Raw genomic sequence first — 72,089 nt, 5'->3', positions numbered from 1 at the left:
CCTGCCAACTTTTGACGTTTATCATTACAATAAGAAAGGTAGATGCATCGGCGAATTGCTACAACAAAGCAACTTTTTTTGTAATGTAAACTGTCAAAATTTTCGCCAAATGGTCTCTTGTTGTCTCTTTTTATCGCTTGTGACGATATGTATGGTTTGGTGCTCAAAAATTTTTTTCATTTGTCTCTCTGGGAGTGTCTTTCCTTTGCTACACCACGGCAGATGAGAAAAAAGAGAACGTGTGTTGTTGTTGTTGTATTGTTGTGACTCAGAAGAGAGTCCATTTGCTTCCATGTGCTCTAAGTGAGCGTAAATTGGTATCACTCACAGCCTGTGTAGATCATAGCCGACCAAGAAGAGCGAGCGCTTAAATTGTTTATGTGTGGGTAAAATTACACTGACAGAACAGGGTGATGATTTTCATATTGAGTGTGAAATGAAAAATATATTGTTGGCGCGTTCGCTTTGTATGACTTAAATTAAAAATAATATAAATAACTTCATAATTTGAAAAGTATTTTTCTTCATATGTTAATTTTTTTGAGAGAAAAAACAAATTGTATATAAAAATGATTTTTAAGACTTTCTAAGCATACATACATTTTTTATTGTTGCATTGCAGACGAGGCATTCTGCGTCATTAAAAATATTAATACAAAACAAAAATCATTTTCAAATTCTTCATTCCACATATTTGCGTACAACTGCAAAATCTTTTCTGTGTACCCAAAAATAAACAAATAAAGCGGCATCAACCTGCTTGCATGAAATTCAGTACAAGACTGAAGTAAAAAAATCAAAACATTTGCTCTCTTACTTTGCGTTCGGGTCGCGTGTGTGTGATTTCCCGAAAAACTTCGTAACCAAATCAATACCCACGAACGGGTTTGGTGTAGATGCTAACACGTTGTGAGCAACAACAAATTTACGCTCATTGAGTGCACAAGGGAGATCCCAAAAATTTCTCTGTAAATATATGTATGAGCTTATGTAAGCTTATGTATGTAATTGTTTGTAATTGTATGCTCTACAATTACATATTTTGTTATTGTGTTGTGTGTTGGTTTTGAAACAAACGCCAACATAACATTTCATTTTGATAATTTTCCAACATACCAATCAGTCTGATTTTATATAATTGACGAAAAATTTCAGCAAAACCTTTCAACACGTGCTTCGTTATGGCGATGGCAACACGTTCAATATTCAAAATTGCACGATATATTTCCAGCAGCATAGCCCTCATCTGGCAACCAGCCCTGCTATCCAGCATAGCCCTCATCTGGCAAGCAGCCCTCCTATCCAGCATAGCCCTCATCTGGCAACCAGCCCTGCTATCCAGCATAGCCCTCATCTGGCAAGCAGCCCTGCTATCCAGCATAGCCCTCATCTGGCAAGCAGCCCTCCTATCCAGCATAGCCCTCATCTGGCAACCAGCCCTGCTATCCAGCATAGCCCTCTTAATCTGTCAACCAGCCCTGCTATCCAGCATAGCCCTCATCTGGCAAGCAGCCCTCCTATCCAGCATAGCCCTCATCTGGCAACCAGCCCTGCTATCCAGCATAGCCCTCTTAATCTGTCAACCAGCCCTGCTATCCAGCATAGCCCTCTTCATCTGGCAAGCAGCCCTCATATCCAGCATAGCCCTCTTCATCTGGCAACCAGCCCACATATCCAGCATAGCCCTCTTCATCTGGCAACCAGCCCTCATATCCAGCATAGCCCTCTTCATCTGGCAAGCAGCCCTCCTATCCAGCATAGCCCTCTTCATCTGGCAACCAGCCCTCCACCTTCACCTTTTGACGATGCAACCCACAGCCCTTTTGGAGTGCATCCTAGCTGCGCGCTCTCTTGTAAAATTCAAGGGCAAATGTACCGTACACATGTAGTGATTCAACTGCATCCGCGGATGCAAACTTTTTGCTGGGGACTAGTATACACTCAAATCGTATCATATTTTGTATTCTCTTTCATTGCAGTTGCATTTCTTGTCCATCGTTTCAAACTCGCGTACAAATCTAGAAACAAAAATCAAATGCCTGCCAGAAAGTGGTATACCCAAAATTATTTTGGCAGGTCTCTCTCATTAATTTTGAAAATAGAAAAATTAAAAAATATACTGAAAACACCAAAATTGTGAAAAAAAAAATAGAAAACATGAATGAAAATAATATAATTTCATATTAAATAGATATCTATCTAGTTGTGATATCTAGTTGTGATAGTTTACCGGCTTGGTATAGCGTTTTTACGTTCCATGTTCCAAATCGTAGTCCTTTATCAATGCATAGAGTCGTCATCGGTATTCGGGATCGATTTTCATTTATAGACACTCTGGGAATTGATGATTGTTTCAGATACAACGGGGAATCAACCCATCGCATCATAACCTGCTTGATGGGGCTGCCATCTTCGCCAACAGGTTGGCTGATTGTGACATCATTTCCTCTGTCACGCTGGTTACAGTTATACCGCTCATGATCGGTCGCCATTGCCTTCTCTGTTAAAAGCAGGGTATACCACGTGCAGGTGAAGGTTGACAGTTGCGTAGGAGAGGCTATATAATCGCGTCACTACCCCCAATACCCCTTTTTTAATGGTAAGGGTGATAAAAGAGAAAAGTGTCAAAATTGCTCTCTCAAGAACATTTTTACCAGAAAAGTAAAGGAACGGAAAAATGGTAGGTCTGGCAGCAATGTCGAAAAGAAACATAAAAAAATCTATTTTCGTCTTTTATTTCACAGTTTTTAATTTAGTTTTATCAGCGTTCGACTTTTTCCTCTGCTTTGCGTCCATATTCTTTTTCATTGTGAAATAGTCGTCAAACAAAAGTCGAAAAATCAGTTCTGCCATTTTTTACCTGCAGAAATTTTCTTTTACAGGTAAGTAAAGGAACACATCTAATATGAACCATGTTGCTATGAATTGTGTACCATGTCGTATGAACGGGTTAATTCGTGTACTTAATTATGAGAGCGAACAACGTGATTCAAATGCTGGTATGAACATGGCATAATGAACAGTTGAAAAATTTTATCGGTTCATTGCGTTTATCGACTAATCGATTATTTTTATTAATCGATTTAACAAAAATCACCACCTGCCAACTTTTGACGTTTATCATTACAATAAGAAAGGTAGATGCATCGGCGAATTGCTACAACAAAGCAACTTTGTTTGTAATGTAAACTGTCAAAATTTTCGCCAAATGGTCTCTTGTTGTCTCTTTTTATCGCTTGTGACGATATGTATGGTTTGGTGCTCAAAAATTTTTTTCATTTGTCTCTCTGGGAGTGTCTTTCCTTTGCTACACCACGGCAGATGAGAAAAAAGAGAACGTGTGTTGTTGTTGTTGTATTGTTGTGACTCAGAAGAGAGTCCATTTGCTTCCATGTGCTCTAAATGAGCGTAAATTGGTATCACTCACAGCCTGTGTAGATCATAGCCGACCAAGAAGAGCGAGCGCTTAAATTGTTTATGTGTGGGTAAAATTACACTGACAGAACAGGGTGATGATTTTCATATTGAGTGTGAAATGAAAAATATATTGTTGGCGCGTTCGCTTTGTATGACTTAAATTAAAAATAATATAAATAACTTCATAATTTGAAAAGTATTTTTCTTCATATGTTAATTTTTTTGAGAGAAAAAACAAATTGTATATAAAAATGATTTTTAAGACTTTCTAAGCATACATACATTTTTTATTGTTGCATTGCAGACGAGGCATTCTGCGTCATTAAAAATATTAATACAAAACAAAAATCATTTTCAAATTCTTCATTCCACATATTTGCGTACAACTGCAAAATCTTTTCTGTGTACCCAAAAATAAACAAATAAAGCGGCATCAACGACTTGCATGAAATTCAGTACAAGACTGAAGTAAAAAAATCAAAACATTTGCTCTCTTACTTTGCGTTCGGGTCGCGTGTGTGTGATTTCCCGAAAAACTTCGTAACCAAATCAATACCCACGAACGGGTTTGGTGTAGATCAGTGTTCCCCAGCGAGCCCGTACTGAGAGCAACTGAGCATACATTACCATGTGTTTTGGATTGAAAGTTACGATAATTTGCTCTCAGTAGCAGCTCGCTGGTGAACACTGGTGTAGATGCTAACACGTTGTGAGCAACAACAAATTTACGCTCATTGAGTGCACAAGGGAGATCCCAAAAATTTCTCTGTAAATATATGTATGAGCTTATGTAAGCTTATGTATGTAATTGTTTGTAATTGTATGCTCTACAATTACATATTTTGTTATTGTGTTGTGTGTTGGTTTTGAAACAAACGCCAACATAACATTTCATTTTGATAATTTTCCAACATACCAATCAGTCTGATTTTATATAATTGACGAAAAATTTCAGCAAAACCTTTCAACACGTGCTTCGTTATGGCGATGGCAAAACGTTCAATATTCAAAATTGCACGATATATTTCCAGCAGCATAGCCCTCATCTGGCAACCAGCCCTGCTATCCACCATAGCCCTCATCTGGCAAGCAGCCCTCCTATCCAGCATAGCCCTCATCTGGCAACCAGCCCTGCTATCCAGCATAGCCCTCATCTGGCAAGCAGCCCTGCTATCCAGCATAGCCCTCATCTGGCAAGCAGCCCTCCTATCCAGCATAGCCCTCATCTGGCAACCAGCCCTGCTATCCAGCATAGCCCTCTTAATCTGTCAACCAGCCCTGCTATCCAGCATAGCCCTCATCTGGCAAGCAGCCCTCCTATCCAGCATAGCCCTCATCTGGCAACCAGCCCTGCTATCCAGCATAGCCCTCTTATGGGTCTATCTTGTATTGCCACTAAACTTGGGTTGCGTTGTCAGTTGTCTGCGCGACTGAGACGAAATGTTGTACCATTAATGTCAACTCAACTGGGTGGTCGATAAACATGTTATCGATCAGTGTTTTTTCAAACTTGTGACCTCTATTCGCCAAAAAAAAACATTTTAAAAATAATTGCGCTTTGGATAACTCTTTTGTGTATTCTGGACAATATTTTAATATTTTGGCTGAGTTTTCGAGCAAATTTGGAAAACAACCCTAGATTGGAATATAACCTGCCCATTGAATCTTCGGATCGTCAAGTTTTATTTGCTGTCCCAAAAAGTGATAAGTTCGGTGGAATTATTTTTTGATGATGAAGAAAATGTACAGGACATTGCATCTATTAGAAGAAATTTGAGGGACAAGTCGAATCCATTGGAATTACCATCTGCACTGTAAGCTGATGATCATGTGGAAAGATCTGTATAATCAGTAAATTATTTCAGGTTTAAGGCGTATTTTGGATTGCCAAAGGATGCCGTAGTTTACGTTGTGGAAACGTTAAAGGATGACTTCAAAGAAAGTTACAGATCAACAGGAATACCCCCACTTTTAAAAGTGTGCGCAGCGTTGCTATTCTTGGAGGACGGAAGTTTCCAAAAGTCCTATGGCAATGATTGCATGGCTCAATCTACATTATCGAGAGTATTGAAGGAAGTTGTCCACTTGATAGAGGACAAATTGTGCCAAAATTGGATCGTTTCGAAGTTGACAAAGGAGGAAAAAAGGCAAAATAAAAACCATTTTTATTCAAAAACGAAATTCCCTGGTGTAGTTGGCTATATTGATGGAGGATGTTCGTCATTTGTACTTAAACTTAACCTACTGTATTTGTCACCAAATTCATTTGCAAAAGATTTGCTGCTGTCCGCTCCAAAGGCGATAAATTCACTTATTGTGATGGACCACCACCAGTGTCGTTGAAGTTTATTTTGAGGCATTTTCTTTTTTAACTTTCAGGTGTTCGTGTTGGAGGTTCATGGCTGTTTAAACTGTCCGAAATGGACCTCCACGCTTCATCCGCTGTGGCTTTGGTTTCACCAAAACTCCCGAACTCCTCGGGCTAAGTTTGGATTTTCACTCAGTTTATCAATTTATATTTCGAACTGCTGCTTTGTCGTTATTTTCACCATATTGATACACAAAATTAATTAATGATGCAAAGAATCAATAATTGTTAACAAAATGTTTATTTTTCCTTCTATTTTACTTCTTGTTTCTTCGAAAATGTTCACTGCAACTGAAAATTGGTGGTTGCTGAAAAACAGCCGGTTCGTCAACTGAGATTCGCAACTTCAGTTGAGAGTTGCCATACGTGGATCAATTTTGACAACTAGCAACGCCACTCAACGATAATTGTTATCGATGATCGACCCCTTAATCTGTCAACCAGCCCTGCTATCCAGCATAGCCCTCTTCATCTGGCAAGCAGCCCTCATATCCAGCATAGCCCTCTTCATCTGGCAACCAGCCCTCATATCCAGCATAGCCCTCTTCATCTGGCAACCAGCCCTCATATCCAGCATAGCCCTCTTCATCTGGCAAGCAGCCCTCCTATCCAGCATAGCCCTCTTCATCTGGCAACCAGCCCTCCACCTTCACCTTTTGACGATGCAACCCACAGCCCTTTTGGAGCTGGTAGCAGCGTCAAAAATATGCTAATTGAAAGGTTAATTGCATGCGATAAAACCCAAATGGAGCGAGCTGTAAATGCATGTGTTGCATTTCACGTACCCATCGATGAAGTGGTTGCCAGATTCAATGTTCCAAGGGAGGAATTGTTAAGGAAAATAGAAGAGCACAACACAGAGCCTTCTATTGTTCACAGCTCTAATACCGAAGTAAATAATGTGAACAGACAGCTGGAAGAGGAGCTGGAGATGTTTGTGAATTTACGGCGGTTTAAAATCCCAAGAGCCTACACAGAGCAGGATATGAGAAATGCGGTGAGGGATTCGGTTACTTACTTCGGAATACCGACAATAAGAATCGCTGAAAAGTATTCGATACCACCGGAGACGTTGAACTCCCAATTAAAAAAAATTCCATCATACATGAAGAAAAAAAACCTGCGCAAGGATAAGATGGCAGAGGAAAAAAATCAAAAGAGAGCAAAGGCGGCAAAAAAAAAAACAATGAAGACTGTGTTCCTACAGAAGAAGAATCTAAAACTGTAAGTGATCCCAATGAGGAGTTTTCAAATGAAATAATGAAGAATATAATGGTGGAGGAGGAGAAAGAATGTTGTAAGTACAAATGTGAAACAGCGATGTTGTTCATGTATTATGTATTAATGAACATTTATTTGATTTCCAGAAACAAGTCTTGCGAAAATCAAGTTTGTTCAATTGTAATGCTATACGGTTCAATTGCCAAGCATTACAAGCAAGTACAAAGAACGGAAGACGAACATGCAAGAAATAAGCACAGGAAATGGATATTCTATGATCAAATCACTTTCATTATACCCTACATGGATAATGCAAGGTAAGGATAATGAAGAGACGATATTTATGAAATGTTGATATAAATAACTTTATTCCTTGAAGCTATTCCTTGCATGATCATCTCATTGAGGAGTTTGGAGACAATTCTGATGACCAAAGCATACACTGTGAAACATCCTATTCGGCTGTAATGGACCAGAGACAAACCAATCAAAATAGTACCAAGTTGGATAGTCATTTGGGTATGTACAAATAAAACATTTCTAAATTGAATAATAATTATGTAGTGTGTTTCAAATGGTGATTAAAGAAGGGAACAAAAAAATCAAGGCCGGCTTAGTAAAATATTTATAATTTAAAAAATATTCAGTTCCCGTGCCCGCAATTAGGGAACAAGTCTTAAATCCTCGGCCAAAGGCCGGCTATTTAAGAAAAATTTACATTTTTTAAATGGGCGTAAACTCATGGTATGTTCCAGTACTGCAAGAATCTACTAATTTTTACTATTTTTTCCGATAACATAAAGTGAAAAATGCTATCGTAGTAAAAAGTAGTAGCTTCTTGCAGGTTCTGGAACAGAGCATCAGCTTGTTAATGTATGTATGGAAAAAATTGTAAAGGATGTAAGACCAATATTGGTCAAGGGTCATTACGCATAGCCGCTATGGTGCAGGTATGTATGGAAAAAAATTGTTTGGGAGCAAGATGAATGTTTTGGAATCGGATCGACCTGATATTTTTACCACAGATAGGGTTTGTAGTGCTGATCACGTCAGTATATATATCATGGGCAGGAAGTCCATACTTCCCGAGATATAGGCTCCGAAAGTTCAAAAAATCCCTTGGTTTTGACGATATGTTTAGTTTAAATCGATTTTTTTCTTATATTGCCGGCCTTTGGACGGGGATTTAAGTCTTTCTCCTATGGACAGGAACAAATCTCGGCTAACGCGAACAAAATTTTCCTTCAAACCGACAATTTTTTTATCATCGATCCGAATCCAGTCGGTATATTCAACTTATGCCATTGTTTGTCCGGAAAAAAGTTGGAAATGGAAAAGGCCATAAGATGAAATGACGCACTAGCTCAGATCGGATGACATTTTTTCACAGGTAGAAAATATGTTATATAACATTTGTTGTGGAAGTCCATACTTCCGAGATATGGGCATCTGAAGTTGAGAAAATTCCCTTGTCAAAGGCCGGCTACTTAGAGAAAAAATTACAATTTCAAATACAGTTAGACAACAAATGTATTGCAAAGGCCAACATTGTGAATAATTTCATATTAATTGTTCCTTTATGGCAACAAATTATGTAAAAACTATACTTTTTTTGGGTAAATATATTGCTATTGGTCCTCAAAACTATATTCCACCAAAATATGCAAAGGTTATTTGCGATTTATAAAAATACGGTCAACAATAAGAATTAACCACTATTTGGGGGTGACAATAAAAGTATTGCAAAAATTACCAAATCTATGGTTTCTTCGAGAATTACCAAAGGTTTGTTCCTTAATGAGTTGTCTATCCACTTTGGACATTCATTGGAGCATTAATGAGTTTAGTTAAACCAGTTTAGTTAAATTAAGGCTCGGTATGTTTCAATCTAAGGATACTGGTTCCCCAATTTTTACTAAATCTTGATCCTTCGTTGGAGGATCATTTTCGAGTTTTTTTCTTAAAATGGATTCAAAATTTTTATAAGGGTTGATATCAGGATATAAGCCCGAAGAATTTATTCGGGTATGTTCTGAGACACACTTCACCTCTCACTTCACGCCTCAAGCATTTTGTTCAACTCATTTACTCCTACTTTTTGCGAATTTCTTGGGGCTAAGATTCCTTAGGGTATTTAAAAAGAAGAGTACACCATAGTCCGTCCATTAAATACTCGAAAAATAAGGGTAAATGGGGTGAACAAAATGCTTGAGGCGTGAAGTGAGAGGTGAAGTGTGTCTCAGAACATACCCGATTAGTTTAGTATTGTTATTTTATATCAGCAACATACACAAATAAGATTAATATGCCATGATATGGCCTCTGGAATTGTGGTATTTGAACGTGTTTGAGCTTTTTGGACCCGTTTTACCGACTTTCAGAATAATGACAATTAAATATTTCCTAATGATTTTTTATTTTACATTGCCTCGGAACATGCACTAATTAGAGGGACAATCACCATCGTCTAATTACCGCAGAAGAATATTTTTAAAATTCACTCAAATATCAGAAGCATAGCAACTTATAGCAGTACACTGCCAATTATTTCAGTAAGTATGGACTTAAACGCGATAAAAATTATACTGTCGTAATATGAGCCGCACGCACAGTGGAAAAAAATACCGATCTAGCGCGCCAAAAGTCAAAAAAATCACATACGCCAACTTAAAAATGATTGTTGCAGTATTAATCTAAGATGTCCACAGAATGCAACGGCATTTAAAATAATTTGTTTTGCATCAGTCTAAGCGGAATAACGGTCCGTTTTTGGTTGACATTTTTTTTAACAAGTTTTCATAATATAGTTTAGTAGTAAATTTGTGATCGTCGCATGCACTCTTCCTACAAAGTAATTTTAAAGCTTTATTGAATTTAACATTTCGTGAAGCGGGTGATTTAAAAAATGTAGAATATAAGATGTTATTTATTGCTACTCGGATTTTACACTTAAAACATGTGACATCCGATTTTTTTTTTCCAAATTGAGCACTTTGTTAAAGCTATTATTAAGGAGTGTCGCGGGATGGCGCGTAGATTTTTTATTTTATTTATAGTACACATAGTTCTTAACTAATTTGTAAAATTTTAGCTGCAACAAACTGCAACATTTTATTTTATTACTATTTTTATTAATATAATTTTTTATGTAAAAATGCTGAAATTACAGCGGTACCTTTCTATGGGGGCCATATCCATGCGTGTACCTGTGCCGAAAATTCTCCGTCGGAATATTTTATACCACCAACGAAGACTAAATGTCAACTTTCAGCTATATCGGTTGGATAATATGGCTAAAACTTCCAAAATTACCGAAATCGGTGGTACCGGTCTATGGGGGCTATATGAAAACATGGTCCTATACCGAAAATGTTTATAGGAGTGTATGCATAACCCCACGGAGACTAAATACCAAATCCTAGCCGTTTCGGTTGGATAATGTGGTAGAAATCTTCAAAATACCGAAAATCGATAGGTACCATTCTACGGTAAAAATAAAAATTTACCAAATATATTAATAAATGAAGTAAAATTGTCAATTTATAGCTGTTCATATCGAATTTATGGACAAACATACAATAAAACATACACTTTTACTTTTGGCGCGCTAAATCGGTACTTTTTTCCACTGTGGCACGGGCCCGTTGTAAATATTTAAAAGCGATCCTTGACATGTCTCTAAAATGTACTAAAGCAAAAATCTTTAACTTTTGTGAATGAGATACCTTGTGAACTCTTGGAACTGGTGGTGTTTGCAAGAAATGTTACGATATATAAAGTTTCGGCTATATCGGATAAGTTTTATTGCTCAGCAGTCATTTGGGTTGTGCCGGTACGTGTAAATCATGGCGGAGGAAGAAGGTGTTACATCAGTTGCTCAAAATCAGTCTAAAAGTCAAAATTTGTTAAAAATAACGCATTACTGTGAATTTTTCGTTTACGTTTTGTAAGTGAGTTTATTCACAACTAGGGGACCCGGCGAACTTCGTCTCGCAGTTTGTTAGGTATAGAACTTTATGGCTTTGGTTCAAACCATAGCCGACCAAGAAGAGCGAGCGCTTAAATTGTTTATGTGTGGGTAAAATTACACTGACAGAACAGGGTGATGATTTTCATATTGAGTATGAAATGAAAAACACAGGAAAAAAGTTGTAACGGCCTGTTAGCGTTCAGAGCCAAACATAGTGGTGGGTGTGTGGGCTCGAATCGTCGGCTTTCCTTTTTCATTTGCATTATAGATCACAAAAAAGCTCGATTAATAAATTAAAAAAAAAAAAAAAAAATAATACTAAAAATGATCTTCGCCTAAAAAGGCAAAATTTTCAAATAGAAAAAATATATTGTTGGCGCGTTCGCTTTGTATGACTAAAATTAAAAATAATATACAGTGAATCACAGTCAAAAGTATCCACTTCAGTTTCTTTTATTAAAACTGCTATTGCTAACAGTTAATTAATGATAGCGATTTCAACTTTAAAATTTCTTCAAATGCATTGAACAAATTGTCTACGGTTCTAATATAAATTAGCATTTGACTTGTGTCCCTTATATCAGTGCTTTCATCATAGCAAACAGATACATATACCGCATTTCGAATCCTCTCCTTTGTTTATATACATTTTTATTGTTGCATTGCAGACGAGGCATTCTGCGTCATTAAAAATATTAATACAAAACAAAAAATCATTTTCAAATTCTTCCCTCCACATATTTGCTGTACAAATGCAAAATCTTTTCAGTGTACCCAAAAAAAACAAACAAAGCGGCATCAACCTGCTTGCATGACATTCAGTACAAGACTGAAGTAAAAAAATCAAAACATTTGCTCTCTTACTTTGCGTTCGGGTCGCGTGTGTGTGATTTGCCGAAAAACTTCGTAACCATATCAATACCTACGAACGGGTTTGGTTCAAACCAATAATACTATTATTGCTATCACCTTGTTCAATGGCAAATATTTGTTTTGAACTGTTTAGGACGATCTTTGAAGCAGATACACATTAGACAATTGTACTTTCGGCAATTGTCAGTTTGACGAAAAGAGAAGATACTGAGAGGCAAAGTGTTTCTATTTTCCTCGACTCTCTCTCTTCTATAAACTGACAATAGCCGCGAAAAAAATTATGTAACTCTAAATCGGGACTAATATATATTTTTTAAGCAAATAACACGTTTTGCGATGTAAATAAAAATATTTGGTAGCGCAGTTGAAGCAAAATAATATCATAACGCCCTACTCGTTTCATAATCGATGGTTTTCTACAATTCTTGTTTCCACCACTGAACACGATATTTCACTAAAGCAATTGAATATGAATTTGAATTTAGTGCTGAATATAGTGCTTATTTAAATTTGCGTTTTAATCAATTAACCCATTTTAACCTATTTACACATTTTGATCCGATCGTTATCAGGTAACCACCTTCGTCTGTTTATATACCCTCCACCATAGTATGGAGGGTATATTTAGTTTGTTTTTTGTTTGTAACACATCGAACTAATCATTTGCACATATATTCTTGATCAGGATAAAATTCAAAGACGATCTAGCCATGACCGTCTGTCTGTCCGTCTGTTGTAATCACTCTAGCGTTCGCAATAATTGAGCTAGAGCGCTATATTTTTGCACTCGAGCGTCTTTTTTTCCATAGACAGGGCAAGTTCGAAGATGGGATATATCGGAACACTTTTTGGTATAGCCCCTATATAACGATATCTCCCGACTTTCGGTATTTTGGGGATTTTAACCACATTTTTGACCGAACTACCTGTAATTTCACGTTTGGGGTTCCCAGTGGTCACAAAACATCTCCACCAAAAACTGTCAACATAGGTCCATGTTTTGGTATAGCCTCCATATAACGGTACCCCCCGATTATCGGTATTTTGAGGATATTAGCTAAATTTTTTAACCGAACTACCTGTAATTTGACAGTTGAGGTTCCTAGTAATCACAAAACATCTCCACTAAAAACTGTCAACATAGGTCCATGTTTTGGTAGAGCCCCTATATAATGGTACCTCCCGATTTTCTGTATTTTGTGGATTTTAATTACATTTCTTGGCCGAACTATCTGTAATTTGACAGTTGAGGTTTCTAGTAAACACAAAATATCTCCACCAAAAACTGTCAACATAGGTCCATGTTTAGGTATAACCCCCTATATAACTGTACCTCCCGATTTTCACTTTGATATAGCCCCATATAAGGTTCCTTACAGATTGAATAAATTTTTTATGTTTTTTACCTTATTTAGGTATCAGAGGTCACAAAATATCTTCGTCTAAAATTGTGGACAGGAAAGAATATAATTATTCCGTTTTAGTTCAGAATATTTTATGGTGAAGGGTATAAAAAGTTCGGCCGGGCCGAACTTAATGCTTTTTTACTTATTTTTTCTGACTTCTCTATTTAATGTGATCTCCCGAATTTTACTTGCACTGCAAATTCGGTATTAGATGCAATGGCTCTGGTAACATGGACAGAGCTATTCTATTAGTCTAACACGTGACTGTTGTCGATTACTTGGTCACCCTATATTTAATTTCGACGTAAATAACATAGTCAAATTAATATCAAAACTTATTAACGATTAATAAGTATTTACCTACTTATGTCGCCGATAAAGAATATTTGTCAGATAATTCGACCAAAAAAACTCCAGTACCTCCGGTAACGTTAGTGTCAAATTTCATATGACATTTTATACATTTATTTCTATTTCGATGTACATTAGGGACATATATTTTTTGAGAAAAAAAATATATCATTCGGAAAAAACCATTTCCCAGAAAGACTCCTTCATATCAATGATATGTAACCTTCTCCAAGTTCGAACGATAAGCCGCGCAGTAAATCCCCGCTTGTAGAGGCGATACAACGTTTGTTAATATGTGAGGTATTTTGTTAAAATTTAAAAAAAATAAAGCCCTAATAAACATGTGCTTCTTTGATTTCTAAAACAAAACATTGAAACAGCTTCTCCTTTTTCTATGAATTTCCAGCGACCCCAAACTTTTCTGCAAGAATTCTACTTTCTGGGAGAATTTGTTCATTTCGTGGAATGATGTGGAAACATAAAAATTGAAAATGTAACGAATTTTCATTCATGTTTTCCAAAATATTCAACCAAATGTGAAAAATTATTAGTTTTTTAAATTTTAATAATTTATAGACATTTCCCTGTTTTGTTTACAAATACAACTGGCAGTAACGTTACAAACAAAAACAAATTCCTTTGTGGTTGTTGTTCGAGTTGTATTTGTTGTAGTATTAACTTTACCTTATATTTGTTCTACCATGAACCCACTGGGTTTTAAATGTCAATTCCATTGGGTATACGTCAAATAAATCCTTATAAAGAAGGTTAATCAGTCTCACTGCAGCCTTGTTGATGATCGGACGTGTTTACTCTCGCTTTTTTACTGTTGAAAGTTTACATAAATTCTCAATAAGACTGTCGTTGTCTTTTTTCGCGACATGTCTGCAAAACGCAAAAAAAAGCGCTATAATCAATCCGGAGCCACCTCCCAAAAGAAACTATTTTTTACCACTTCAAGCATTATCTGAAGATGATTCGGAAATCGAAGAAGCGAGTGAAACTGTTAAGGAGTTTGTTCCTCCAATAAAAGTTATTGGTCAAAATTATGAATTTGTGAATGCTCTACTTCTCAGCAAAGGGTTTGAGAAATATCGTCTTAAAAAAATTTCTATTGGAGTTAAAATTTTGTGTGAGACAACATCTCTACATGCCGATGTTAAAAAAGTTTTGTAAGGCTGTAATTTACAATCTTGAATATAAAAATCTACTGAAGTTAAAAATGAATTGAATTCCCGTGGTTTAAAATGCAAAGAAGTCAAAGTAGTAAGAAAAATGTTTGATGGTTATACCGATACCATTTATATTGTTTCTTTCGAAAATGGTTCTGTAAACCTTAACATTTTGATGAGAGATCACAAATGTCTCTTTCGTGCAATAGTCAAATGGGATTATCGCAAAAAACCCAAAAACAGAATTGTTCAATGCAGAAACTGCCAAATGTTTGGCCATGGTGAAAAGTGGTGCTCCGTACGCACAAAATGCGCCAACTGCGCCGGCAAACACAAAACTCTCAATTGCAAGTCAACATCAAAAAATAAATGTGCCAATTGCAACGGCGAACATAAGTCTACCGATGTCAACTGTCCAAACCGACGCACGTTTTTAGAAATTAGAGAAAATATCAACAGCAGACACTCTCAGAGATCAGCAAAGTACCGTAACTCTCATCAAAATAACAAACCTATATCTTATGTCAGAGACATAAACTCTCACAAAATCCAACCAGAATTTCAAAAACAACAACAACCAGCATGAAACATTTAACAAGTACTTCTTCGAAAAATGTTAACTACAGTTCTGCAGCACAACAGAATAATTTGTTTTCTGAGAGCGAGATATCTCAACTCACCACTGATTTATTACAGCAATTAAGTTTATGTAAAACTAAATCTGAGCAATTCAATGTTATTGCTCAGTTAGCAATTAAATATATTTACTCCAGTAATAATGTATAACATGGATGAAAAAATTAATGTTCTTATGTGGAATGCTAGAAGCATCCGCGATAAAAAAGAGGAATTATTTAATTTTCTAACAGAAAAAAAGATTGACGTTTGTATTACACTGTGGAACATTTTTAAGGTGACCTCGTGCAAACAATTCGAACTGAGGATTTTTTGAAAGTACAGACCCAAGCAACAAGAAACCCTAGTTGGGTTTTGTTGTGTCAGATCCAACTCGGATTTTATGGCCCCATCTAAACATGGTTAAATATTGAGTTTTTAAAGAAATTCAGGGCTGTATCTCTGAAACCAATGCGAATCTTCTTCTGACCTCTGAAGCAAATTTGTAGATAAGGACAAGAGTAAAATATTTGGATAAATAATGAACTCGAAAAACTACATTTATCGCCTCAAACTGAATATTTTCTTTTGGAAAAATATTCCCTGGAATGTAATACATAACTCTTCGGAACATGTCATTGTTGTAAAATGCATCTATGCCGTTGTTTTCAGTAAATTTTTCAACGACTATTTAATAAAAATGTCAATAATGTAATGAATTCCGAAATGCGAGAAAAAACTGTTGGTGTGAACTGTATTTGAAATACATGTTCTAAAAGATATGGTGCAAAATACCGCTGAAACAACATGAAGTAAGCATTTTAAAGTTTCAGAATGTTCTGAAGAATTGTTGAGAACATTATTTGGAAGATTTTTGCAGACGGTTACTTGGTTCAACTCCCAATAGTTTAGCCGATACTGACCAGAATTTCAGCAATTATGTAAAATTTTCTATATTTTATAGATTTTGATGCCCTAGATGGAGTTTTTCTTATGTGGTTTTTTCAAAAGATAAGTTCTACTAGTTTAGGGCTACAATATTGCTAAAGACAGCAAGGCCAAATTCCTATTCGTTTCTGAGATAAAGGCCTGATAAATTCAAAAAAGTGTAGATTTAGCCCTGTTTAGATGAGGCCATAAAATCCGAACTGGAATTGACAGGACAAAACCCTACTAGGGTTTTTGTAGTCTAAATATGTATGTACTTTCAAAAAATGCATACTAGAAGTTGTTTGCATTTTCAGTGTTGCATAGTGTTATAAGCGAGACTTGGCTTGAAACAAAAGACAAATTTAACCACTCTGTATATCGTTGTTTTAGAAATGATAGAGTAAATCGAAGGGGGGCGGTGTCGCTATATGTGTTCACAGAAGCATTAGAGTGCGCCGTCTACCCAACATAAAAACTAAATTAATAGAAAATTTAGCACTCGAGTTAATCATAAATGACAATGATAGTGTTAAAATTATTGGAGTGTATTTCCCAGGGGGACGATCTAATATTTCTTTACAAGGAGAATTCAAAAGTGACTTGAGGAAATTGCTAAGCCTTGGCGATAAATACTTTATTTTTGGTGATTTGAACAGCAAACATAGGGACTGGGGTTGTTTTAGGGCAAACTCATGGGGCAATATTCTCTCTGATCTTTCCCTGTTCCTTCCCTTCACTGTCAAATTTCCAAGTAACCATATTCATTTCCCCAGTGTTTCACGATATAGACCATCTACCATTGACTTAATTCTTACAAATGCTTCACATTTAATTGAAAATATTTGTGTCGTAAATGCATTAAATTCTGATCATTTACCTGTGTCGTTTACAATTAACACTGCTTTATCAAAACATGACAATTTAGTTTATGACTTTTCAAAAACAAATTGCAATAGATTCAATAAGCATATTGTTGACACCTTACGGGAAAAAAGTGTTTTTCAAAATGACATACTTTCGACAGATGATATTGACAATCGTATTGCCCACTTATCTAAAACCGTTTTATCAGCGGTAGATGTGTCAACTCCTAAAAGGCCCATCGTCAATACATTTTCTAGACTACCAAACTACAGTCAGGGACAAAAGTTTACATACACCCCATAAATCTCAGGTTTTAGAACAAGTGATGATTTTTACGAAATTCCAAGTAGGCAGTTTTATTTCTTCTCACTAATAAACAATATTTGAAACAACAAAAGTATAATCCATAATACAAATAACGGTAAATTTTACAAAAACCAAAATTGGTGGGGACAAAAGTTTACATACACCCCAAGAAAATTGTGTATTGCCGTAGAATTTATGGAATTAGCAGCAAAATTTCTACATTTTATTGTTTCAGCGAACGACTCTGGGTGTCCAAGACATATTTTAGAGAAACAAAAATAATTTTTGGGGGTTAAATGCCGTTATTTAAGGTCAGAATTCTTGTATTTCTCATCAAAGCTTCTTTGCGTTTTAAGGTATTGTACTTTATAAAAAGCATAAAATTGGTGTCAGATGCCAAATCTTGAGACCCTAGAAAGCTTTGAAGTTGTTCCTGTTCATAATATACCTTCCTGGAAGTCGATAATGCACGTTTTTTCTCAGATTTTGCTTGAAGTTAATAGATTCTGCAGAATTCTTTGCACAAATTACATCCAGAAGGCTTTGAAGTGCCTTGTAATATGGTCTGATACAATCCTTGGACATCAATTGACTCAGAAATGTACAATTATCCGAAACTTTTCGCCCCTATAGTGACGGTAATTATCATAATACAAAAACGACATTGTTCACGGTACAAATTTCATGCTTTTTTGGTAGTGTTTATATTTTGAGGCTATGGAAGCTTTGGGAGCAGGTTTGTAACAGAATATTTGACATTTCTGGTTCAACTGATGTCCAAGGATTGTATCAGACCATATTACAAGGCAATTCAAGGCCTTGGATGTGCAATTTGCGCAAAGAATTCGGCGGAATCTATTAACTTCCAGCGAAATCTCAGGGAAAACGTGCCTTATCGACGTCCAGGAAGGTATATTATGAGCAAGAACAACTTCAAAGCTTTCTAGAGTCTCAAAATTTGCCATCTGACACTAATTTTATGCTTTTTATAAAGTACAATACCTTAAAACGCAAAGAATTAAGCAAGGGTCAGCATTGATGAGGAATACAAGAATTCTGACCTTAAATAACGGCATTTAAGCCCCAAAAATTATTTTTGTTTCTCTAAAATATATCTTGGACACCCAGAGACGTTCCCTGACACAATAAAATGTATAAAATTTGCCGCTAATTCCATAAATTTTACGGTAATACACAATTTCCTTGGGGTGTATGTAAACTTTTGTCCCCACCATTTTTTGGTTTTTGTAAAATTTAGCGTTATTTGTATTATGGATTATACTTTTGTTGTTTCAAATATTGTTTATATAGTGAGAAGAAATAAAATTGCATACTTGGAATTTCGTAAAAGTCATACTTGTCCTAAAACCCGAGATTTATGGGGTGTATGTAAACTTTTGTCCCTGACTGTATATCTCGGAGTCTATTAAAAAACGAAACTATTTTAGACAACAATGGAATAGATATCGTCATCGGAACGATTTTCGTATCTACAAAGAGTACGATCGTCTTGTCAAATATGAAATATGTTGTTTCAGAAATGAAATTTAGAATAACAAATTAAAAGAACTAGATACACGTTCCAAACCATTTTGGAATATTTCGAAAATCATTCGAAAGAAAAAACATGTTATTCCAAACATTTCAAACCACGACCAAACCAATATGTCTAAAAGTGAATTATTTGCACAACAGTTCCTTAACAATCATAAGTGCTCAGAGCAAATTAAATGTCATGACACAGAGCGTCGAGTCTCGGAAGTTCTCGCGGATTTTGACAATTCCACCTGCATTTCTCCAAATTTTAATATAGAACTGAGATCTGTTAAAAATATTATCAAGGATATGAAAATTAAGAAATCCAGTGGCTTGGATAATATTAAAAATTTGTTTATAAAAAACTTTTCAGACTCAGTGCTAACTCACTTAAGGGATATTTTCAATGCCTGTTTTAAATTACAATATTTTCCAGCTGATTGGCGTAAAGCTAAAGTAATTCCTATACCAAAACCTGGTAAACCGCCTGACTTAACTACAAGTTATAGACCCATTAGTCCCAATTTACATTGGGCGAGTTTACTTGCGGCAATTGTCATTTTGTAGGATAGAGAGGTGAGGCATATGGTAACCCTTTGCCTCTCAGCACCCTCTCTCACCTACAAACTGACAATTGCCGCAAGTAAACTCGCCTAATGTAAATTGGGACTTAGTCTACTGAGCAACTTTAGTAAAATTTTTGAAAAATTAATTAAAGAAAAACTTTGGCATTATGTAATACAACTGAATATATTACCTGACGAACAATTCGGATTCAGACCTACTCTCAGTACTATTCAACAAGTTAAACGTATTACGAATTACATTAATCTCTAATTCCAAGCAAAACGTTCTACAGCAATGATTTTATTAGACGTTGAGAAGGCATTTGACACTGTCTGGCACAGTGGACTAATATATAAGCTCATCAATTTCAAATTCCCAACATATTTAATAAAAATAATTCAATCTTTTCTTGATAAAAGGTCTTTTTGCGTTCAAATAGATAACGAAGTCTCTGACTATTTTATCATTCCCTCAGGCGTTCCTCAGGGATCTGTTTTAGGGCCTTTACTCTTATCTACATGTCAGATTTCCCTAAATCAGCTAATTGTGAATAGTCTTTTTTTGCGGACGATTCCGCAGTATTAAGTTCTGGATTAATGGCACAGGATATACTATCCCCTATCCAGATATCGCTAAATAAAATTGTGGAGTTCTCTACAAAATGGAAAATTAAAATAAACGCCTCAAAATCCCAGACTATATTTTTCACTAAAAGACGAAAGACTTGTTTTATTCCACAATCAAACCTATCAATGCTTGGCAATGATATACAGTGAGTGTCAAAAATATTCGGTTTTAAATTTCACCAATAATAACACCTCAGTATTTTAAAAGCCCATGCCCAATATCCAAAAAACCAATTTTTTAGGTATTTGGTTTTTGGATATTGGGCATGGGCTTCTAAAATACTGAGTTGTTATTATTGGTGAAATTGAATACCGAATATTTTTGACACTCACTGTACCTTGGTCAACTTCGGTTAAATATCTTGGAGTCATTTTAAATACACGACTGACATTCAATGATCGCATACTATTAGCAAAATGAACATAGCAATCAAATTATTGTATCCACTAATAAATAGTAAATCTCAATTAAGCATTGAAAATAAAATCTGTATTTTGAAGTCTATTTTCCAATCCATTGCTCTTTATGCTTGCCCCGTATGGGGTGAATGTGCTCAAACTCATATCAAAAAATGCAAATTTGTCAAAATAAAATATTAAAAATGATGTTAAATCTGCCTCGATATTTTAGTACAAAACAAATCCACAAACTAACTGATACTGACCTTATTTTGCAAAGAATCAAAACTATATCACAAAATTTCAAAACGAAATGCTGTCAAAATGAAAATAGTCTTGTTAACTCATTGTTTTCTAATTAGATACATATTTTTATTTATATTTTATTGAAGGTTTTTTGTCATCTTTTCCTTCTCCATTTATTACCTTAGTATAAACTATGTACAAATGTATGTGTGCCATTAAATGTTTAATTATAGATGTAATGCTAAGTTTACATTTACGAAATCCACTCGATTTCAACTGTCAATTCCATAGCTCAAACGTCAAATGAAATCTCATCTGGATTTCATTTGACGTTTAACCTATGGATTTGACAGTTGAAATCGAGTGGATTTCGTAAATGTAAACCAAGCATAAGTTTTTTAAACCATCTCATTATGTACAAATTTTAACGTAATACGGCGTTTAGATTATAGTTTTTTGCAGGGTTAACCTTCTTTATGAGGATTTATTTGAAGTATACACAATGGAAATGACATTTGAAACCCAGACCCACTGGGTTAACCCGGTTATATGTAAACGGCCTATAAGCAAAATATGAAGTTAATAAAATAAAATAAAAAAAGAAGGTTAACCCGACAAAAAGCTATAATATAAACAGGCTATTCAGATGAATCTAATGATGGTATTATGTATCCTTCTAAAATTTTGTAGATTACCTTTAGAAATATAACAAAAATCACTGACTCTATTATTATTGTACAATACTACAATACTATGCCATTTTTACTTAAAAATATGTTCAAAAACTGCATAAAAACATTGCCTCCATTATCCGTGAAAATCGATTATCCGTAATGCCTCCGGTCCCGTAATGCCTCCGGTCAATTCCATAGCTCAAACGTCAAATGAAATCTCATCTGGATTTCATTTGACGTTTAACCTATGGATTTGACAGTTGAAATCGAGTGGATTTCGTAAATGTAAAACAAGCATTAGTTTATCTCTACACATCTCTTCAAAAGATAAACAAGAGTATATACATTTTGAAGAATTTGTTATAAAATAAAGAAATAATTTAAGTTGCGAAGATTTTTGCGGTAATTCACGAGACCGAAATTTTTAATGGAGTGGAGTTGGAGTCCATGTCGAAAGCTGAACTTGTGATGGAATGCAACATAAAACACCTTTAGGATGATGGAAGAAAATCAGATGCGCATGGATTAGATCGAGAACGGAGGAAGTAAGCTCAAATGTGATTGAATTAAATGCAAACTATTTTTTTAATTTGTGTTTATATAATAAAGTTCTTTTGCTCTGTTCCAGAACCTGCATGAAGCTACTATTTTTTACTACGATAACATTTGTTCCTTTATGTTATCGGAAAAAATTGAAAAAATTAGCAGATTCTTGCAGTACTGGAACAGACCATTTGTGTTCTTGTTTTACACAAATAATAAATGCATTTTATTTATTTTGAGATATTTCGCAATGGCTTGCATTTTAATTGCATCTTTGGACTGTTTAAAAATGTAATCCGAAGAGTGCCTTTAAATTCAATCCAAAACATTACATCAAAAGCAGTGATTTAGATCGAAAATGGAGTGCATCCTAGCTGTGTGCTGTGGAAGCAAAATGGAGTGCATCCTAGCTGCGCGCTCTCTTGTAAAATTCAACGGCAAATGTACCGTACACATGTAGTGTTTCAACTGCATCCGCGGATGCAAACTTTTTGCTGGGGACTAGTATACACTCAAATCGTATCATATTTTGCATTCTCTTTCATTGCAGTTGCATTTCTTGTCCATCGTTTCAAACTCGCGTACAAATCTAGAAACAAAAATCAAATGCCTGCCAGAAAGTGGTAAACCAAAAAATTATTTTGGCAGGTCTCTCATTAATTTTAAAAATAGAAAAATTAAAAAATGTACTGAAAACACCAAAATTGTGAGAAAACATGAATGAAAATAATATAATTTCATATTAAATAGATATCTGAAAGAAGGACACATATTTTCTCAGCTCATATCAATTAATTTTACTCGTCTTTTGGTTGAAACTTTCTTTAAAATCAGTAAATAAAAATAATGAATATATGTTGCTATGAATTGTGTACCATGTCGTATGAACGGGTTAATTCGTGTACTTAATTATGAGAGCGAACAACGTGATTCAAATGCTGGTATGAACATGGCATAATGAATAGTTGAAAAATGTTATCGGTTCATTGCGTTTATCGACTAATCGATTATTTTTATTAATCGATTTAACAAAAATCGCCACCTGCCATCTTTTGACGTTTATCATTAGTTGCGAAATACTTTTTGATTAGTACACTGCCGATTTTGTTTTTCCAAAATTAAATTTCTTTCTTGAATTTGTTAATACCGACCTAGTTTGCTATACTTGCAAAGTATAAAGTAATGAATAGACGTGCCTCAACTCCAATTCTCCACAGTGTTGTCGTGGATTGTTTGCCTCAAAGAAAAACAATTCCTCAACTGTAACTGCTTTGTCTCACCAATACAGCTAAACATAGAGTACTACGCAAAAAAAGAAATAAAAAAGAAAAGTTTTCGTAATTTCTGTTTCCGTTGTTGATTGTTTTTATTTTCGGTTCGCGGTTCGCTTAATATTGACGTTTGTTAATTATTTCGGTGGTATCGTCGCGTTAACTGATTTGTCCCGTCGTTCTCGCCTTGTTGTTTTCCCACGTCGAGCGAGGAGGAAAAAGAAGTGAAAAGACGAAGACAGAAACAACAAGAAACACAAGCATTTGAATGTGGTGTCTCAGCGGAGAATTTGATTCGCTGCTGATCATCGTGTTTGTTCTTCAGAACGAAAACTATGGGCATTCAAAATGAGCTGAATGTCGTACACAATTGTCGCAAATCTCTTCTACATCTTGCTATTCTCACGTCCATGTTTGCTGCGGGCGTAACAGCTACAGCAACACACAATAATCCTCATCCTCACCAACCCATTGTGCCATCTCTCGATTCACCACCGGCTCCACCGCCTCCTCCAGTACCACCCGTAGACGAAGAAAATATGTCGTCTACATCGAAGACCAATGATAAAATATTTGTTGATAAACACCTGCGTCCTGCAATACCGTACTGCAACGATAAACAGGAACGCACTATTGGCCGTAGGTAAGTTGACTGGGGAAATATTTTTAAATAAATAAATATAGAAATAGATTCACAGTAGTTGTTGTTTCTTTATGCTTGTTCCTTCACATCATTTTTTTCCTTTGCTTGTTGCCCGATGTTTGTAGAATGTTCTAGCAATTAATTTTATCCGTCCCCTTGCGTATTTCATGTGTCTGCACAAGGTCTCGGTTCTATCGGACATACCTTCGTACATACACATGGCAAATGTACGTAGACAGACAGTCTGTCCGTGTGTCTCGTGTTTGTTCTTATCGCCGTTTTTTGTTTTGTTCGTTATATTCCGTGGTTAAATGTTTGTTTTTATTATTCTTCACTTTTTATTTTTGCATGCCGTTCTTCTTGATTTTCTATTTGTGGTTGCTTCTTTGAATAAATTTGCAATTGTTGTTCTGTGACTCCGCAAACTGTTAAAAATGCTAATTTATGAAATGACTGCAAGTTCCCAGTTGGTGGTAGCGCGGTAATTCTCGAACGGATAAACCGATTCGATCCAAAATTTGGCAATCGTAATATTTTGCCCAAATTTCAATCAAGTTCTAAGATGGGCCTTATCGGTCCACTCCTTTGGTTACCTCCTCCACAATAGCTCAAAACTTTTAGCTAAAATGGTGCGCACGAAAACTCTCGATGGCAGTAACCGATTTGGACCATACTTTGGACATCGTAATTTCTGCGAGACATAGATCTGGTTAGAATATGGTCTGTGCGAGAATCATATGGAAATTTTTTCCGAAGGTACTCTTCGTAACACTATTTACAGCGATATGATGTTTTTCGTGGGCAAGTCCATGTTTCCTGATATAATGGTCCTATCGAGAGGAATGACTCCCAAAATAAGACACACTTTAAAATGTTCACACAGGCTGAGGGTATACTTTCACAAAGGCGGAGGGTATACTTTTTTTGTCAACACGGACCATGCTTTAGGAAAATAGGACATTCTTTTCGTGTGTCCAGAAGAAATGAATCTGTAATCTACGAATTGTCTGTATACTGATTCCATTACCTACGGCTTTGGGAATATAGTGGGTAAGCAATGTGCATTTTTTTGGCAAATTTATATTCCTTTTTCGATTACAATGGTAATACGTTCCCATTTCCCACTGGGATATTTTTTCCCTGCCTCAAATTAGCACCAATTCATAGGAGAAAGTCTCAAAAACCTGGCCAAATGCAAGATATTTAAAAAAAAGGTACATTTTTAAAGAAATTTTGTTCGGGTAGCGTATCAAAAAATATTGAAGCTTTACGGACATTAAACCGACTACCAGTTTGATACGTTGGATAATCAATTATATTGTTTCACCTTCAGTCGTATGTGGAATTCAGGAACAAGATGTCCAAGCCCCGTAGATTGAAAATGGAAATCGCCAAGGTGGGGTGATATCTCCCGAAATGCTTAACCTCTATCTCTTCTGTACACCACTCCCTCCAGACAGCATTGAGATCGTAAAGTATGCGGATGATTGTACGATCTTGGCGTCGGGCTCCTTCCCTAATGTCATTTGTGAAGGCTGATTATTTGTCTTTTCTTAGCGCCTTTTCCACGCGAGGAATTGCAAATATCACCCACAAAATTCACGTCCGCACTGTTCACAACATGAGCTCTGTGGTAAACTATGCGGCGCATGTACGGCCTGCGAATATAAGTGCAACGCTATGGATAATATTCAACCTGTCAGAATGTCGCCTTGATTCCGAGTGAAGTAGCTGCCGTCAAACCAACAATCCATGTCGCCTTGAGAAATGCAACAGGTTGTCTCCTCATTTCTTCAGGGAACCATCTACATGAGGAGACAAAGATTCTTCTTGTACAGTAACACAATGGCATGCTTTTGTTGCAGTACTTGCTCGACTTGCATCGTGGGTGCCATTTTAGTCAACATATGGTGAATAGGAATTTCTTCAGGGGCAAGCCCATATATCCTGAGAAAATGACCCGAAAGCTGTTAAAGACATCTACGGCCACCATGTGTAATGGCTGAGCGCATGACAAATTTCGAAACAGACACTGCGTTGTCTCAAACTTTGCCTATCGTAATATTTCTGCGTAACATAGATAAAATGCTTATCGGCCCGCTCCTTAAACCTCTTAATATTTTTCCAAACGTAGTTTAAGTTCGAAAATGGACTATATCGCTACACTCCTTAGGTACCTCCTTCACAAAATTTTTGTTTAGGTGCAGTTTGAGGTCGAAAGCAATGACTCCCAAAATAGCATCCACTTCGGAAATTCTCTACGTAACCCTTTTGAGCTGTAATCAAACCCATATTTTTGTAGACATTTTCATAATTTTTTGGCAAAAGGCTTTTGGTTGTGTAGTCGTCGGTATCCATTTAGGAATGTTTCAAGTCACATAGGCTGAGGGAATATCTCTGTCGGCAAAGCAGACTGGTACCTTTTTACTTCTTCCTTTTATAGACTCCCGGGATAGGTATATTTTTATATTTTTTGATGTTGTGTCGATTGATAATTAATTTATGGTCGCAAAAGATCACCTGTGCATTGGCAACGTTTCAAGAAAATGTTTTACTACTTTTTACTGAAATTAAAACTTATTTTTAGGTCTCTAAAGAAGTTGTAGTTTCTTATAAAAAATATACCATGCTATCTCTTCATTTATCCATTTATTCGTTTTAAACTTGTAGACAAATTGTTTTTTTTATGGTTATAGCATGAGTCATCTTCATAAAAAAAACAATTGTGTATCTTTGCTGTACGTCAGGCATTTATCTATACTTCGTTTATTTACGGAGTTGAATTGAACATGTTTTTTGTCTTATTGCTTACTTTTGCAAGTTTATCATGTTTGTTTTGTTCCATTCATTCAGTTTTTATTTATAATAAATATTCCCTAAAAGCAACAGCTGCTGCCAGACATCGCGTGACTTCAAACATTCTAAACAAGAGTATGTATGTATGGGCATGCACCCGTGTGGCACCATACCTCTGCATCCCAATCCTGTTTTATTAGTACAAAACTGTGGCCTTTAGATATCGATGATGTGTCACATTGCTACTCGTTGATTAAAAATATAGGTTGAATGCAATATTCTTCTCATGCGCAGTATTCCCGTCAGTAAAGTTGTTTCTCTTTTTGTCTTCAAACTTGTGTTGATATTTTGGCGGACAAATTTATGCTTATGGGTACGTCTTCACGTGGAAAGCAAGGAAGATGCCAAAATTGTATGATGAAATTCGTTTAGGAAAAATGTGATATTATTTTGTACCGAGTGTCTGCATTCCCCCTAAAACTAAAAAATATTTCTGTTTACAACAATAACTATGTTGGAAATAAATTCTGTTTGCAATTGCACTTTTATTTACGTCTACCCTGTTGAATAGAATTGTATTAATGTGCATATGACTCATATCTAGCCCTACTGTGGCCTTGTTATCTTGTTTTTATTTAAACACGAGAAGATAAAAGAAAACACTTGAAGATTAGTTTACTATTCAAAATTTAGTTAGATTGGCGTTGTTGTTGAGAAATATTTGATTTTTTATTTATAACTAGCAAAGTGCCCGCTACTTCGTATGCGGAAAGGATATAAAAAACAAATAAGCAATAACATAATATAATGGAAATGGCGAATGCTGAAAATTTTATTGTACTTATATCAATTTTAATCAATATTTATTGTTTAATATTTTAGTACTGTTCGTACCCCTTTAGTTCGATTTTCAAAAAGATCAGCCATATCTCACCCTTACATGTTAACAGCGAGACCAACATTGCACACCAATACTCACACTACATCAAAAAAAAAAATACAGATTCCTGAACTCTCCCCCCAACAACAAATTGAGTGCAACTAAGTACTCTTCGTACCCATAAGAACGATTTTCCAAAACTACCTTAATCCTTCACTTCACCAGTAAACTTATTTTTAAAAAACAGGATTCCAGCGCTATCAGTGCACTCAAAATCAAGTTGTACCATTTGGTATATTTCGTGTCCATAAGTACGAATTTCAAAAACTACCCCATGTCTCAATCCTACACTCCAACCGTAGTCTTACCAGGATTCCAGCTCTATCCGTTCCCCCAAATACCCACTAAACCAAATTTAGTACCATTTAGTACTTTTCGTACCCATAAGTACGAATTTCCAAAACTACCTTAATCCTATACTCCAACAGTAATCTCAATTACGAATTTAAGGTTTCCAGCTCTATTCGTTCAACCAAATCCAAACTGTACCAAACGTAGTATTTTTCTTATCCGTAAGTAAGAATTTGCAAAACTAACTCCATCTTACACCCCAACAGCAAGTTTAATTCTAAATTTGATTATTCCAGCTCTGTTCGTTCACGAAAATCCAAATTTGGTACTTTTTGTACGAATTTTCAAAACTACTTCCATTTTACACTCCAAATGTAGCCTACGAAGTACTAATTTCCCAATTATCTCAATCCCATACTCTAACATCAATGTTAATTCGAAATTTTAGGGCTACAGCTCTATCCGTTCATCCTAAATCCAAATTGTATCAAATTTTGTACCACTTAGTACTTTTACGAATTTTTAAAACAACTCCATTCTACTATCCAACAGTAGCCATTCTTAGTTTTATTTCCAATTTCAGAAATTCAGCTCTATCCGATGACCCAAATCTTAATTGTACCAAATTTATTACTTTTCGTAACCCATAAGTACGAATTTCCAAATTATCTCCATCCCATACTACAACATCAATCTTAATCCAACATTTCAGGATTCCAGCTCTATCCGTTCAACCTAAATCCAAATTGTACAAAATTTAGTACCATATAGTACTTGTCGTACCCATATGTACGAATTTTGAAAACTACTTCCCTTCTACTCTCTAAAAGTAGCCTTAATTCAAAATTTCAGGATTCCAGGTCCATCCGTTCGCCTAAATCATAATTGTACCAAATTTAGTATCATTTAGTACAATTCGTACCCATAAGAACGAATTTTCAAAACTACTTCCATTCTACTCTCCAACGGTAGCCTTAGTACAAAATTTCAGGATTCCAGCTCTATCCGTTCGCCCAAATCGTAAATGTACCAAATTTAGTACTATTCTTACCCATAAGCAGGGCTGCCAGATTATTTTTATGGAAAATCGTCAAAATGACGATTTTTAAAATTAAAATCGTCAAATCTATTTTACAAAATCGTCAAAAAAATCGTCAAAACTTAAAATGGTAATATTTAGTTATATTTAAATATATTTTTAATTAAAATAAACATTAAATGGCTATTCGAGTTAAAAAACATATTTTTACTTCAAATCAGTACTAAATTAAATGATTAATTAAACGATTTTGTAAATAAATATTTGAGTTAAAATTCTTAACAAGTCGTGCTTAATCAATGTATTAAACAATTTATTTTGTTAAATATGCTCTACATTAAATCCTTATGAAAAGTATTTCGATAACTATTTCGTTATGTGAAGATTTACTTGGCTGAAAACACGTTTAACATTTGCTGGCGAATGTGGTAATACCTATCATTATTTTCTTTTAAAATTTTGTTGTTATAGGAAAAACATATGAACCATCAACACGTTTCAAATCATATATCAAAATGCGAAATAAATCCGTTTCATTATTTTCAAACATTTCCTCAAAATCCAAAAGCTTTAGTTCACGAAATTCTTAATCCATATTTTGCTTTTCCTTTTTTTGACAAAATGTGAAAGTTCGTTGAGGATGTCGAAAAATCAATAAAACTATTTTCAAAATCAAATTTATTAAACTTTTAAAATTTCTGCACAAAGCTCAATAAAACGCAGTTAATTGCCCAGAACAGAATCTACTATTATTGAAATTTTGACTTTTTGTTCCTTTAAAAATTTACCAAAAATAGGAGATTGTTGCAGGTTCTGGAGCAGTGCAATTATATATTTTGCTTGTTTCCATTGAATTCAGTTTGGTTCTAGTTGAAAATTCCTTTGCATATGCACCCAAATATATCGTCACCATTGATGAAATCTGATACATAAAGCTAAAATACATGTTTTGTAAAAAATTTCAAGCTTCTACGTTCAAAATGAACGACTATTGTGATTATTGTTTAACAATTAATTTTTAAAATCAACTACATTTTTACAAATTCATATTTTACAAAATTTTTTATGACTGTATTAGCAAAATATCCAAAAATCTTCATTTTTTGGGTAAAAATCGTCAAATCGTCATTTGTCAATTTTTGACCAAAAAATCGTCAAAATGACGATAAATCGTCAAATCTGGCAGCCCTGCCCATAAGTACGAATTTTCAAATCTACTTCCAATCTTCCCTGCAACTGCAGCCTTAATTCAAATCTTTCAGGAGTCCAGCTCTATCCATCCGCTCAACCTTAATCCAAATTGTACAAAATTTAGTACGTACGAATTTTCAAAACTGCTTCCATTCTACTCCCTAACAGCAACCTTAATTCAAATTTCAGGATTCCATCTCTATCCGTTCGCCTAAATCATAATTGTACCAAATTTAGTATCATTTAGTACTTTTCGTACCCACAAGTACGAATTTTCAAAACTATTTCCATTCTACTCTCTAACAGTAGCCTTAATTCAAATTTCAGGATTCAAGTTCTATCCGTTTGCCCAAATCGTAATTGTACCAAATTTAGTACCCTTTAGCACTTTTCGTACCTATAAGTACGAATTTCCAAAACTACCTCCATTCTACCCTCCAACTGTAGCCTTAATTCAAAACTTCAGGATTCCAGCTCTATCCGTTCAAACTAAATCCAAATTTAGTACCATTTTGTACTTTTCGTACCCATAAGTACGAATTTTTAAAACTACATCCATTTTACTCTCCAACAGAAGCCTTAGTTCAAAATTTCAGGATTGCAGCTCTATCCGTTTACCCAAATCGTAATTGTACCAAATTTAGTACCCTTTAGTACTTTTCGTACCTATAAGTACGAATTTTAAAAACTACCTCCATTCTACCCTCCAACTGTAGCCTTAATTCAAAATTTCAGGATTCCAGCTCTATCCGTTCAAACTAAATCCAAATTTAATACCATTTAGTACTTTTCGTACCCATAAGTACGAATTTTTAAAACTACATCCATTTTACTCTCCAACAGTAGCCTTAGTTCAAAATTTCAGGATTCCAGCTCTATCCGTTTGCCCAAATCGTAATTGTACCAAATTTAGTACCCTTTAGTACTTTTCGTACCTATAAGTACGAATTTTAAAAACTACCTCCATTCTACCCTCCAACAGTAGCCTTAGTTCAAAATTTCAGGATTGCAACTCTATCCGTTTGCCCAAATCGTAATTGTACCAAATTTAGTACCCTTTAGTACTTTTCGTACCTATAAGTACGAATTTTAAAAACTACCTCCATTCTACCCTCCAACTGTAGCCTTAATTCAAAATTTCAGGATTCCAGCTCTATCCGTTCAAACTAAATCCAAATTTAGTACCATTTAGTACTTTTCGTACCCATAAGTACGAATTTTTAAAACTACATCCATTTTACTCTCCAACAGTAGCCTTAGTTCAAAATTTCAGGATTCCAGCTCTATCCGTTCGCACAAATCATTATTGTACCAAATTTAGTACCATTTAGTACTTTTCGTACACATGTGTACACTTTTCCTAAACCACCTCCTTATGTCAACTGTACCTTTTAACCTTGATTCTCACACCAAATTTCAACCTATAACCTTTATTCGTTCACAAAGTACGAATTGGCACCAAATTTAGTATACTTTAGTACTTTTCGTACACTTATAGTTCGAATTTCTAAATACCCTTTAGTGCATCTTTCCTACACTCCATCAGTAACCTTCATTCCAAATTTCAAAGTTCTAGCTCTACCGGTTCGCCAAATACAAACGGTACCATATTTAGTACCTTTTAGTACTTTTCGTACACTTCCGGTTCGAATTTCCAAAAACCAAGCCTTATCTGTCACCTTCGGACCAAGAGTGACCCTCACCCAAAATTTCATGATTCTGGCTTCAGCCGTTTCGTCTGGGCGTTGATGAATCAATCAGTCAGTCAGTGAATCAGTCACTCTACTCTTTTATTAATATAGATAAGGAGGTTCAGCCCATAGTGTAATAAAGTTTAATCCACTACAAGCTACTAGGGCCTATAGCCTGTTTATATTATAGATTTTTGTCGGGTTAACCTTTTTTATAAGGATTTATACCGAATGGAATTGAAATTTAAAACCTAGTGGGTTAGTTAAACCCGGTTCTATATAAACGTACCATTATAGTGATAATAAAATAATAAAAAGTTGTCCCGCAGATGGGTTTGAACTGACATGCACAGTAGACATTGAATTATTATTTTGCATCTTGCATTTAATAACTATCGTTAAGTTCTTTGTTTCAAAATATGAATCCAGTCCTTTGTCTGCTAATCATTCATTCCTTTATGGTTTTTAAGATTCTCAAATAACTGTTTCACAGCTTAACTTTTTTTCAAAAAGGGTAATATTCTTTGTTTGAACATGAATGTGATTGTTGAAACATAACTAAAGATAAGTACAATATAAAATACATTGTAAAAACTATGACAAATTTTAATCTAATCGTACACACTGATAATAATAAAAGGTAAAGTTATTGCTTAAAACCAAATACCCTTGTGTAAAATTAAGTAATAATTCTTAAATACATTAATACATCTCTAGAACGATAATGTTAAAGGATGTGTACCTTCGTGTAAAGACAAGATTAATACGTACCCAAATAGTCCACAAATGAAAACAGATCTAAAAGCGATTGGTAGTTTTATTTGAAAAAATTATGAAACATGTGTTCCCTTAACAACCTAAAGATGTTCGACAAGCAGTCGTTTGTATCATTTCACTTACTGGTATGCACGGCAACCTCAAAATATTCATTCAGGGATTACCTCTACTTATCCCTTTCAAAAAATCGAAAAAATGCAATATTTTGAAGGACAGGTAGTATAAAGTATTCCGCAAAACATTGTATGTCGATCGGAGCAAAATTGGTTATATGTATTTACCACAAAACTATGCAATATGCAAAATAGTTTAAGATATGCTCTTTCAGATGAAGCCATATTCAGATAAGACCATAAAATCCAAGCTTGAACTGATACAACTAAAGTTTTCGTCATTTGAATCTGTGCTTTCAAAAAACTCTTAGTAGAAATTGCGCAAGATTACCTTACAAATGTTGCACAGTGTAATGAAAGATCTTTAAAGTCTTTTTTCTGTATGTTACAATAAATGTCAAAATGAGTCAGTGAGACAACCTCCCTTTCGATATTTTTATTGCTTGCTACTCCATGAACCCTGAAATATTTTAAAACATTTCGCAAGTGTTGGCAAAAACAAACGAAAAAAATATATATTTCGTGTGCCTTATATCTCCAGTATTTTTCGAAATATTTGCTTTATTAGCACAAAATTCACTGTTTCGTAAGATAATCAAATTACTGTTGTCTGTATTTTCAATATTTTATGAAATATATGCATTTATGTCAATATTTGCATATTCATATTTATAACCATATTAATTTTGTACATTGTCAGCTAGTTGGTAATCAGAAATAAAACCAATTACTACATTCTGGGTAGATCATATCATATATCTTTTAGTGGATATTGCTTAAAATTTACATTTAAAAATTGCAGGCTTAATGACAGTAGAATAAAAATATATCTGTTTATCCCAAAAACCTTATAGGATGACTCCAGTTAATTTATTTTCAGACTTCAGGACAGGATTGTTCAATAGTCACTTCTTTGAAATATCAAGTTGAAGTTCCTAACTTTGTTGTCTACATATTAACTCGTTGTACACTGTGTTGTCCCTTCTTATTAGAACATAAACACCATAGACAAAAAAGGGTAATAACTCAAATTTCTGAAATGTTTTACTTTTTATTAAAAACGATACATATTGATCAATTCCACCCACTTTAAAAATCCCCAATTACTTTGTCTACTCTTTTGTCAAAAAATACTGTTATGCCAATTTTTTTTTTTGTAAAAAATGTACTGTTCTCACACAAATTGTCAAATTTTGTTTATCGATTTACCCGCCTTAGCGCAAATGGAGAACGCTGATTTTTCAATGAGGAATTCTTAACTATTTATAGAACGTAGCTACGAAGAATTAGGTGTGTATGTCATCTAGGGGCTGAGCTATGGATGCCCAAATTATTACGAATATAGACGAACGAACAAAAAATAGTTACAAAAACAGGGGGTTAATGTCTTCAGTAGTGCGATTCTGTAACTCTCTACCGATGGTATTAACGACAAATGTCGATAGTTAACGATATTTGTCGGTAAGTGCTATTCTGTATACAAATTTTACCGATTTTTATGTCGGTACTTATCGAAAATCATCGGTCAGTTACCGACGAAAAAAAGGAGTCGTTAAGTCTACCGATATAAAAGAATTTTTATATTTTAAACAAAAAAATCAATGAAAAAAAAAACAAGAAACGTTTAAAAATTAGAATAATTTATATACTTCGTACACGCTTTTCATTTTGAAATGACGTGCATCTTCTTTTAAATTCCGTCATTCTACCGATATTCGTCGCTAAAATTTTTGTATCGATGACATTGAGTTACAGAATAGCACTTTCGGTAATTCAACCGAAAATGTTCGTTAATTATCAATATCGGTTCGGTAGAAAAAAAAGTTACAGAATCTCACTACAGAGTTTTTTGTCTCTACTGAATAATATAAAATTTCGAGTTACTACCTTTTTGTTGAATAGGAGCGATACGTATCGTTTTGAAAAAATACGCACAGTTCTAAAATTTCAAATAAATATCTCTGTGTTAAAAATTCTAATTAAATGAAAATAATCTGCTCAACATCAGGCAAAAAGGAAACTTACACATCTAAGTGAGTGTTGATTGACTACCACCAATATTTAATTACTTGCCGTGCCAAATATATTTATCGTTTATGCTGTCTTATCTGTTTTATTGCTGTTTGTAATTAATTCCAATTTATTGACATTTTATTTTCGGGTTTTCGTGGTTTCCTTATCAATTTAGTAAGAAAAAATAAATAAAATCAAGTGAGAGATGCATGTATGAAGACAATGTCATTTTATTGTAATATCATTCAATGGACACCATTTGTTGGACAAGTTTTATGTTGAAGTTTGTTTCAAGAAATAAAAAAATGCAACTTTCTTATTTGTTTGACTTTTCTTTACAGACTTTTGTATGTGACAACACTAGATGGACGCCTTTCAGCTTTGGACATCACAAAAGGTGGTAAAATGCGTTGGAGTATACCCACTGGACCGGGTCCACTGATTTCTTCAAGTATTCATCGCTTAGAATTAACTAATAATGGACAATTTGTACGTATGATACCATCACTGAGTGGAGGTATTTATAAATTCGATGGCCAGTCAATTGATCCCATACCAATTACCACCGACAACTTGTTAAGTTCTTCGTCCAAGTTCTCAGATGATTTGGTTATATCAGGTGGCAAAGAAACACGGACATATGGCGTTTCAGCACGTACTGGTCAAATGCTTTACGAATGTTCTATGGATGGGTGCGCTAATGCCACCGGCGGAAATACAAATGTTATGGCTCCCATTAAAGATGATGATGCTTATGATGATGAACAAGCAGAGGGGTCATATCGTACGCCAAATTATATGGATGAACATGATCCGTTGGTGGATGATGTCATTGTAGTTAGACGTTTGACGCAAACCGTTCGTGCGATTGAGACCCGTACAGGTATGGAGCGTTGGAATTTTAGTGTGGGTCAACATGAATTGGATTTGGTACGTTCGGAAGATTGTCATGATCGTAAATTCAGTGACATTGACATGGCAATGTTAGATTTAGACATCAAAGTTGTCGTACCCGAGGGTCTCATATGCGCATTTAGTAAAATGGAACCATCTGTAATGCTATGGAAGTATAAGGTTTGTTTATATCAATTAATCTGTGGAATTTTTGATATGAAATTATTTTTTCGTTTTTAGTTCAATCATCCCATTGTTAGTGCATGGAAAATAAGCGCCTCTGATAAACTGGAGTCAATTGATATGTTCGGATCTGCCCAATGGTTATGGAATCGTGATGATAATGTTTATGAAATGCCGCCACCAACAATGAGTCCATCCATCTATGTGGGAATGTATGACAAACAATTGTACATACAGGTAAATATTTATTAGGTGAGAAGTCTGTCACAGGCGCTAATTCGAAGGAGCTATTTCAATATTTCAAAGGGTTCGAAATACAATAGACCTTGTACCAGAAATCTGTTAGCGATATTACATAAATTTGCTTAGAAGTTTAATTGACAAAATGCACAAAGATCGGCAGAAAAACGCTATTAAAATCTTCAAAATACCTTTAATATGGTTCATTGAGGGCTTAGTTTTTTAGTAACTACTGCGGTGCTTTGTAAATTTTATCTGCGGTCGGTTCATTCAGAATAACCCCCGATATTTTTGTAACTTATGCCCACACTGAGAACGGCATGAAGTATTCACTTCATCATATTATTAATATATATCTTAATATTGTCAAAACTAAAAGCATTAAAAGTAGGGAACTGCCACAAATTGTTTTGGAGTACGGTCGAAACTTTCTGGTTCTGGTACAAGCTGCTATCGACGGCTTTTATGTAATACAAATTTCCATTTCAGCAACACAACCGAAGTTCCGTTGCAATACACAATCGACCCATTAGTGTAAAAATAAAAACAATTTTTTCCGATTTTTATGCGCTCTAGCTCGGAAAAAATTATTTTTGGGAATTCATCTGAATTATACTTCTTTAAATTTCTCTTCAAGTACTACTTCTTTATTTAACTCTTATTCTGTTTCTGTTTTCAGGAATCTGTTAGTCTTCGCAAGGAGATTCTTGATCAATCAAATCTATATACGCAGATAATGGCAGATTCTCAATTACCGAAAATTCCTTGGCGTCCAATATCGGCTAGTAGCAGTTCTCTAGTCATATATCAAGCAAATGGCGATAAAGTTATTGCGCCAGGTAGAGGGGGAGGAAGCGATGCTCCAGCCTTACCTAGCACAGAAATTCGTGGCAACGAATTAGTACCATATGATGATGAAATGTTCGCCTTGTCCGCACAATCTGTATTAAATGCTTCGGAATATGTTAATGGCAATGGTTTCTATCTTTACACGGATAAAGAGCTGGAAAGAAGTAATGACGACGCTATATGTAATTCGAATAGTAGTAAACAAAAAGGTGGTTTACCAGCAATAAAAGATGCAGAGGAAAAGGATACAACCTCAAATAATACCAATGATGATGATCTAGGTTTCAATTTGGATGATATTGATGCTCCAGTGAGAGTGGTTATTCTATCTTTGTGGTATTGGTGGAAGGAAATTGTAGTCATTGCCTTTACATCGGCAATATTGATGAATCTTTTCATAGGACAACGAAACCGTGAACGGCAAATTGTAGTTATTGAACGTCACATTCCTGTGCCAACGGGCATAGAGGCAACGGAATCGTCTACAGCTGCTCTTTTGGGACCCACAACCACACCTCCAACAACAACAACAGCAACGACTAATACCAATTCTAAGAGTACCAACGGTGGTCATCGATCCTTGTCAGAATCAACTTCTCATTCGGGTGAACATTTTACTTCGCGCTTCCAAAGTGATTTTGATTTGATGCAGTGTTTGGGACGTGGAGGATTTGGTGTTGTCTTCGAAGCAAAGAATAAATTAGATGACTGTAGATATGCCATAAAACGTATAACACTGCCCAATAAAGAAGAGTCTCGTGTGCGTGTGATGCGAGAAGTGAAAACTCTTGCCAATTGTGAACATCAAAACATTGTTCGATACTTCCAGGTATGTATAAAAGAAGTCCTAGGATATTCCAGTATTGTTACTGATTTTTTCACATTTTAATTTTAGTCATGGGTAGAGAAACCGCCACCAGGATGGCAAGAGGAAGAAGACAGCAAATGGTTAGCTAATGAAATGTCAACATCTATCCAAATCGACACTCCTACCGATACACATTCCGTGTTCACGCCTAATCACGTTGATAAGAAGCAACAATTGAAATCATGGATGGACTCCATGGCATCCACAGCTTGTAGTTCTGAACCAGGATTTGATAATAACAATTTAAATGCCCTTGACGAAGAGGATGATGATGATTCATGCATCATTTTCCGTTCAGAATCACAATCGTTGGCTATAAGGGAAGAGGACTCTGGAAGCGATACTGATGACGAATGTTCAACGACAAAGAAAAAATCTCACAATGGCGCCATTTCCATTGATATTCACACCAATTCCACTGATTTTAGTTTAAGCCGCCGCAACAAACGTAACATTGATTATTCCCAACTGTCTGATTCATTTCAAATTGAATTTGTTGGCTCGGTAAATGGGGAAGATTCACAGGTTGATATAACTCAAGAAGATACCGAAGACGATAAGAACAAGGCGTATAATCGTAAGAAGACTCGACCAAAAGATTTGTCGTTGAACATCAGTGCGGGAGAAAGTAACAATAACTGTCACGAACTATTGCAGGCATCCCAAACAGTGAAACCTGTGCAGAATAAAGTATATCTATATATCCAAATGCAACTGTGTCGCAAAGAGTCATTAAGAGACTGGCTTAGAGACAATGTTACAGAGAACCGTGCCGAATACATAGCCAGTATTTTCCACCAAATTGTTGACGCCGTCGATTATGTACACTACAAAGGCCTTATTCATCGTGATCTCAAGCCCAGTAATATATTTTTCTCTCAGGAGGGACAAATCAAGATCGGTGATTTCGGTCTTGTTACCGATATGGCTGATATACCAAATATGGTGACAAAATGTGGTGATAAAACCGGAATGCCATCTTGTGCCCGTCACACCCAGCAAGTTGGCACGCACCTCTATATGTCTCCTGAACAATTGCGAGGCCTTCACTATGATTTCAAAGTCGATATTTATTCTTTGGGTTTGATTTTCTTCGAATTGCTTGTTTATTTTGGCACCGAAATGGAGCGTATAATGACTCTGAGAGCGTTGCGTGATGGTGTGTATCCTAAAGATTTTCCACACAAGCATCCCAATGAGTATGATCTGCTAAAGAAAATGCTCTCTGCTAATCCAGCAGAAAGGCCAGCAACTCCAGAATTGAAGGTGAAGCTGAATGAAATATTAAAATTACCGGAAATGCCAGGGGATAATGAAGCTGCTGCTATAGTAGCTGCTGCACGTCGTTTGAGTCGTTCACGTACTTTTAGTAGTTCCGAATAAGTTGAAAATATATTATTTTTACATTATACATACATAGCAATCAGTGTAGAGAGCAAATAAGGATTTAATTAATGAGTTCGAATCGAATTCCAGGATCCATCTTTGCTTTACATTTTAACACACTTAGAACACTGGAGTTCAATAATTTTTTTGTTTGTAGTCAGCAAATTATACAATTTGTAATAATCAATCTACAAAAAATGAACTTTGATTCCCATGGAAATATTGGAATGCGAATACATTTTTCATTTCAAAATATTTCTAAGTGTATTCCAAAATATTATTTCGGTTTCAATTTGAATACATGAATAAGTGTATCGTTCATTGATACCTTTACTCCCTTATCATTTTATCATATAATTAAGATTAGTTTAAATAATAATAATAGATTTATAAGTTTGTAAGCTTAGATAGAGTGTGTCAAAATATTTATAGACTAAAACAAAAACTCAACTCTTTATGAATACCTAAAAAATTATTGTAAATAATAATACAAAAGCAATAAAACTTTAAAAAATGATTTTATTAGCTGAAATTTTAAAACATAGTGTTTTTACTGTATTGGACTTGGATTAATGACACGCCTATTGAAAAGCATTATTATTTAATTCTTTAAAATTGAAAACAAATTCCTTACAAATAAGGGCTTAGCTCAAGGTTACTAAGAGGGGTCCTGAAAAAAATGTTTGCTAAGTTTCAAAAAGCACCTAAATAGTGTTTTGTTTCGATTTTCTAAAAAACTTCGTTTCATGATCATTGATAGAGATGGACAGTGGGTAAATACCCGGTAAATTGGATAGATTGGGTAAATACCCATAATATCCATTTGTGGGTAAGGGTTTTTTACCTATTAGCCACATTTTACAGTCATATTGGCTGCAGTTTGACGCAGTAAGTACTTAATGTGTATAAAATATCCTTCCAAAAAATTTCAACGTAGGTCCAAGTTTTCTTTTAACACCCATATAAGGGTACCCTGATTTCGAGTATTTACCCAAGTATTGGGTAAAAACTCTTTAACTGCCGAACGATAAGAAAGATTTCAGCCACATTTTCTCAGCCTACGTCAAATGGTTCGGCAGTTATACAGTTTTTACCCAACACTTTGGTAAATACTCGAAGTCGGGAAGTCGGGGTACCCTTATATGGGGCTACAAGAAAGCGTGGACCTACGTTGACAAATTTTTGGAAGAACATTTTGTACACATTGAGTACTTAATGTGCCAAATTTCAACCAACATGATTTTAAAATGTGGCTAATAGGAAAAAAATTATCTTAAATCGGGTGGTACGGTTATATGGGGTCTATATCAAAACGTGGATCCAGAGACCCCATTTTCAATACCAGAAGTTCAGTTGACATAAGAAAGATTTGAGACAGGCATGTCAAGGAAACCAATTCTGATCGACAGAGGTATTGATTCCGTATTTAGCTTCTTCAGAAACCGAAAAACGAAAATTTTTTTTCGGAATGAACACACTTTAGGTTTCTCAAGTGGAATTGTAATTTTTTGAAAACATGTCACTTTGAAATAGGGCTGCTCATACACTACAAACATATGGTCTGTTCCAGAACTGCAAGAATCTACTAATTCTTACTATTTTTTCCGATAACATAAAGGAAAAAATGTTATCGTAGTAAAAAATAGTAGCTTCTTGAAGGTTCTGGAAAGGCTTTATCCTTACGATTTATTTGTAATGTAAGTCTGTGTTTAGACACGCAAATTTCTCGGAAAAGTAAATTGAGTTTTTTTGGGAGAGAGCGGAGAGGAAATAGCTCCTCAATACTCTTTTCTACCCCCTATTGCCTAAAAACTCAATTTACTTTCCCGAGAAATTTGTGTGTCTAAACACGGACTAAGTGCATATTTTCTATCTTCTGAAAGTAAAATATAATAAGAAAGAAAAATAAGCCGATGGTTTGTGATGTGTTCCAAGGCCATGAAAGGCTTTATCCTTCCGATTTTTTTTGTAATTTAAGTGCATATTTTCTATCTTCTGAAAGCCATTTAGGACTCAGTGACCAATTTCAAGAAAATTAAGGCGGTTTAGCCGTAAATTTTCAGGAGATTCCTCTACCTTCGCTCCAAGTTCTTAGTTTTGGCTGGCTTATGTGTTTCACGAAATCGATTATTTGCATATTTTCGTGACTTTTTCACATTATTTTAACTATATTCGACTAAATATTCAAAAAATAAGCATAATTTCCTTTTATTGCTGCTGTTTTTATAATGAAATATGACCAGTTTTCCCTTTTCTGGGATAGCGTTTTTCCTTAGCGCTAAATTTTAATAATTTGCTATAAAATATAATATTTTTGGCCAGATTTTTTGCCGAGGAAAGTTATCAAAAGTCCCATGGCTCAATCTACATTGTCGAAGGTATTGAAGGGACAACTTCCTTGATAGAGGAAACGAAATTCCCTGGTGTGGTCTGTATGCACATTATGGGTCCAAAGGAGGATGTTCTTTTATTTTGAGCCATTTTCTTCTTCAACTTAGCTTTAAAGTGAATCCAGACTCCCTGCCACTCTTCAGGTGCTCATGTTGGAAATGGACCTCCACGCTTCATCTGCTGTGGCTTTGGTTTCACCAAAAACCTGATCTCCTCTGGATAAGTTTGGATTTTCACTCAATTTATATATCAATTAATATTTCAAACTGTTGTTTTGCCGTTATTTTTTATTAATTTATTTGTTATATTTATTTATATTATACACCCAACGAAGGCTAAGTATCAACTTTCAGCCATTTCGGTGTAATAATGAAGCTTAAACTTTCAAAATGCCGAAAATCGGGTGGGGGTCAGGACAGACCACCAGTTGGAAAATGGAAAATCAACAACTTTGTTCTACAAAAAACCTGAAATTGAACATTCCTAGTATGAGGAAATATAATCTGGGACTCAGTCTTTAATTCCATGTATTCAGTTTGGACGAGGTTTGTATTGGGAAGATTCCAGAGGCGATAATCGGTCCTGACCTCCAGTTGAAAAAACGGACCAACAATTTTAGGGGGGAACCTCCCGATTTTCGGTATTTTGAAGGTTATGGCCACAATAATCCATTGAAATGGCTGAAACTTGGGGTATTTCCAACGAAGACTCTAAATACCAAGTATCAGCCATTTCAATGGATTATTGTGGCCATAACCTTCAAAATACCGAAAATCGGGAGGTGCCGTTCAATGGGGACTATATGAAGGCGTCGGCCTATACCGACAAAATTCTGGGGGAGAGTTTAATTCCCCCAACGAAGACTAATTACCAAATTTCAGTCATTTCGGTGTGATAATGAAGGTAAAACTTTCAAAATGCCGAAAATCGGGTGGTACCGTTCGATGGGGGCTATATTAAAACGTGGACCGATATATAAAAGTGTGAAAAGTTTCAGTTCGCTTGGTCAACTGCAACTGTGTCAAAATTGTGTTACCAGCTTTGAAATGCAATTTAAATAAAACACCGTAAAACAAAAAACATCCCTACAAAAGTTGGTTTATATAGGTCCACGTTTTGGTATAGTCCCCATATAAAGTACGCGGTCAACTGCAACTGTGTCAAAATTGTGTTACCAGATTTGAAATGCAATTTAACCCTTTCGGCCCCGAACTTTTTTCCTCGCATTAGTAGTTATTTTAAAAACATAGAATTAAAGTATAAGTCAAAACTAAGACATAACATAAATTGGTGGGCGTTACCCCACCTATTTCGGAAGATACAGTACATTTTATCTAAAATTTATTTGCTCATTATTTTGTGCAATTATGTAAATATAAATGTTATAATTGTATAGAAGTATACCTCTGACCTTACTTTTGAAGAATCAAAACTAAAGTTTAACATAAAGCTCATACATTTTGATTTAGAAACGATTTAAATAATTTGGACTGTACACATCGATTTTTGACATGCCGTGATTTTCCAGACTTCACATTGAATAATGCATCGTAGTTCTGTTGATCGGGATACAACTGGCACTTTTTCATAATTTTTGCATTCTTAGGACTACAATTAGCCAAAGCAATGTGTTCTTTGAGGAAAAAATTTTTTTAGTTTTAAATAAAACGACGTCAAAATCGAAGTTGCTTATAAGCAACGTTGGGGCCGAAAGGGTTAAATAAAACACCGTAAAACACTGTAAAAATGGTAAAAATGGACCAATATTGGTTTTGATTTCATATTTATGTATTGTCATCCAAATCTGAAAAGTGTGCAAAGTTTTAGTCCGATTGGTCAACTACAACTGTGTCAAAATTGAGTTACCAGATTTAAAATGCAATTTAAATAAAACACCGTTAAACACTGTAAAATGGACCAATCTTTGTTTTAATTTCATATTCATGTATTGTCATCCAAATCTGAAAAGTGTGCAAAGTTTTAGTCCGATTGGTCAACTGCAACTGTGTCAAAATTGAGTTTCCAGATTTGAAATGCAATTTAAATAAAACACCGTTAAAACACTATAAAATGGACCAATATTGGTTTTGATTCCATATTCATGTATTGTCATCTAAATCTGAAAAGTGTGCAAAGTTTCAGTTCGATTGGTCAACTGCAACTGTGGTAAAAATGAGTTACCAGATTGGAACTAAACGGACCAAAGCAAGTTAAATAAAACGCTGTAAAAACGGAGAGTAGAAGTTTCAATATGTTAAAATTATAAAAAAGTATAAACGTCAATTAGTTACATATTACAAACTATTGAATGAATATCTTTAAAAATCTTTTTTGAAAATATACCCCTAATTTAGGCCTTCATTTAAACTCCAAATTTAAGTGAATAAATTTTTTGGTTCGTTAATGGTTAGTTTGGGGCCTATTTGTATTTTCGGTGTTCGGGGTGATATTGCATTTGTGTTATTGTGTGTGAGTTAACTGGAAAGCGGTGATTCTATGTCGTACCGATCCATTAACTATTTGGTGTTGATGTGTGTGAGTTAACTGGGGTACAGTGAGCCTTCGACGTACCGATATCTTTTATGTTTATGTGTAATCTATGTCTCAAAATTTTTGAGATAGCCGATATGTTGAATATTTGGAAGATTATCCCATGCCTAAAACAGGCAAAGTCAATCATGGAGGGTCTTAGTAGTAAGAGACTACATTAATGAACTATACTCGTAGTTCGGTGCTTCATAATTTGGCATTTGTCTAAAGACTTCGACCATACTTTTGAGAGAAGTTATAAATTTACACTCCCTAATCATCTAACAAGTGACTATGTGATACCCTACACCACTACCCCTGTACATAAGCTTTTTACTGGTAAAGATTTATTTTAGGGAATATTATCCAATCTCAAAATGCTTTTTCCATTAGTCAACAAAATTTCGATCTGATAAAAACTGAGACCACCGTGGTGCATTGGTATGCACACCCGCCATGCACGCTGAAGGTCGTGGGTTCGATTCCCCGGCCAGGCATCAAACATTTTTCAGCAGTAATGTTGGCGACATTTCCTGAGTATTTAAGCCATGTTAAACTTATCTACAAAGTGGTGTCTTAAGACACGCCGTTCGGACTCGGCGATAAACAGTAGGTTCCATATAATTGAACTAATATGAATCGGGGTGTACTCATTGATATGGGAGAAGTCTCCCTTGTCCCTTCAGGGATGTTTGTGGAACAATTATTATATGTATATGTAGCGTGATTACGAAAAAAATTGGATCCATTATGGACTATTGTGTTATTTCCTTTGCTTGACCACCTTCACGAACCTACTTTGCATCAATGTAAAGGCGATATTTTCTGCTTCCATTGATAGGCTTTGCCGTTGAAATACCGAGATATTCGCAAAAGAATAACTTTGAATTTTTCTCACCATGAGTTTTTTTCCGTCTTCCGACCCATGAATATTATCCGTACAGTTACGACTGAAAGAGCATTAAATAAATCGAGTAAAGCATAAATAAATACTAACCTGCTCGTAATCATCCGTGGACAAAAGAGCCATATTATTGCTACGTCCAAAAATACCAAACTACTGGGCGCCACTTTCGATATTCTTTAACTTTTTATACTCTTTACCATAAAATGGAGAGTATAATTAACTTTCTTATATTCTTGATCATCATAACATTCTAAGTCGATATAACCAATATTTAAGATAGAGCTTCATAATTTGGTACAGACGTTTTTATTACTCCCAGGATGTTTGGTATTGCAAATGAGTTATATCGGTCCACGTTCTCATATGACCCCGATGGAACGGCACCTCACGAGCATAGAAAGGTCGAAGAGAATCACAACGTTGTATTATAAACCCGTAGTCTTTGCTAAGGCCACAAAACATTTCCGGTACCTACCGATTTTAGGCATTTTGAGAGATTTTACCACGATATCGAACCGAAATGGCCTAAATTTTGTATATAGCACTATGCAACACTGAAAATGCAAACAACTTCTAGTATGAATTTTTTGGAAGTACATATTTAGACTACAAAACCCCTAATAGGGTTTTGTCCTGTCAGATCCAGTTTGGTTTTTATGGCCTCATCTAAACCGGGCTAAATCGACACTTTTTTGCAATTACAAAAAAAAAAAACATTGTTCCACAACATCCCAACGGGACAAGGGAGACTTCTCTCATATCACTGAGTGCACCCCGATTCATATTTAGCTCAATGATAAGGGACCTACTGTTCATCGCCGAGTCCAAACGGCGTGTCTTAAGACACCACTTGTGGAGAAGTTTTTCAAGGCTGAAATACTCAGGAAATGTCGCCAACATTACTGAGGGGTATTTTGCCACCGTTGAAAAATGTTTGATGTTGCCTGGCCGGGGAATCGAACCACCGACCTTCTGCGTGCAATGCGGGCGTGCAATTATCAGGCCTTTATCTCAGAAACGAATAGGAATTTGGCCATGCTGTCTTTAGCAATATAGTAGCCCTTAACTAGTAGAACTAATTTTTTGAAAAAAGAAAAACTCCATCTAGGGCATAAAAATCTATAAAATATAGAAAATTTTAGATAATTGCTGAAATTCAGGTCAGTATCGGCTAAACTATAGGGAGTTGAACCAAGTAACCTCTTGCAAAAATCTTCCAAATAAAGTTTTCAACAAATCTTTAGAACATTCTGAAACTCTAAAATGCTTACATCATCTTGTTTCAGCGGTATTTTGCATCATATCTTTTACAGCACGTATTTCAAATACAGTTCACACCACCAGTTTATTCTCGCAATTCGGATTTCACTACATTATTAACATTTTTATTAAACCGCCGTTGAAAATGTACTGAAAACAACGGCATAGAGGTATTTTACAACAATGACATGTTTTGAAGAGTTGTGTATTACATTCCAGGGAATATTTTTCCAAAAGAAAATATTCAGAAGAAATTAACGGTTTTAGAGATACGGTGCGAAATGTATAAAAATTGTGGAATTTTTGCATATATTTTGATACTTGAGGCAATAAATGTAGTTTTTCGAGTTCATTATTTCTCCAAATATTTTATTATTGTCCTTATCTACAAATTTGCTTCAGAGGTCACAAGAAGATTCGCATTGGTTTCAGAGATATAGTCCCGAATTTCTTTAAAAACTCAATATTTAACCATGTTTAGATGGGGCCATAAAATCCGAGTTGGATCTGACACAACAAAACCCAACTAGGGTTTCTTGTCGTTTGGGTCTGTACTTTCAAAAAATCCTCAGTTCGAATTGTTTGCACAAGATCACCTTAAAAATGTTGCACAGTGTAGTCTTGAGAAAATTCGTTACAAGGAATTGCCCATAAAGATCCACGATTTAATGTAGCCCGCAGACCGAAAAGTGGTTACAAATGTTCAATTCGAAAAATTGTTAATATATGACTATGTTTTAGGTAGGGTGTTTGTTGGTATTTCGGATTATCAATGTATACAAAACCTCCTCACAGAAAAGATCAATATAGGTCGATGTTTTGGTATATACCCCTATATTACGGTACTTGGTATTCCGTACTCGCATTGATTGGGATTGTGCCAAAACGAGGTTTCATGAAAAATACATAATTATGGACAATTCGAAAAATCTGCTGAACATTACAAGTAAATCAAATTTATAGATACTTGGAGCCTTTTTGAAATATGAATACTTTCACAAACAAAAAAGTTTCGCAGGGAGGTTTTCCACTTGATTTTTGTTTGCTTATGCAAAATTATGCGGATCCTTGTCAACTAGTTATTTAATAAAATCATGATCACACCAAAAATAAGGTACTAACAAACTCTTTTATTATAGATATAAATAAAACGAACATGTTAAATACGACTTTTGTTGTCTAAGGAAATGCATTTCCTCTTTAAAGCATCTACTAGTTGAGGTCATCGACCATTTTTTTTACTATTGATTAGTATTTCCACAATTAGCTTAGCTTGTTTAAATGACACCAAGTTATTTGTAAATATTGCAAAAAAACGTTCATACATAAACACAATTACGTTTCTGCTGAAGGTCAATTTTGTTGATGTTGAATCTGGGTCTTATCAATTTCTAATGCTTATCACTGCTGTACCATGGGAATTTTGCAAACGATTCAATTTGTTTTTGATTGAAGATTTTCGTGGTAGTGTTCCGTAGTCATTCTAAACGTAAACATACCTTTTGGAAACAAATTATAAATTCAAATATGTACGGCATATTCAATTTCATCGTTCTGTTATTTTGTGTGATCGTCTTGCTACTCAAACCGTATGCGAGTGCAGTAAATATAACAACCATATATCGGGATTATTTACAAAATGTGGTGGACGCAATAGATGAGTCAGTTGGTCCATGTGATAATTTTTTCCTCCACGCTTGTTCTAAGATGAACTTGAATGTTACGGATGAACGAGATAAGGAATCTGAGGAGAACAACCATCAACAACGAATACATCCGTTTCTCTACAATCATCAGGATTATTATGAATTTTTCGAAAGTTATAAATCGAAATTTCAAACGAAGCCGGGTATTGTAGTGCGAGATTTATACGAACTCTGCAAAGAGGCTCACATTGGAAAAGTAAGTCCACGTCGTGTCTGGTTGTATATGATTAACGACATTCCCTTGTTGGAAAAAGATCGTAACCTGTTGCGCAAATGGCCTTTTCTGCAATACCAATGGGAGTCTTATGAACGACAATTGAACTTGAATTGGCCACTTTTGGCAGCTGAATTTGCTGCTCATGGTTTTGAGATATTTTTCAATATCTTCTTTGCTGAGAACACTATTTATATAACACGCAATAAGGATTTCTTGTGTCCAAGCTTGGAGAACTTCCAAGATTCCCTCTTGCCACTTCTAAGGCTACGAAATCCTCAGATTGCCACAATAATAGGCACAGAAATATGGCAATTCTGTCGTCAGTTGAAAGGTGAAATCCCTCTATCTAATGAAAACCTGGAAGTCACAGACTTTCTATTGGATGAAACAATGAGCGATTTTCTGCAATGTTATTTCGCACGTCTTAATCTAACGGACAAGGATATTGAGGAGGCACGCAAAATTGTAGTCAATGTCCATATTTTGAGTGAAATGATGGCAGTGCTGAAAGCAACCAATCCCCGCATCGTTTACAATTACGTGGTGTGGCATGTTTATCAACAGCTTATGGAAATGAACGATTGTTTTACACTGACAGATGAATTCCAATATTTGCTGCAGTTCGAATATTGGCAATGGAGTCCATTCGAAGGTCATTTTCGACGTGAAGTTGCAATGGCGACATTTCTCTTTCACACAACACGCTTTCAACGTCATTATCGCAATGGCATTACCAGTTCATCAGTGGAACGTTTATTCCAAAGACGTTCACAGCGAAAGGATCTTAACATTGAAAGATCCATTCGCAATTATGCCAAAGAACTGCAAACGCCTGAGAAGTTTTCCTCCATATATGAAATAGGTGATATAACGAGCAAAACCAAATTCTATTCCCATCTTTTGGAACTGAGGAGATTGACTATACGTCATACCTTCTACAATTCGTATGTGGACCTTGAGGATATGAACTTTTTCCAAGAATTTATTAATTTCTCTATTCTTTTACTTTTCCGGCCGCGTATGCACTATTTTGCCACGTATGATCGTAAGATGTGGCTGGATTCAAAATTACTTCAAAATTCGGATGGTTTACTGACGGCCATGGATTGTCTCGACCGTCAAAGTCTTTTGCATGCCGATGACTATGGAGAACTCTATGAAACATTGAAAATGGATCAAGTCACAGATGTTTTTAACTTCTATACAGCATTCGTAGAATCGATTGCCGATTACAATTTTTGGTTAGAAAGTGAAAATTTTGCAATGGCCGAAGATATTATTTTAGAATATTTTCATTTGGATTCAGTGCGTATTATGTACTACGTAGTAGCCCAACAATTGTGTCTGCGGAATGATGCCCTCTATAGCACTGTAATAAATCGGAGCTTCATGAATATGCCAGAATTTCAGCGTGTATTTGAATGTACTGAAGATGATCCTATGAATCCGTTGCCCAAATGTTTGGCAGAGAAATAAATAATTTATATATTATTACTTTAACAACATACAGTGACAAACAAAATTATTGACACACAAAAATACGATTTTTAACCAAAGGTGTTTTTTGCCAATAGCTTTGTCAGGCATTGTAAGTATTATATATTGTTGTTAAAAATTTAAAAAAATGGAACGAAAAACGGCGATCACTTCAGGTTTGTTGGATTAATCACTGTGCCGGACAAAAATATTCACACAAAATTAGATTTCATGTTCAAGTGGTCAAGATTTCTTTAACTAAACTGAGAGCCACATACTTTCTTCGGAAAAAGTTAATATTTATTTATCCTCTATCTATATGTAAACAAATTTTCAATAAAAATCGAAAAAATAATAAAAAAATTGTTATTGTTTCTTCTTTAAATGCCATTACTATTAAATTACCAACATTTTTTCACATTAAGTCCAATGTTAGGGTATTAGCATCCAGGTTTCACCGGATAGCTTACCACAGACCGACCTATCGCGTTATATGTGGTCAACAAGGTTTTTATCTGCACCCATGTGTTGCCGGCTAGGGACCTGAGGATCTTGTTCATACATGTCAGTGACATTAGGAGACGACATAAACATGCTGTCGAATGCAGCCCCTAGATTCGTGGCGTAGTTTGTGGTCGGAATTCTGCTACCATGACATTCAAAGCGGCCATAGATTTAGTGGCGGATATTTGCATATTCATAGTCTAATAGGAGTTCAGCCTTTCACAAATGACATTTGGGAAGGTTCCTGATGCCAAGATCGTACAATCATCCGCATGCGTTACGATATCAATGCCATCTGGAGCGGGTGGAATACAGGAGAGATAGAGAGTAAACAGTTCCGGAGATATCACCCTCGTATGGAGGGGGTGGAATACAGGAAAGGTAAAAGTTAAACAGCTCCGGAGAAATCATCCCACCTTGGGGATCTTGGATTTCTTGTTCCTGAATTCCACGTATGAATGTCGTACACACATATAATTGATTATCCAACGTTTAGAGTGGAGTGCTTGACAATACCAAACCAAATGACGCGTGACTCGTCGTCGTTTTAAGGAATTTTTAAGATATTTGGCCCATTTTACCACCGAATTGGTTGTAATTTGGTACTTTGTGTCTCCAGAGGCCAAAAAATATTCCTACCAAAGTTGGGTTATATAGGTCCATATTTTGGTATAGCCCCCATATAAGGCCCCATATAAAGTAGGCGTCATTTTAATATATTTTGAATGTATTAGACCCATTTGACCACAGAATTGGTTGTAGTTTGGTATTTTGTGTCTTCAGAGGCCAGAAAACATTTGTACCAAAGTTGGTAGGTCCACGTTTTGGTATAGCCCCCACATAAGGCCCCTTAAAAAGTACGCGTCATTTTAATATATTTTGAATGTATTAGACCCATTTGACCAAAGAATCGGTTGTAACTTTGTATATTGTGTTTCCAGAGACTAAGAAACATTTCTACCATAAAATGTTTATATAGGTCCACGTGTTGATATAGCCCCCATAATACAATATCTCCCGATTTTCGATATTTTGAACGTTTTAGCCTCATGATCATACCGAGATGGCTGAAATTTGGTATTTAGTCTTCTTTAGGCATATAAAACTTTCCCCCAGAAATTTGTAGGTATAGGTCCACGCTTCCGAATTTCGGTATTTTGAAGGTTGTGGCCACATTAATCCACCGAAATGGCTGAAATTTGTGGTGGAGGGTATAAAAAGTTCGGCCCGACCGAACTTAACGCTTTTCTTACTTGTTGGGTGTTTATTTGGATAAAAAATATTTTGAAATCAAAATTTTGTTTTTCTCTCAAACAGAAAATCAAAAAGAATACCAGATAAACGGGTTATGAATGAAAAAATTATAGCCTTTCCTAGGAGGACTTAAATCTCAAGATTATCCACTGAAATCGTAGGTTAATCCATCTGGTATATTATAAACTATGGATCTCGATCCAGCATTTATGTTTTTCTGCATGGGGGACTACAACAAACCGCTCTAAAAGCTCTCAAATATCAATATTATGCTGTCACAATACATGAGAGATTTACCAAAATATGCCAAAATATGTAGTCAGTTAAAATTTGATAAAACACAACGTTTTCGCATCTAATTATATGATTTTAATTTCTGTAGTTTATGGGTATTTACCCATTTGTACCCAATTTATCCATTTTAATGGGTATTTACCCATTTCCCATTTCTACACATTGCCAACAATTATCGGATTTGATCTCTCATATAGACAAAACTACTTGACGTATCAATACCAAAATTCAAAATATATTGAAATATATTTGTACTCCGAGGTACTTGGTTTTGACCATTTTTGCCCGCTGTCGTGACACTGTGCATCCCAGCGTATATTGGTATTCTTATAGTATAAGAATTATATTATGTTAGACCTCCAGCTCCATCTGCCGATGTATAGTTGCAATGTAAATGTCCCATCTATATATATAAATGAGCTTGGTGATAAGTGATTGACTGACTGACTGAGTGACTCATCATCAACGCCCAGCCAAAACGGCTAAAGCTAGGAGCTTGAAATTTTACCAGTGGGTCACTGTTGATGCAAATGTGCGAGATAAGGCCGGGTTTTAGAAAATTCGTCCTGGAACCACAAAAAATAACAACAACAAAAATCCTTATTTTTCATTACTATTACGTACTTATGCACTTAGTTGGCCCTCTGCAAGACATGTGTCAAATTAACAATGCTATAACTTCATGATACCGTAAACGATCACACATAATTTCAAATTTTGTAGTTTACTTCTAGACGCACTTATTTTATCGTAAACCACTAAATAATAGAAAGACAAGACATTTGTTATCTTCCATTGCAACAGATGTCGCAGTTGGTGATAATGGAATAAACATCAATTACGCGAAAAATACAAACCGATCCTGATTTAGTTTTCACATAACAGGTGTCGCACAAAAGATTTTCATTCGTTAAAATACAGTTAGAAAAGATGATTACAAATGATGCATTTGTAAAAATTTTGATTTTCAATTTAAAATTAAAACAAAAATTCTTTCAATAAGTGATGTTGGGTTTGTTGAACAAATGAGTTGCTGTTGAAGACAACATTAGGGGATAAATTCAGAAATCGGCCAGAAATAACAACAACTAAAAACTGTATGGACCTCACTTTTTGGTAATAACTAAATGTTTGAAAATCAATGAAAGTGCAATAAAATTGTGCATATTACCACGATTTATTTGCAATTTCAAAATCTGTAATTTGTAATAGGCCCCAGGAATATAGGAATTTGGTATGGAAATCAAGGTTGGGAAGTGGTGCTTCTAAAAGAAAATGGTTTGGAAAATTACCAATCATGTGTACGAAAAGTACTAAATGGTACTAAATTTAGTACAATTTAGATTTGGGTGAACGTAAAGAGCTGGAAACCTGAAATTTGGAATTAAGGTTACTGTTGTAGTGTAGGATTGAGATATGAGGGTAGTTTTGGAAATTCGTGCTCATGTGTACGAAAAGTACAAATTGTAGTACTAAATTTGGTACAATAGGGATTTGGGTGAACGGATAGAGCTGGAATCCTGATATTTGGAATTGTGATTACTGTTGGAGTGTAGGATTGAAGAACTTTTGGAAATTCGTACTTATGTGTATGAAAAGTACTAAATGGTACTAAATTTGATACAATGGGGATTTGGTTGAACGGATAATAGCTGGAATCTCGAAATTTGGAATTGAGATTACTGGTGGGGTGTAGGATTGAGGTAGTTTTGAAAATTCGTACTTATGGGTACGAAAAGTACTAAATGGTACTAAATTTAGTACAATTTGGATTTGAATGAACGGATAGAGCTGGAAACCTGAAATTTGGAATTAATATTACTGTTGAAGTGTAGGATTGAGATATGAGGGTGGTTTTGGAAATTAGTACTTATGTGTACGGAAAGTACTAAATGGAACTAAATTTTGTATAATGGGGATTTGGGTGAACGGATAGCGCTGGAATCTCTAAATTTGGAACTGAGATTACTGGTGGAGTTTAGTATTGTGGAAGTTTTGGAAATTCGTACATATGGTACGAAAAATACTAAATAGCACTAAATTTGGTACAGTTTCGATTTGGGTGAACGGATAGAGCTTGATTCCTCAAATTTGGACTGAGGATCACTTATGAAGAGTAAGAAAGATGCACCAAAGAGTTTTTGGAAACTTGAGTGTACGAAAAGTACTAAATGGTACTAAATTTAGTACAGTTTGGATTTGGGTGAACGGATAGTGTTGGATTCCTGAAATTTGGAATTGATATTACTGTTGGAGTGTAGAACTGGGGAAGGTTTGGAAATTCTTACTTATGTGAATGAAAAGTACTAAATGGTACTAAATTTGGGACAATGGGGATTTTGGTGAACGGATATAGTTGGAATCTCGAAATTTGGAATTGAGATTACTGGTGGGGTGTAGAATTGAGGTAGTTTTGAAAATTCGTACTTATGGGTACGAAAAGTACTAAATGGTACTAAATTTAGTACAATTTGGATTTGGGTGAACGTATGTATGTAGCTGGAAACCTGAAATTTGGAATTAAGATTACTGTGAAGTGTAGGACTGATATATGAGGGTGGTTTTGGAAATTCGTACTTATGTGTTCGATGGTACTAAATTTAGTACAGTTTGGATTTGGGTGAACGGATAGAACTGGAATCCTGAATTTTAAGTATTTTAATTTTAATTATTTTAATTTAAAGTATGAATTTTAGTAAACGGAAAGAGTTAGAATTCGCAACCCGTTCGCAGTAGGCTATAGAGGTAGAATTTGGATTTGGGTGACGGATAGTGTTTGAGTCCTGAAATTTGAAATTAGGATTACTATTGGAGTGTAGGACGAAAAGTACTAAGTGGTACTACCTGTGGTACAATTTGGATTTGGGGGAACGGATAGAGCTGGAATCCTGGAATTTGGTCAGACTGCTGTTGGAGTATAGGATTGAGATTGAAGTAGTTTCGTACTTATGGGTACGAAATGTACCAAATGGTACAACTTGGATTTGAGTGCACGGATAGCGCTGAAATCTTGTTATTTGGAATTATGGTTACTGTTGAAGTGAAGGATTAAGGTTGTTTTAGAAAATCGAATTGTACAGAATTTTGTACAATTTGTTTTTGTGTAAAGGGGTTTTTGGAAATTCGTCGTAGAAAGGTACAAAAAGTGCTAAAGTGTACTAAATATGGAATCCATTGTATTAGGCAAACGCGAAGAGCTAGAAATCTGAAATTTTGAACGAGTGGTCATTGATGGAGAGTTAGGAAGATGTACCAAAGGGTATTTAGAAACTCGATCTATAAGTGTACGAAAAGTACTAAAAGTTTCAAAATTTGGTACCAATTGCATATCTTTAATGGATAAAGCTAGAATCTTCAAATTTGGTATGGGAATCAAGGTTGGGAAATGGCGTTGAAATAAGGAAATGGTTTTGGAAGTTCGTATTTATGATTACGAGCAGTACTAAATTTGGATTTGGGTGAACGGATAGAGCTGGAATCCTAAAGTTTTGAATTAAGATTACTGTAGGGGTGTAGGATTGAGATAGTTTTGGAAATTCGTACCTTTGGGTACGAAAAGTACTAAATGGTACTAAATTTGGTACAATTTGGATTTGGATGACCGAATAGAGCTGGAATTCTGAAATTTAGAACTAAGATTACTGCCGGACAGTAGAATTGATGTAGTTTTGGAAATTCGTACTTATGGGTACAGAAAGCACTAAATTTGGTACAATTAGAATTTTAGTAAACGGATAGTGTTGGAATTAGGAATTAACATTACTGTAGGAGTGTAGTATTGAGGAAATTTTGAAAAGTCGTACGTATGGGTACGAGAAGTACTAAATGGTACTAAATATGGTACAATATGGATTTGGGTGAACGGGTAGAGCTGGAATCCTGAAATTGTTGTTTGGGAAAGAAATGGTACTAAATTTGATACAGTTTGGATTCGGGTGAATAAATAGAGCTTGAATCCTGAAATTTGGAATTACGATTACAGTCGAAGAGTAGGATTCAGGTTGTTTTGAAAAAGCAAACTTATGGTTACACTAAATGGTACTAAATTTAGTACAATTTGTATGTAGGTGAACGGATAGCGGTGGAATCCTGCAATTTGAAAGTATGATTATTGTAGCCCTGTTGCGTTGAGGAAGTTTTGAAAATTGGTACGAAAATTCTAAATTGTTCTAAATTTAGTACAATTTTAATTTGGTTTAACGGATAGAGTTTGAATCCTAAAATGAGGTAGTTTTGGAAAATCTTACTATGGGTACGAATAGTTCGACTTGATACTAAGTTTGGTACAATTTGGAATTGGACGAACGGATACAGCTGGAATCTTGAGATTTGGAATTAATGTAATTATTATGGAATTTACTGTAATTATTTTGTATTAATGTCCGTGTATGGCTGAGATATGTCGTCGAAATACGTACCATAAGTATACGAAAATTACTTAATGGTACTCTATTTGTTTTTGGGTGTAGGGACAGTGCTGGAATTTTTATTTTTTGGAGTTAGGGTGTGTATTGGTGTGCAACGTTGATCTCGCTGTTAATGTGTAAGGGTGAGATACGGCTGATCTTTTTGAAAATCGAACTTAAGGGGTACGTACAGTACTAAGATAAAAATAAATATTGATTAAAATTGGTATTAGTGCGACCAAATTTTCAGTGTTTGTCATTTCCATATTATATATTGTTTATTTGTTTTTTATATCCTTTCCGCATACGAAGTAGCGGGCATTTTGCTAGTCTATATATATAAAAGAGTAAAGTGATGATGTGATCTACAACGCCCAGACGAAACGGCTGAAGCTAGAATCCCCAAATTTTGTGTGAGGATTAGTCTTGGGGCAAAGGTGCTCAATAAGGCTGGGTTTTTGGAAATTCGTCCTAGAAGGGTACGAAAAGTACTAAAATGTACTAAAAATGGTACCATTTGTGTGGGGGGCCGACTAAGAATCAACGCCCAGACGAAAGGGCTGAAGCTAGAATTCCCAAATTTTAGGTGAGGATTAGTCTTGGGGCGAAGGTGCTCGATAAGGCTGGGTTTTTGGAAATTCGTCCTACAAGGGTGCGAAAAGCACTAAAATGTACTAAAAATTGTCAAATTTGTGTGGGGGGCCGACTAGGAATCAACGCCCAGACGAAAAGGCTGAAGCTAGAATTCCCAAATTTTGGGTGAGGATTAGTCTTGGGGCGAAGGTGCTCGATAAGGCTGGGTTTTTGGAAATTCGTCCTACAAGGGTGCGTAAAGCACTAAAATGTACTAAAAATGGTCAAATTTGTGTGGGGGGCCGACTAGGAATCAACGACCAGGCGAAACGGCTGAAGCTAGAATTCCCAAATTTTGGGTGAGGATTAGTCTTGGGGCGAAGGTGCTCGATAAGGCTGGGTTTTTGGAAATTCGTCCTACAAGGGTGCGAAAAGCACTAAAATGTACTAAAAATGGTCAAATTTGTGTGGGGGGGCGACTAAGAATCAACGCCCAGGCGAAACGGCTGAAGCTAGAATTCCCAAATTTTGGGTGAGGATTAGTCTTGGGGCGAAGGTGCTCGATAAGGCTGGGTTTTTGGAAATTCATCCTACAAGGGTGCGAAAAGCACTAAAATGTACTAAAAATGGTCAAATTTGTGTGGGGGGCCGACTAAGAATCAACGCCCAGGCGAAACGGCTGAAGCTAGAATTCCCAAATTTTGGGTGAGGATTAGTCTTGGAGCGAAGGTGCTCGATAAGGCTGGGTTTTTGGAAATTCGTCCTACAAGGGTGCGAAAAGCACTAAAATGTACTAAAAATTTTCAAATTTGTGTGGCTGACCGCCTAATAATCAACGCCCAGACGAAACGGCTGAAGCTGGAAACCTGAAATTTGTGTGGGGGGCCGACTAGGAATCAACGCCCAGGCGAAACGGCTGAAGCTAGAATTCCCAAATTTTGGGTGAGGATTAGTCTTGGGGCGAAGGTGCTCGATAAGGCTGGGTTTTTGGAAATTCGTCCTACAAGGGTGCGAAAAGCACTAAAATGTACTAAAAATGGTCAAATTTGTGTGGGGGCCCAGACGAAACGGCTGAAGCTAGAATTCCCTAATTTTGGGTGAGGATTAGTCTTGGGGCGAAGGTGCTCGATAAAGCTGGGTTTTTGGAAATTCGTCCTACAAGGGTGCGAAAAGCACTAAAATGTACTAAAAATGGTCAAATTTGTGTGGGGGGTCGACTAAGAATCAACGCCCAGACGAAACGGCTGAAGCTAGAATTCCCTAATTTTGGGTGAGGATTAGTCTTGGGGCGAAGGTGCTCGCTAAGGCTGGGTTTTTGGAAATTCGTCCTACAAGGGTGCGAAAAGCACTAAAATGTACTAAAAATGGTCAAATTTGTGTGGGGGAAACGGCTGAAGCTAGAATTCCCAAATTTTGGGTGAGGATTAGTCTTGGGGCGAAGGTGCTCGATAAGGCTGGGTTTTTGGAAATTCGTCCTACAAGGGTGCGAAAAGCACTAAAATGTACTAAAAATGGTCAAATTTGTGTGGCTGACCGCCTAATAATCAACGCCCAGACGAAACGGCTGAAGCTGGAAACCTGAAATTTGTGTGGGGGGCCGACTAGGAATCAACGCCCAGGCGAAACGGCTGAAGCTAGAATTCCCAAATTTTGGGTGAGGATTAGTCTTGGGGCGAAGGTGCTCGATAAGGCTGGGTTTTTGGAAATTCGTCCTACAAGGGTGCGAAAAGCACTAAAATGTACTAAAAATGGTCAAATTTGTGTGGAGGGCCGACTAGGAATCAAAGCCCAGACGAAACGGCTAAAGCTAGAATTCCCAAATTTTGGGTGAGGATTAGTCTTGGGGCGAAGGTGCTCGATAAGGCTGGGTTTTTGGAAATTCGTCCTACAAGGGTGCGAAAAGCACTAAAATGTACTAAAAATGGTCAAATTTGTGTGGGGGCCGACTAGGAATCAACGCCCAGACGAAACGGCTGAAGCTAGAATTCCCTAATTTTGGGTGAGGATTAGTCTTGGGGCGAAGGTACTCGATAAAGCTGGGTTTTTGGAAATTCGTCCTACAAGGGTGCGAAAAGCACTAAAATGTACTAAAAATGGTCAAATTTGTGTGGGGGGCCGACTAAGAATCAACGCCCAGGCGAAACGGCTGAAGCTAGAATTCCCAAATTTTGGGTGAGGATTAGTCTTGGGGCGAAGGTGCTCGATAAGGCTGGGTTTTTGGAAATTCGTCCTACAAGGGTGCGAAAAACACTAAAATGTACTAAAAATGGTCAAATTTGTGTGGGGGCCGACTAGGAATCAACGCCCAGACGAAACGGCTAAAGCTAGAATTCCCTAATTTTGGGTGAGGATTAGTCTTGGGGCGAAGGTGCTCGATAAAGCTGGGTTTTTGGAAATTCGTCCTACAAGGGTGCGAAATGCACTAAAATGTACTAAAAATGGTCAAATTTGTGTGGGGGGCGACTAAGAATCAACGCCCAGGCGAAACGGCTGAAGCTAGAATTCCCAAATTTTGGGTGAGGATTAGTCTTGGGGCGAAGGTGCTCGATAAGGCTGGGTTTTTGGAAATTCATCCTACAAGGGTGCGAAAAGCACTAAAATGTACTAAAAATGGTCAAATTTGTGTGGGGGGCCGACTAGGAATCAACGCCCAGGCGAAACGGCTGAAGCTAGAATTCCCAAATTTTGGGTGAGGATTAGTCTTGGGGCGAAGGTGCTCGATAAGGCTGGGTTTTTGGAAATTCGTCCTACAAGGGTGCGAAAAGCACTAAAATGTACTAAAAATGGTCAAATTTGTGTGGGGGCCGACTAAGAATCAACGCCCAGACGAAACGGCTGAAGCTAGAATTCCCTAATTTTGGGTGAGGATTAGTCTTGGGGCGAAGGTGCTCGATAAAGCTGGGTTTTTGGAAATTCGTCCTACAAGGGTGCGAAAAGCACTAAAATGTACTAAAAATGGTCAAATTTGTGTGGGGGGTCGACTAAGAATCAACGCCCAGACGAAACGGCTGAAGCTAGAATTCCCTAATTTTGGGTGAGGATTAGTCTTGGGGCGAAGGTGCTCGCTAAGGCTGGGTTTTTGGAAATTCGTCCTACAAGGGTGCGAAAAGCACTAAAATGTACTAAAAATGGTCAAATTTGTGTGGGGGCCGACTAAGAATCAACGCCCAGGCGAAACGGCTGAAGCTAGAATTCCCAAATTTTGGGTGAGGATTAGTCTTGGGGCGAAGGTGCTCGATAAGGCTGGGTTTTTGGAAATTCGTCCTACAAGGGTGCGAAAAGCACTAAAATGTACTAAAAATGGTCAAATTTGTGTGGGGGCCGACTAAGAATCAACGCCCAGACGAAACGGCTGAAGCTAGAATTCCCAAATTTTGGGTGAGGATTAGTCTTGGGGCGAAGGTGCTCGATAAGGCTGGGTTTTTGGAAATTCGTCCTACAAGGGTGCGAAAAGCACTAAAATGTACTAAAAATGGTCAAATTTGTGTGGGGGCCGACTAGGAATCAAAGCCCAGACGAAACGGCTGAAGCTAGAATTCCCAAATTTTGGGTGAGGATTAGTCTTGGGGCGAAGGTGCTCGATAAGGCTGGGTTTTTGGAAATTCGTCCTACAAGGGTGCGAAAAGCACTAAAATGTACTAAAAATGGTCAAATTTGTGTGGGGGCCGACTAGGAATCAACGCCCAGACGAAACGGCTGAAGCTAGAATTCCCTAATTTTGGGTGAGGATTAGTCTTGGGGCGAAGGTGCTCGATAAAGCTGGGTTTTTGGAAATTCGTCCTACAAGGGTGCGAAAAGCACTAAAATGTACTAAAAATGGTCAAATTTGTGTGGGGGGCCGACTAAGAATCAACGCCCAGGCGAAACGGCTGAAGCTAGAATTCCCAAATTTTGGGTGAGGATTAGTCTTGGGGCGAAGGTGCTCGATAAGGCTGGGTTTTTGGAAATTCGTCCTACAAGGGTGCGAAAAACACTAAAATGTACTAAAAATTGTCAAATTTGTGTGGGGGCCGACTAGGAATCAACGCCCAGACGAAACGGCTGAAGCTAGAATTCCCTAATTTTGGGTGAGGATTAGTTTTGGGGCGAAGGTGCTCGATAAAGCTGGGTTTTTGGAAATTCGTCCTACAAGGGTGCGAAAAGCACTAAAATGTACTAAAAATGGTCAAATTTGTGTGGGGGGGGCGACTAAGAATCAACGCCCAGGCGAAACGGCTGAAGCTAGAATTCCCAAATTTTGGGTGAGGATTAGTCTTGGGGCGAAGGTGCTCGATAAGGCTGGGTTTTTGGAAATTCATCCTACAAGGGTGCGAAAAGCACTAAAATGTACTAAAAATGGTCAAATTTGTGTGGGGGCCGACTAGGAATCAACGCCCAGACGAAACGGCTGAAGCTAGAATTCCCTAATTTTGGGTGAGGATTAGTCTTGGGGCGAAGGTGCTCGATAAAGCTGGGTTTTTGGAAATTCGTCCTACAAGGGTGCGAAAAGCACTAAAATGTACTAAAAATGGTCAAATTTGTGTGGGGGGCCGACTAAGAATCAACGCCCAGGCGAAACGGCTGAAGCTAGAATTCCCAAATTTTGGGTGAGGATTAGTCTTGGAGCGAAGGTGCTCGATAAGGCTGGGTTTTTGGAAATTCGTCCTACAAGGGTGCGAAAAGCACTAAAATGTACTAAAAATTTTCAAATTTGTGTGGCTGACCGCCTAATAATCAACGCCCAGACGAAACGGCTGAAGCTGGAAACCTGAAATTTTGTGTGAGGGTTAGTTTTGGGGCGAAGGTGCTCCATAAGGCTGGGTTTTTGGAAATTCGTCCTGCAAGGGTGCGAAAAGCACTAAAATGTACTAAAAATTGTCAAATTTGTGTGGCTGACCGCCCAGACGAAACGGCTGAAGCTAGAAACCTGAAATTTTGTGTGAGTGTTAGTCTTGGGCGAAGGTGCTCGATAAGGCTGGGTTTTTGGAAATTTGTCCTACAAGGGTGCGAAAAGCACTAAAATGTACTAAAAATGGTAACATTTGTGTGGCTGACTGATTAATAATCAACGCTCAGACGAAACGGCGAAAGCTAGAATCTTGAAAATTTGTGTGAGGGTTAATCTTGGGGCGAAGGTGCTCGATAAGGCTGGGACTAAAAATTGTCTCATTTGTGTGTCTGACCGCCTTATAATCAATGCCCAGACAAAACGGATGAAGCTAGAAGCTTGAAATTTTGAGTGTAGGTTGGTGTTGGTATGTAGGCGTGATAAAAGGCTCGGTTTTTGGAAATTCGAACTGGAAGGGTACGAAAAGTACTAAATGGTACTAAATATGGTACCCTTTGTATTAGGCAAACGGGAAAAGCTAGAATTCTGAAATTTGGGTTGAGGGTCACTGGTGGAGAGTTAGAAAGATGTTCCAAAGGGTTTTTGGAATTTCGACGTAGAAGTGTACGGAAAGTACTAAAAGTTATAAAATTTAGTACCAGTTGTATATTTTGAACGGCTATAGCTAGAATCTTGAAATTTGGTATGGAAAGAAAGGATGGGAGGTGGTGTTTATGAAAGGAAATTCGTTCTCATGTGTACGAAAAGTACTAAAGTGTACTAAATTTAGTACAATTTGGATTTGAGTGAGCGGATAAACCTGGAAACTTGAATTTTAAAATTAAGACTACTATTGAAGAGTAGGATTGAGATATGAGGGTTATTTTTGGAAATTCGTACTTATGTGTACGAAAAGTACTAAATTTGGTACAATTTGGATTTGGGTGAATGGATAGAGGTGGAATCCTGAAATTTTGAATTATTATTACTGTTAGAGTATAGGATTGAGGTAGTTTTGAAAATTTGTACTTATTCGTAAGAAAAGTACTAAACGGTCGTGAATTTGGTACAATTTGGATTTGGGAACGGAATCAAGATTACTGTTGGACTGTAGCATTGAGTTAATCTTGGAAATTCGTACCTATGGGTACGGAAAATACTAAATTTGGTACAATGGTACTAAATTTGGTACAATTTAAATTTAGGTAAACGGACAGAGCTGGAATCTTATAAATTGAATTAAGATTTCTATTGAGCTGTAGGATTGACCAAGTTGTGGAAATTTGGATTTGGGTGAATGGATATAGGTGGAATCCTGTAATTTGGAATCAAGATTACTGTTGGACTGTAGCATTGAGTTAATCTTGGAAATTCGTACCTATGGGTAAGGAAAATACTAAATTTGGTACAATGGTACTCAATTTGGTACAATTTAAATTTAGGTAAACGGACAGAGCTGGAATCTTATAAATTAAATTAAGATTTCTATTGGTACTCAATTTGGATTTGGGTGCACGGATAGAGCTGGAATCCTGAAATCTGGAATTAAGGTTACTGATGGAGTGAAGGATTGAGGTAGTTTTGGAAATTCATACTTATGGGTACGGAAGGTACTAAATGTACTAAATTTGGTACAATCTGGATTTGGGTGAACAGATAGAGCTGGAATCCTGAAATTTATAATTAAATTTACTTATGGGGTGTAAGATTGAGGTAGTTTTGGAAATTCGTACTCATGGGTACGGAAAGTACTTAATGGTACTAACTTTGGTATACTTTAGATTTGGGTGAACGAATAGAGCTGGAATCCTGAAATTTGGAATTAAGATTACTGTTGGACTGTTGGATTGAGTTAGTCTTGGAAATTCGTACTTATGTGTACGGAAAGTACTAAATTTGGTACAATTGAAATTTACGCGGACCGATAGAGCTGGAATCTTGAAATTTGGAATTATGATTACTTATTGTTGGAGTGTAGGGTTAAGGAAGTTTTGGAAATTCCTACTTATGGGCATGGAATGTACTAAGTGGTACTAAATTGGTACAATTTATATTTGGGTGAACGGAGAGAGCTGCAATCCTGAATTTTAGATTACTGTTGGAGTGTAGGACTGAGATAGTTTTGGAAGTTCGTACTTATGGTTACGAAAAGTACTAAATGCTACTTAATTTAGTTTCAGGTGGACGGATAGGGTAATATCTTGAAATTTGGAATTACTGTTGGAGATAGTTATTGAAATTCGTACTTTCATACGAAAAGTATTAATGGTATTATGAATAGATATGGAATTCGGAAATTTGGTATTATAGACCCTCTTGATGAGTAGGGTTGAGATATCGATGTGGTTGTGGATATAACTCAAACTGTTATTGTGTAAATTAGTAGAGTTGAAATTGTGAAATTCGATATTATGTGTACGTACTTATGTATACGAAAAATACTAAATTGCGGTTGGGATTATGTTTTGGATAAAAGGCAGTAGTTTTTTAACTTATACATATTTTTTAACTTATACATATACTGAATTTGGTACCAGTTTGGCGTTGAAGGGATAAAGTAGAATTTCGAATTGTTGTTGAGGGATGGTGTTGGTGTTTTTAAATGCATACAAATTCTGAAATTAAGCTTAGGGCTGGCTTACTTATTGAGAAATACACAATGGTATTAAATTTGACCTTGGTGTAGCAATGAAGCTGGAATAATATAATTAGTGTGTGAAAAGTGCAAAATTGCAATCAATTTGGTATTGGGCTAAGGAATAGGTATATTATCTATTTGACAGGTCCATTTTTAGAAGTGGTCGTACAATAAATGTACTAGGAGTATTAAGTAATACTAAATATTGAAGCACTGGTATTGGGTGAATCGATAATTGAAATTTGTTGTGAGGATCACTGTTGAGATTGGATCAGAATGTTTATTAAAATCCACCTTTAAATGTATGAAAGGTTTCCATGTAATACTATTGACATTGGGTGAACAAGTAGAGCTAAAACTGTAACAAGCTAATGAGCTAAGATTCTGGATTCTAAAAATTGTACTGAATAATGTTCTATTGTTTCTATGTTAACACGAATTCGGTTTCTAAATAATGTAATAATTGTTTCACAAACATCCCAGACGGGACAAAGGAGACTTCTCTCATATCAATGAGTGCACCCCGATTCATATTAGATCAATGATATGGGACGTACTGATTATCGCGGAGTCCGAACGGCGTGCCTTACGACACCATTTGTAGAGAAGTTTTACATGACTGAAATACTCAGTAAATGTCGCCAACATTACTGAGACGTATTTTGCAACCGTCGAAAATTTGATGTTGCCTGACCGGGGAATCGACCGGTTTTCTACATTTTGATATCACAAATTCCAAAATTCGGACTGAAATTTAAAATTTAGGTCGCTGTTGAAGTGTAGAGGTCTTTTTTTCTTTGAGATTCGAACAAAACATGCACGAACAGTACTTGAAAGAAATTAAATATCAATTTAAATACCTATAAGTACATTAAAATGTTCAGTGTTCACCATATTAAATGTTTATTTGAATATTATTTCTTTTCCTCATACGAAGTAGCGGGCATTTTGCTAGTCTTCTTATATTTTATGTCTTTGTAAATCCAGTGGGTTTCAATTGTCAATGTCATTGCATTTATGTATGTCAAATAAAAAATTTATAATGTAAACCAGATATTGAACCCTTTGAAAATTCTGAAAACATACCCTGTAGGAAATGTAAATAGTAATTCTATACTGATTTACTACTGACGTTGTCAACAGTAGTGCGATTCTCTAACAGATTTTTTGAGTTACCGACAAATGTCGGTAAAATAAAAACGCAAAATTATCAATGAAAAGTTCAAATAAAGTTGACAACACTGTTGCTATCGGAAGAACTTTACGACTACTTTCTTTTGGTCGCTAACTTACCGAAAAATATCGTTAATTACCGAATTTTTAAGCATTTTACCGATAGTTGTCGGTAACTCAAAAAATGTGTTAGAGAATAGCACTACAGTTCTATTTACAAATTGTAGACAACTCATGTAATTGCCTATAGACATTTTGTTGTTTTGGGGGTAGTGAGTCAATAGAGACATTGGATGTAGTGAGTCACCATAATAGTAGACAAAATGGTGACATGTCGATACTTTGCCCCAAGCTTCCTACATGGTAAAATAGAATACAGTCCTCAGTCAATTTTGATTAGATTTTTTGATTCACACAACTCTTGCCGAAAGTTGTTTCAGGGGTGTGCACTAAAGTTTGCTATACTCGAACTAATAATAATTTATGAATTTTTTTTATTTTTATATTTATTATTTATTTTTGTATAATTTTTAGCAAATCCAATTCTCATTATAAAATAAAATAAAATAAAATTCGAAATTATTACAATTTAATAATTGGTGAAGACAATAATTAAAAATGAAAATTAATATATGTACCGAAAACAATAAAATCATATGGTTACACTCATGTGATCGTTTCCAAGCTCTGAAAATAGTTTTTAATTTTATATTTAAACTTATGTTCGTAGCTGGTGCCTTGCAATTCGTGAGGAAGAGAATTCCAGAGACTTACAGTGCTTATAAAAAATTGCCAATCTGATACAAGGCTCTGCCGTCTCAAGATTGGATCTTGCGAATTTTAGACGTTCAAAGAGATATTTAGGTTTTCCGTTATATATAACTTTCTGTAGGAATATTGGGGCTTACATACGGAGAAGAGAGTTTAAACTGATGCCATACAGGGATTTACTATATTACGAAATATGCTCAGAACTACGCAAGCCACAAACATAGCGAACGATACTGTTAAAAGTTACATTCAGTTTGCGTCTACTCAGAGACTCGCAGTTCGCAAAGAGCTCGCAGCCGTAAATTAATCCTGGAACCATGGTTTCAGAGTCGGTGTCTACGAGTCGGAGTCGAGCAATTTTGTTCTTGTTCCAAATTTAATGTTATATTTCTATAACGCGGAAAAATAACATTAAATTTGGAACAAGAACATTTTTTAAATCATTATTTATTTTAAAAGAAAGGTATAAGTAAACATATATGCAAACAGTATATTATACTAAGTTAAAAGACAATTCACAGGACACTTACTATCCTCTGAAGTGTAGTTTATTCATCCCTTTTTTTGATCCAATTGATTCTTTACATTTTCCTATCACAATCGAATTAAGATTGGACCTTTACAAACTGGTTTACATCCAGTTTGAAACTTGGTCATGAATTGCTTATAATTTTTATTGCATGTAGTCCTTATGATTTGTATTACTCCTTCATTTCACATATTTTGAAAGCCTAAAGATTTTTTCATGCGGAAGAATTCCGTCCAGAATATACTCGTGCAAAAAAAGGAAAGCCGACAAAAACTTTCTAACTTTGCTATTTTTCCATGTAAAATTCGGCAGAAACAATATTGATATGTTCGAATGTATTCGAACGAATGCTTCTAATAAATATGTAAGAAAAAAACTAACACATTAGCCTATATAGGCCAAATTATAGGAAAAAGTTAAAATTTTGGGCACATTTTATTAATTTTTAGTGGTATAGTAATTCACTTTCGGAGTCGACCCGGAGTCGGAGTCGGAGCCGGAGTCGTGAAAAAAACTCGTCTGGAGTTGGAGTCGGAGTCGAGCCAAAAAGGTATGGGGGCACACGACATAACCAAAATAACATAACCGTTTGCTTCTCACTAATTTTATCATCGTATTATAACATATATGTATATCACTTAATATTATATATAACTTTTCATTTTTGAGAAAAAATGTGAAAAACTCATAACCCTAGTAGTCGTCTAATATTAATTGGGGTAAATGACTGAGTAAGCCATAGAGCACGTAATTTAGCATTGCCCACTGCTTGATTTATATGGTTTGTCCAGCCTAAAGAAGAGTTGATGATTACGCCGAGATTTTTTGCGCTCTGAACAATTGCTATATTTTCACGATTTAGTGAAATTACAATGTTTTCTATGGTGAAATTTTTCCTTTTGTGAATAGCTAAACACATAGATTTCTTAGGATTTAAGGCAAACCCGTTTGCATTGGCCCATTTGCAGACTCTGTTGAGGTAGTCGTTTATATTATCAATGCACTGACTGATATCGTCGACAGAACAGCTCAGGTATATCTGAACATCAGCGTACATGTGTATTCGACTGTGCACTAGTTGTAGGACCAATAACACTGTGAACCGAAATTTTGGGGGGTGGAAAATTCCTATTGGAGATGAAAGCCTTTGGTGAGTATATACAGAACCCCGAAGGACAGATTCGCCGTGAGTCGAACTTTCGCGATATGGCGTGATGAATATTTTGCTGGAGACCTTAAAAGCCATCTGGAATCAGCGTTATATCATTGTTCGCTGTTGTTTAAGCTTATATTTAAGATAACATGTCTTCAGTCAAATCAAATGAGGATTTTTTTCGTAGAACATTTCGACCTTCTAACTCGCTTCCTTCAATGTCCTTTTCGTCCTTTATTTCAAGAACCGCAATGAAAGTGGCACAAGATGACATTTTTCAGCTTCGGAATATTCTAAGAAAATGTCGCTCGGAAGATTTTAGCTACGGTTCCCAAAGACATAAAATCGATAAAATCTTGTTTAAGAGGTCGTTTTTCACTTTTATATCTATTTATTTCAATATATTATTGTTAACCTATTGGTGACCTAGAATTCTCGGATTCATTAAAACAGTTGTATCTTGTTTTCCTAAGCACGTTAATTTCATTATTTTTTGGAATAAAGATCCGGATATCCGAATTATGGAACCGGTTATTCTGATATTAAAACCGAATTTTTATCCGGTTTTTATGAACCGATTAACCGTATATGTATATCATTAGGAAGCTATTAAAATTGACAATCAGATATGACTAATATGCATTAGACGTTTTAAGCGGTTATGATGGTGGAACAAAAAAACCGTATTTTGAACCGTTTCTTAACGTTTGTGAGGATACATTTCCGTGCGTGAAAAAAATTATGATCATGACCTGGGGGGTGGAAAGTTCTTTTTGGAGGTGAAAGCCCTTTGTGTGGACATACAGAACCCTGAAGGGCAGATCCGCCGTGAGTCGAACCTTTCTGTTATGGCGGGTTGAATTCTGGGATGGTGATCCATAATTACAAGTGTTAAAAGTTACGTAACTGAATTTCAAGTGGGTTTAGGGTTCTACTGGGACAATATGTGCTAAGTCAAATCGATTTAAGACGATTTATGTAGAACATTTATTGTCTTACTCTTATCCTGCCTTGTTGTTTATGTCCTTTTTGTTGAAGAAAAGAAAAGGAAAGGTACAATTTCGGGGTTAAAATATTAAAACAAAAAAATTCTCAGCCGATTTGGCTAGGGCATATCACGAAAATAATCTTACGCCGACATAGCACATATTGTCCCAGTAGAACCCTAAACCCACTTGAAATTCAGTTACGTAACTTTTAACACTAGTAAATATGGATCACCATCCCAGAATTCAACCCGCCATAACACAAAGGTTCGACTCACGGCGGATCTGCCCTTCAGGGTTCTGTATGTCCACACAAAGGGCTTTCACCTCCAAAAAGAATTTTGCACCCCCCAGGTCATGATCATAATTTTTTTTCACGCACGAAAATGTATCCTCACAAACGTTAAGAAACGGTTCAAAAATACGGTTTTTTTTGTTCCACCATCATAACCGCTTAAAACGTCTAATGCATATTAGTCATATCTGATTGTCAATTTTAATAGCTTTCTACTGATATACATATACGGTTAATCGGTTCATAAAAACCGGATAAAAATTCGGTTTTAATAATAATATATTTATTCCAAAAAATAATGAAATTAACGTGCTTAGGAAAACAAAATACAACTGTTTTAATGAATCCGAGAATTCTAGGTCATCAATAGGTTAACAATAATATATTGAAATAAATAGATATAGGGTTGTCTGAGCAAGATTCGGGTAAAAGTGAAAAACGACCGCTTAAACAAGATTTTATCGATTTTATGTCTTTGGGAACCGTAGCTAAAATCTTCCGAGCGACATTTTCGTAGAATATTCCGAAGCTGAAAAATGTCATCTTGTGCCACTTTCATTGCGGTTCTTGAAATAAAGGACGAAAAGGACATTGAAGGAAGCGAGTTAGAAGGTCGAAATGTTCTACGAAAAAAATCCTCATTTGATTTGACTGAAGACATGTTATCTTAAATATAAGCTTAAACAACAGCGAACAATGATATAACGCTGATTCCAGATGGCTTTTAGGGTCTCCAGCAAAATATTCATCACGCCATATCGCGAAAGTTCGACTCACAGCGAATCTGTCCTTCGGGGTTCTGTATATACTCACCAAGGGCTTTCATCTCCAATAGGAATTTTCCACCCCCCAGACTTTAAGCTCCATTTTGTTGCACAGTGTAATAGATCCTTGAGGAACTCCTTTCTTAACTGTCAGAGGCAATGATTTTGTGTTGCCATAGTACACATACTGTGACCGATCGGATATGTAGCACTCAATAAGATGTATGGAGAACTGAGAAAAGTTAAAACATTTACGCAGTTTAAGGCAGAGGTTGCAATGGTCGACTATGTCGAATGCTGAAGAATGGTCTAACAGAACCAGAAAACATGCCTTGTAATTATCGATGTCGCTCCTTATTGATGCTGAAACATCTATTAGTGCTGTTACGCAACTATGACCGGAGCGAAATCCTGATTGCACTTTTGTCAGTAAATATTCACGTTCAAGGAATTCCGACATCTGTATATGAATTATTTTTTCAAAGACTTTGGAGTGATAAGGAAGATTTGCGATTTGTCGAAATTCTGAATTACGTTTTCGTACTGGTATGATCATTGCATGTTTCCAAATGATGGGGAAGACGCTGGTGATTAAGATGTTATTGAAAAGGTAAATGAAGTGAGGTAGTAAACGTGGGAGTAGGATTTGAATAAACTTAGGATCAATTTCATCTGGACCCATGTCGTTCGATTTGACACTGGAGAAACAGCTCAGGACTTCTTAATGTGTGACACATCGAAACTCAATTATTCCCTCCGAACTTATGTCCTCATCATCAGTCGTGTAGAAAAGGGGATCTGCATTTGTAGTTGGTATATTGACGAAAGTTTTGTAAAGATCGTCTACATCATCTATACAAGAGCCAAAAGGTTTGGTTTTTCCAACACCTATATCATTAGTAATATTCTATTTAAATATTCCATTTAAACATAACTAAACCGAGAGTAGTAGTATTCAGTTTTAGCAGATTTAATGCTACTGTTGACCGTTCTACGCGCGAGGCAAAACTAATCGTGAAGTTCTGGCCTTTTGTAGCTTTTCCACTTAAAATATGCCCTATCTCCATCTTGTATTTGTCTTTTAATATCAAGGTTAAACCAGGGTTTGTTTTTAGGCGTGATTAATTTATTTTTGATAGGAACAGTGGTGTTGTACAGCAGAAGTAGGCTGTTTTGAAGGAATTGGAGTTGTTGATCAGTTGTAATTAGGGTATATATTCCATTCCAATTGATTTACAAAAATTTGTCGTCCAATTCATAGTAACACAGATTCATACAGCCACGAAACGAATATGTTTGATCGACGGTATTTGCAATAAAACTGTATGAAAGGAATATTAGATCATGCCTCGAAAAGCATGGTGCTGATGCTTGATCATAGAGCAAAATATTGGAGGTGTTATTGACAAAGAATAGGTCTAACAAAGCATTAACTGTTGAGGAGAAGTGGGTGGGTTTCGTGTTATTGACTGCATACAAACCCAACGCTAGCATGTTGTTTGTGAAAAAGGAGTTAGAAATTATATTAGAGTTAAAATCGCCAGCGAGTATAATATCTCTATACCCCAGAGATACAGTTTCAAGAATTTCTTGTTAGGGATTCCTACTAGCATTTTCTTATTATTAGATTTGAGTTCTATGAATATAAATTTAATATCATCACCCGTTTTTGTCTTTAATATGAACTTCGCATTTAATTTGATTTTGCAATAAAGCCTCCAAATTGGTTAATTTTGCGTTTTAAAATCAATGCAATAGTAAAAGAAAAGATTAATACATGTTTAATAAAACCGAGCTCAATGTATTTGTTGTTTATTGTTTTTATTATTTGAACGGATATTTCGTCTTTCTTCGAAGGACATCATTAGGAAATTGAAATTTTTTAGGAAATAATATCCAAATATTTTTATCACATTGTTTTATTTAATTTATCCTCTGCATGTTATAAGATGTTTAACATGCAGGAGACTATATCAATGTTGTGGACTTTAGTAAAACACTATCACTTCCATTTGCTTAGTTTAACTTTCTTCATATGAATTGTGAATAGCAAAGACTCACCTTAAATGTCTGTTGCCATTTTAAATATTGACTTCTACACCTAGTTCCAGCTGAAAATGACGTTCGTTTCATTGAAGCGACTAACTTTCATTTTGTTGTCAAATTAACTCACAAAGCTAATTTGCA

General features: G+C 35.8%; 3 protein-coding genes across 3 annotated transcripts; all 3 read left to right on the top strand.

Annotated features, from left to right (window-relative positions):
- The first annotated feature begins 7,053 nt into the window (after positions 1 to 7,053).
- Positions 7,054 to 7,539, top strand: LOC141399783 (uncharacterized). The gene is made up of 3 exons (XM_073979105.1): positions 7,054 to 7,082; positions 7,153 to 7,323; positions 7,386 to 7,539. The coding sequence occupies exons 1-3, from the start codon at positions 7,078 to 7,080 to the stop codon at positions 7,537 to 7,539; spliced, it is 330 nt and encodes a 109-aa protein (XP_073835206.1). The 5' UTR covers positions 7,054 to 7,077.
- A 15,567-nt stretch (positions 7,540 to 23,106) lies between these two features.
- PEK (pancreatic eIF-2alpha kinase) lies at positions 23,107 to 39,809 on the top strand. Its single transcript, XM_073991334.1, has 5 exons — positions 23,107 to 23,998; positions 35,191 to 35,923; positions 35,984 to 36,163; positions 36,846 to 37,844; positions 37,911 to 39,809. Exons 1-5 carry the CDS (start codon positions 23,691 to 23,693, stop codon positions 39,264 to 39,266), a joined length of 3,576 nt encoding a protein of 1,191 aa, XP_073847435.1. The 5' UTR covers positions 23,107 to 23,690; the 3' UTR covers positions 39,267 to 39,809.
- Positions 39,810 to 47,824: 8,015 nt separating this feature from the next.
- Positions 47,825 to 49,782, top strand: Nepl9 (Neprilysin-like 9). Its single transcript, XM_073963759.1, has one exon. It carries the CDS (start codon positions 47,884 to 47,886, stop codon positions 49,753 to 49,755), a length of 1,872 nt encoding a protein of 623 aa, XP_073819860.1. The 5' UTR covers positions 47,825 to 47,883; the 3' UTR covers positions 49,756 to 49,782.
- The last annotated feature ends 22,307 nt before the right edge of the window (positions 49,783 to 72,089 follow it).

Source organism: Musca autumnalis, unplaced genomic scaffold, assembly GCF_047663935.1.
Source record: "Musca autumnalis isolate F117 unplaced genomic scaffold, ASM4766393v1 scaffold_1, whole genome shotgun sequence".
NCBI lineage: Eukaryota > Metazoa > Arthropoda > Insecta > Diptera > Muscidae > Musca > Musca autumnalis.
The sequence above is the reverse complement of the archived record's forward strand: the minus strand, read 5'-3'. Positions and strand labels throughout refer to the sequence as shown.

What these genes read in the sequence shown, in the direction of transcription:
- LOC141399783 (XM_073979105.1), top strand. An exon ending in CCCTACATGGATAATGCAAG is followed by an intron (nt 7,324 to 7,385) that starts GTAAGGATAATG and finishes TATTCCTTGAAG; the next exon opens with CTATTCCTTGCATGATCATC.
- PEK (XM_073991334.1), top strand. Translation starts at nt 23,691, where the DNA reads ATGGGCATTCAAAATGAGCTGAATGTCGTACACAATTGTCGCAAATCT. An exon ending in GAACGCACTATTGGCCGTAG is followed by an intron (nt 23,999 to 35,190) that starts GTAAGTTGACTG and finishes TTTTCTTTACAG; the next exon opens with ACTTTTGTATGTGACAACAC. An exon ending in ACATTGTTCGATACTTCCAG is followed by an intron (nt 37,845 to 37,910) that starts GTATGTATAAAA and finishes TTTTAATTTTAG; the next exon opens with TCATGGGTAGAGAAACCGCC.
- Nepl9 (XM_073963759.1), top strand. Translation starts at nt 47,884, where the DNA reads ATGTACGGCATATTCAATTTCATCGTTCTGTTATTTTGTGTGATCGTC.